This window comes from Pinus tabuliformis, chromosome 8 (genome assembly GCF_031772625.1).
Source record: "Pinus tabuliformis cultivar Carrire ecotype Pingquan chromosome 8, CPIR1, whole genome shotgun sequence".
Lineage (NCBI taxonomy): Eukaryota > Viridiplantae > Streptophyta > Pinopsida > Pinales > Pinaceae > Pinus > Pinus tabuliformis.
This window is the reverse complement of record NC_142294.1, coordinates 853,004,615-853,076,703: the sequence shown is the minus strand read 5'-3', so window position 1 is coordinate 853,076,703 and position 72,089 is coordinate 853,004,615. Positions and strand designations below refer to the sequence as shown.

The 72,089-nt window shown below is 35.7% G+C and overlaps 1 protein-coding gene across 1 annotated transcript; it reads right to left on the bottom strand.

The window, feature by feature from the left end:
• Positions 1-59,080: 59,080 nt before the first annotated feature.
• On the bottom strand, positions 59,081-60,404 carry LOC149238250 (uncharacterized). Its single transcript, XM_089366940.1, has 3 exons — positions 59,819-60,404; positions 59,633-59,725; positions 59,081-59,460 (listed from the first exon to the last, which is right to left on the bottom strand). Exons 1-3 carry the CDS (start codon positions 59,945-59,947, stop codon positions 59,263-59,265), a joined length of 420 nt encoding a protein of 139 aa, XP_089223066.1. The 5' UTR covers positions 59,948-60,404; the 3' UTR covers positions 59,081-59,262.
• Positions 60,405-72,089: the final 11,685 nt, after the last annotated feature.

Below are 72,089 nucleotides of genomic sequence, written 5' to 3'. Positions count from 1 at the left end.
TTCTTAACAGGGTTTGCCTATGCTTCCACGTATTTACTCCGGCATCCTCAAGGAGTTAAACTAATTTATTCTTGGATTGTTCTATTAGTTTGAGAATGGATGATTTAAAAAAAATGATTATAAATTATTTATACATTTAAAAATATATCCTGGGCACTATAATTAAAATAAAATTGTTGCTTCATTAATTTACAGAATAATAGAAATTGTTGAATAACAATACTGGTAAATTTTTCAATCCAACCATCAATACTTGTGTGTCGTGACTTCAAATTCCTCTTCACTGATCATTCATATCCATAATTTTATATATGGAAAGCAACTTGCAGCCATGATTCTGAACTACATGAAAATAATACATACCCATAAGCAGGTTATTAACCAACTAACGAAATGGGGACGTTTTTTAATAGTTCCTTCTCACCCCACCCCACTGTGCATCATAATAATAGTAAAGAAAATGAAAGTTTCAAGGAGCTAACAGGAAAGAAAATGAAATTTTCAAGGAGAAATTACGTTAAACATGAGTTACATCTAGCAATAGTTGCCTGCACAACAGTACAAATGCAAATGCAGGTAGTGACGGTAGCAATCATGAAAATTACATCTATTTGTTTTGTATATTTTTTAATTGAAAAAATAGCATTTTGTATATTTTTTTTAATCGAAGAAATCGCATTTGAAAGGCATATATAGTTTTGCATTTATAATTTTTAACAAAATTAGACCACAAGATTTATAAAACCAAACCTCACCACAATTTCAAAATACATATTAAAAAAAAAATCAACCATGATTCTGAACCAGATGAGAACAACATATATTGTCTACAACAATACAGGCTATTGACCAACTGATAAAATGGGTCATTTTATGATAGTTCATTCTCGCCCCCATCATGCATCATAATAACATGAAAGAAAATGATAATTTCAAATTATGTCTAATAATCATTGCACCGTTTGCAGAAACATTTCAAATTCCGGCAATTATCCCATCAATGTGGAAGATTACAACTATGTTGGCAGAATTGACTTCCAGCGAGCAGAACCAAGGTATGAGTGGTTCTCCTCTTAACTATACGTACGAGTGGTTCTCCTCTTGACCATACCCGACTTACTCGCTCTCAGTTTTGGGTTGTGGTTTTTCTGTTTAACTTCTAATTCGACCTTCTCTACACAGGTGCTCTCATCTGTCACCGGAGGGTTCCGCACCATCGGATGGCTGCCTTCAGCAGTACGTGCACCCATATAAAATGTGGGTTTGATGTGAGGGACGTTTCCAGCTCTTATAGTCTTGGTTTTTTTGAGCATTTTCTTGTCTGTTTGCAGGTGAAGTGCCAAACTTGCGGCACTATGGTGGTTAAATCACAGGTATACCCTGTAGCATCTTACCCTGTATTTCAGAGTTAGTTTTGTTCCTCTGGCTACAACAATGAGGAAAAGGGATCTGGTTAAGGCCCTGTTTCTTAACAGGGTTTGCCTCTGCTTCCAAGTATTTACTCCAGCACTATGGTTGTGCTTCCAGGTATTTACTCCGGCACTATGGTGGTAAAATCACAGGTATACTCCTGTAGCATCTTACCCTCTTTTCCACTGTTAGTTTTGTTCCTCTGGTTACAACAATGAGGAAAGGGGGTCTGGTTAAGGCCCTGTTTCCTAACAGGGTTTGCCTCTACTTCCAGGTATTTACTCTGGCATCCTCAAACAGTTGTTGAGCGACTACTTACTTATCCTTGGATTGTTCTTTGTGTAACAAGGGTTTCATAGTTTGACTTCGACCTCACGATGTAGTTGTACTGTTATAGTTTTCTTGTATAATTGACTATCCACAGACAAGAGAACAATTTATTTCCTATTTATGAGAACAAAGTCTGTTTAATTATCTATGAGACTAGATCTGCACTTTCAAGGTTAATGGTTATACGCTTTTATTGTTATGATAAAGTCCCTGTTATATCTGTACGGTCAAATGTGTTGCAGCATAGTGTTCCTTTCAAAGATTATTCATTTTTTGGTTATAAGTTATAATATGATTGGGTTCTGTTAATAGGATTTGTAATTTCAATAATACAACCGATTCCTCTTGCATGAAACTGTTTCAGTCTTATTTGTATGGAAATTAATACTAAGCTCCTTATATGTTGCATGCAGAGTGTTATTCTCTTGAAAAATGGAAAACCGCGCATAACTAGGAAAGAACTAGGTTGGAAAAATCTCTTTTCATGCTCTCATTTTATTACTGCAAGGAAAAATTTATTAAAATTCTCTTTCATGCATCCATTTCATTTCCACATACATCTTATTTCGGCAAGAATAGATTTAAAGAAAATTTTACGCTAATTTAGCTAAATAAAGTTCATAAATTCACCATTTTCTGATCGTCCACTGATGATGAGGGCTTAAAACAAATATTTTATTTTAGCAAGAACAAATTTAAAGAAAAAATTAGGCTAATTTAACTAAATAAAGTTCTTAAATTCACCATTTCGTGATCGGTTATTGATGCCGAGAACATAAAACAAAGATTTTATTTTAGCAATAATAGATCTAAAGAAAAATTTAGGTTAATTTAGCGACATAAAATTCATAAATTCACCATTTCGTGATCACTGACTGATTCTGAGAGCTTACGATTGCTTTTACCTTTATGCCATTACCGTCATTCAACCGCATCGATGATTGTCCTACGGGTCGATGATTGTCAAATGAATTGCAGGTCAATAATTACATAGCTCCAAGGATCTTGCCACAAAAAAGAAACCCGTTACAACGTAATCAAATATGGAATTGGGTGTTATGTTTTGTATCCGAAAAGGGAAAATGGGGAACTGAGATGAGATGAGGGCATGAAAATGCCAGCGTAACTAATGGAATACCGTGGTGGAGATGTCAAATGAGACATTCCCTGGACAGGAAATCCTCTTTGGCAGGGATACGCAGGAAACTTGCTAGATAGGGACGGAACAACAAGAGGTTTCATGGATGGATAAGATAGAGGAGGACGATATTCTGCCAGGCAAGCCATGGCCATCTAATGAGACATTCCCTGGACAGGAAACCCTCTTTGGCAGGGATATGCAGGAATCTTGCTAGACAGGGACAGAACAACAAGAGGTTTCATGGATGGATAAGATAGAGGAGGACGATATTCTGCGAGGCAAGCCATGGCCATCTACCTTCTCTCAATCATTCGCTGCTCCAAGAGGGTTCGCCGCTCCAAGAAAAGGATCATTCGCTGCTCCAAGAGGGTTCGCCCCTCCAAGAAAAGGATCATTCGCTGCCCCAAGAAAAGGATGAATTTTCGACTGTTATTTTTAATTATAACAATATTTTTGATTAACGGTGGAAAACAGTTTAATCGTGTAACATAAGATCAGACGGATCATGGTAAGACACGTAAGACAAAGGAGAGTCGATTTCAGAGGGAACGCCTTAAGACGTAACAAGAAAATGATGAATTTTAGACTGTTATTTTTAATTATAACAATATTTTTTATTAACAGTGGAAAACCGTTTAATCGTCTAACATAAGATCGGACAGATCATGGTAAGACACGTAAGACAAGAGGAGAGTTGATTTCAGAGGGAACGCCTTACGGCATAAACACGTAAGACAAGAGGAGAATCGATTTTAGAGGGAATGCCTTACGGCGTAATTATGGAAGATAAATTTTACATTCACTAATATTTTTCACCTTTACATCGACTAAAATAAAAGTTCATAATAAAATCGTGATTTGATATTAATAAATTGATTATAGTATTTTGCCATGTTTTATATAAAATAAATTTTTTTTTAAATATTTCCAAATTATTATTTTCTTTTGTTTTATATAAATACTAATATTTAAAATTAAAATATATATAAAATATTATGAATTTAATTATATGTAGAATAAAAACGGTAAAATGTATTTTTTTACATATTTTAAAACCATGAAAACTACATTGTTTTTTTATAAAAATATTAATATTTAAAATTTAACTATATATAAAATATTATGCATTTAACTATATGTAAAATAAAAAAAATTGTAAAATGTTATTTTTTTACATATCTAGAAATAATGAAAGTAACAAAATGTTCTTTTCACATTAGAAGCAAGCATTTATTCATGAATGTTAACATAAATGGATGCAGTCATCAATCACATCGCTAGGATTTTGTTGATATTTAGAACCAGGTAATGTGGTTCATCCTCAGGACAAGGTGAGAAATCAATAGATCTGAGGGAATAAATAGCAAGGCTGCATCACTGCCCAGAGTTTGTTGTTGGAAAATAGTTGTTGGGAAATAGCTGTTAGGTAACAAGAATGTAGTAAATAAATATTTAGTTTCGATATTTTAAATGATAAAATTAAATTTAGTTACAAAGTAACTATTGTGTAATAAATAAATATTAAATTTTGGTATTATAAATGGAATATTGGAATTAAATATTAATTTTTAGAGCTAATTCATATTAACAATTGTAGTAGTAATGTCTAGAGATAATTAATAAAATAGTTTGTTAGGGTTTGACTAATAATAATGGAAACTAATATTATGTAGAAATCATAATTTAAATGTTTAAAAGTAATGTCATATATAAATAGTTAGTTTAAAAAGTGTAGTGGGTTAGGCTCTGACGGAATAGTATTTAATTTAATATTATTAAGTATGATTATAATCTTATAGGAGGACTGTAATATTAAATCCAAACAGTAATGTACCAATGGTATAATATTATTATAGAGATTAATAATATTATTATATAGATTAATATTAAATACATTATTTTAATATAATTCGATATATTAATTTCTATGATAATAATTTTAATTTAGAATTAAAAATAAAAGACTAAGAATGGAAGAATGAAAACTAATCTCATAAAAATGGAGGATGGTTAAAGATGAACTGATGGTATTTCCATTATTATTGATATTATAGAGATTAATAATGTTAAAAATCCTTATCTTGATATTTAAATTCACTTATAATACAATAAATTGGTTAATAAGATATAATAACTTTAATATATTATTTTAATATATATAAAGTAAGAACCCTAATAGGAAGGAGGAAAACTAATCACAAAAAAAAGAGGAAGGAAAAAGATAATATTAGAAGAAATATATACTTCAACAACAAAACAAAGAAATAAAAGAAAATTAAGGAAAGATCTAGGTTTTATCCCCCTAGATCTTTCCTTAATTTTCTTTTATTTCTTTGTTTTGTTGTTGAAGTATATCTCTCTTCTAATATTATCTTTTTCCTTCCTCCTTTTTTTATGTGATTAGTTTTCCTCCTTCCTATTATAGTTCTTACTTTATATATATTAAAATAATATATTAAAATTGTTATATCTTATTAACCAATTTATTGTATTATAAGTGAATTTAAATATCAAGATAGGAACGTTTAACATTATTAATCTCTATAATATCAATAATAATGGAAATACATCAGTTGACCTTTAACCTCCTCCATTTTTGTGAGATTAGTTTTCATTCTTCCATTCTTAGTCTTTTATTTTTTATTCTAAATTAAAATTATTATCTTTTTTTTTTTTTCTAATGCAAGAGTCATGCCTTCGATTCAAAATGTTCAAAGGGTAAAATTACATAAAATACAACCAACCATAGGCTAAAGCTTTTAGCCCAAGGTAAAAGCTTCACCAACTAGGTCCTAAAGACCCAAACAATAGACTCGTAGTAACTCAAATCTTAAAATAAACATTTCATGAAAGGTCAAAAGACTCAGACCCACCAACATGCACAAAATATATACACTGACCCGCCAACCTGCATACTTTTCCTTGACCGTCGATTCTCCTTGCCAGATCCAACAACGGAGGATAATATCGCATGACCTAAAAGCATGGAGAATTACTGCGTGATAAATGACTTGGACCCACCAACACGCACACTTATTCTTAATGGTGGATTCACCTCGCTTGATCCTACGACTAAGGATCATATTGCACGAGCCAAAAGCACTGAGAATCACTATCCGATGAGGGCAGTATTCTATCCCCTCCCTTGGCCACATGTTTCTTGGTGAGTGGAATCACTCCCAGCTCTAAAACACTGCTTCCGGCTTGAAGGGCATGCGAAAAACCAGAAACCACCCCAAGAGCGGTATTGCCACCACAGAAAGTAATGCGAGGGTTTCAAGTTTGACGAGAAAGCCTGGACTCTGGCCCGTCACACCATCCCATCACCTCGAGTGCATGAACCAAAGGAAGATGAAAATCCATTTGTCCAGCTATCCATTTGATAAACATCGTCTATCGAGCAACTTCCACCTAAGACTTCTGGGTTGATTCTTACCTGGGTTGAGGAGGCAGACAGAGACTTGCATCCCAAATATGACATTGCTTCTGAAATAACACCTCATAATGAATCCAAATCAACTAGACCCTGTCTCTGTGGCTCTGTTTCCAAACATCATTCTATCCTCATTTGCCTGATTGAGACAATGCTACCTTAATCTATTCTGAGGCATCTCTTGCCAACTCAACTTGACCTTGCTTTTGGTGCAGAGCACCCCTTTATTGACAAGAATGTCTGCCAATTTATTTGTCGTCCTTCGCACATGAGTAAAACTCACAGTACAAAAGCACAAGAGGTGAAACTGAATCCTTTGAAAGACCTGAAGCAACCTCCAGTGTTTTCAGCCTTTTTTCGGCTACATGCCACAACAGATTCTCTTGAGCGAGTTAATGATTAACTTAGAATCAACTTCAATTATTATATTCTGTAGATTATCCTGCTTTAGGAATTCTAAACATTCCTCAAGTGCGATTAATTCCGCCATATTGTTAGTAGCTCTTCCCAAATGGCAATGGAAAATAAAGACGATGCAGCCATTTTCATTCCTTAACACCCCTCCGAAACCAGCAATACCTGGGTTACCTTTTGAGTTCCCATCAATGTTGTATTTCAAAATAACCTTGAGGGGGACGATGCAAATAATCTTGCTTATTATCCAGTTTCATTACCTTCCTATCGATGTCCTGTGGTAAAAGCCCCTGCATACAAAACTGAATAAGTATCTTCATTTAAGCTTCTAAAGGTGGATTCTTTGGGGAATTTCGCACTAATGTACCTGCAATCTCCTTAAGTTGTCTTAAGATGTGCTCAATGATGCATTGGGAGGAACCTTTTCATTTTTGAAGATTCTGTTGTTCCTTTCTTTCCAGACATTCCATATTATGAAACTTGGAGTTAAAGTCCAAGCTGAGTGAAGAAATTCATAATCAGAGAAGTTTCGTCTCCAGTTATTTAGGGTATTGATGATGCTTCATTTGTCCCTGTCTGTCTATTGGAAAATTTTTCCAAAACTATCCCACAGCCTGGAGGTGAAACTGCAATTATTGAGAAGGTGCTCCATTTTTTCCTCTTGGGCTTCACAGAGCTAGCATCTAGAAGGTCCCAGAACACCCCTGTTCTGAATGTTTTCCATGTCATAATTTTCTTATGATGTACTAGCCACATGAAGATTTTGATTTTCATCCATACTTAATGCCTCCATAGGTTTTGCCAAACCCTGTCCGGTACATTGGAGTCCAGCTTAAGGATTATGCGCTTTGCCTCCTTAAGATTGAAGGTACCTTGATTATTGTTGCGCCATCTATGTTGGTCATGCCCCTCTAAAACTAAATTTTCCTCTGGTCCAACATTGTCATAAGTGCCTCATCTTTTTCTTTCAAGGGGCTATCATCCCTGTAGTCTATATTTCTCAAAGTTCTCCACTTTCCTTCACTATTGGTTTTATCCCAAAAATATTTACCCTAAGTAACCCTTTGGTATCAGTTTCTTTCTTGAGGTCCAGAAATTCCTCTCTTAATAGTGTAGGTTCTTGTTGCCACTTATCCTCCCAAAACAAAGCAAAGATCTCCCTCTCTGATTTCCCAGAAGCTACTTTTTGTACTAAGCCTCTATTCTCCTAGGCCTTATTCTAGATGTAGGAGCCTTTTATGATGCCAGTCATCCTTATCTGATCATTATCTTGCAAAGTGTTGGCGTATTTTTCTTTCCAAATACTAGCCCACTGAGCCTTTGGATCTTTTACCTAACGCCACCATAATTTTACCCCTAAAGCTTTGCTTAGTACTTTTGGATCATCCAATCCAAGAGCTCCATGGTTTTTAGGTTTGAAAATCTTATCCCAATCTACCAAGGCCCATTTCTTTCTCTCCTCCCCCTTACCCCAAAGAAAGTCTCTTCGAATGGTTCTAAATTGTTGCAAAACTCCTTTTGGAGCTGGAAGGGCTAAAAGCATGAAGACAGGGATTGATTGAAGTATAGATTTTGTAAGCACCAACCGACCTACCAAGTTTAAAGATCTAATAGTCCATTTCATGACTTATCACGCATCTTATTAATCAGCAGCTCCCAGATGCTCTTATGCAAATGTTTATTAGTTAGAGGAACTCCCAGGTATTTGGAAGGAAGGACATCCCTTTGAAAGCCTAGAATTCCGAAGATATTTCTCTGAATAACAATATTAGTATTAAAGAAAAAAATATTAGATTTGGAGAGATTTACTTCCATACCTGTAGGTAGCCATGGCAAAGTCACACAGGATTTGTTTATAAGCTAGTTCTTCTTTGACTGTTGGGATTCCCCACAGCATAATATCATCAACAAATTGTTGATGGGTCAAAGCCTGTATGGTCTTAGAAGGTTGGACACCCTTGATGTTACCAACTTCTTTCACATGCTTGATAGACTGACCAAGTCCTTCCATTATGAGGATAAAGAGAAAGGGAGAGAGCAGATCTCCCTGCCTGAGGCCTCTTGAAGGAGTAAAAGTCTTGGAAGGAGAACCATTAACCAGAATTGAAAAGCTAGAAGAAGTTACCAGGGCCATAACCCATATTACCCAATTATGGTTAAATCCAAAGGCTAAAAGTACCTTCCTGATATAGGTCTAATTCAACTTATCGTAAGCTTTGTCTAGGTACAATTACATAATCATTATGGCCTTCCTATTCCTTAACAATGAATGCACCACCTCATGCGCTTGAATGATGTTATTGAGAATTTGTCTACCCTCCACATAACCTAATTGCTCCACATAAACTAGAGGAGGAAGAAGGGGTTTGAGTCTATTGGCAACAACTTTGGATATTATATTGTACACCACATTGCACAAAGCTATGGGTCTAAACCTCTTTGGAGTCTAAGAATTGTCCTGTTTGGGGATCAAGGAGATGAAGGAAGTATTGAGCACTTGCAAAATGGTTCTATTCATCCTGGAATCCTCCACTACATTCAGAATATCTTGTTTAACAGTGTTCCAGCAAGCTTTAAAGAAATCCACATTGAAACCATCAGGACCTGGTGCTTTACCATTCTGCATTTCTTTGATGACCTCACTAATGTCCTCTTTAGTCACTGGCCTATTAAGATTGAAATTATCCTCTCTTGTTACTAGCCTAGGTATATGCCTTGTTAAGTCCATGATAAAATGATCTCTGCCTAAAATGGTTTCCTTTGCTATACCTCGAAAGTGTTGAAATAAGAGAGTTTCTATATCTTCATGGGAATTAAGTAGATGACCTCCCTCGTCCTTGATTGAAGAGATCCTATTATGAGATCTGTTCGCCATGGTGGATCTATGGAAAATATAGTGTTTCACTCCCCTTCTTTTATCCATTGAACTATAGATTTTTGTCTCCAAAATATTTCCTCTTGTTTACATAAGTTCTCCCAGCCTTGATGATGTTTGGTGACTTGATCATTTCTGACTCTATCAAAACCATCCGTGACAAGGGCTTGATTCAGTTCCTGCATTTTGTCTTCAACAACTTTTTTCGCTTCAAAAAATATTGCCAAATTCATTCTTGTTCTAGTCTTTAAGTCTGAGCTTGATGTGCTTTAGTCTTTTGTGTAGCAGAAACATTCTTGTACCCTAAATATGCAAATCTTCTGTCCACCATTTTGTAATGTTGCTGATGAAATTTTGGTGGGTAAGGCAGATATTCTCAAATCTAGAAGGTCTGTTCTTGGGGGTACCAATGCCTTGAACCTCAAGTCGTATAGGCCAATGGTTCGAGCCTCCAAAGGGGAGAATTCTCACTATCATTCCCATGTCGGTGAGCAGAAGGTCCTCTGAGATTATGAATCTATCTAACTTTGAGGCTACTTGAGACTCTCCTCCTCTTTTATTGTTCCATGCAAAGAGGCCACTACTCGTATTAATGTCAAATAGCTTCATATTATCTATATAAGTTTGAAATGCTATAGAGTCTTTGCTTAAAGTTTTGGTTCCCCCTTTTTTCTCTGAAAGTGATTTGATCATGTTGAAGTCCCCACCCATGATCCATGGTACTCCTACATGTCTATCTCTTAGTTCCATAAGAGAATCTAGAAACCTGAGTTTATCATCCAGTCTTTGGGGGTCATAAACATTCGTGACCAGATAAGTCTGCCTATCTCCCACAAGCTGAATAACCACTGATAAATAATTCCTAAATGCCTCAGCATCTATTATGCCAATCTTTTGGGTGTTCCAAAGAGCGAGTATGCCTCCTACTATATTATCTACTTTGACTTCTAAAAACTCAAATTTATTGAGCCATTTGGTGTGAATTTCTTTTATTTTTTGAATGGAACATTTAGTTTCCTAGATAAAGATCATATCTAGAGCTTCTTGTTTCATTCTATTGCTAAGTATTCTTTGTTTTCTTTTACTACCTAGACCTGTAATATTCCAAGATGTGAACTTCATTATGAAAGACTTGTAAAGGAGTAGCCGGTTAGGTCTTTCATATTACCTAAATCTATCATTAGCTTTCCACATTCCATCAATAACTCATTCTGCGTTTTTCTGCCTCTTTTCTTTCCTGGGTTTCAAGGACCTAATCTTGTTGTGGTTTTCATAGTCCTCACACCTTCGTTGCCCTGCCTTTCATTGTTTCTTTTCCTTTCCAACCCTTTAACCTGATTTTTCCATAGGAACAGTTATTGTACTCTATTGAACTCTTCTTCATGTAGTGAGTCTACCCCTCCCATGTTCCCCTGTTTCAAGAACCCTTCCAAATCTAGGTTCTCTCTATCAAGAGTCTCATGTAGTTCATGATCCTCTGTTTCCATCTCACTCTGGGTCATTTCTTGGTCCATTTCCAGTTCTCTATCGTTCAACATATTCTCTTTCTATTTATTAATAGTATGTGTTTGTCCATTAACTTCTTCTTTCTCCTTCTCCCCTGGGCTTCCTTCCATTACCTGATCTACCTTTGCTATCTCTTCCTCTTCTTCGAGTACTTGGAACCTGTTAAGACTGGCCTATTACCCTTTTGTTTGATGTTGCTTTGGCCCCATTTTGCCCCCTTTTCCTGTATATCCCACTTTGTGAAAGTTTTTAGTGTATTTCACTCTGGTAGCTTTACTTTTGTTCTCCATTTTACTGAGAGGGTAGTCTCTAAATAGGTGCCCATGCTCATGGCACCTATGACATCTGAAAGGAATATGTTCATAATCTACTGTTTGCACCCATTCTTCATCAAAAACTTCCAAGAAGACCTCATCCTGTAGAGCTCCAGAGAGATCCATCTCCAGACATATTCATGTGAAGGAAGTATATTTTCCCCTTTTGGTGGCCTCAAAAGCTTTGACAAAATGCCCTAATTTTCTTCCTATCGCAAATAACGATTATGTTTGCCAGTAATCAGGATGTAGTGAGTAGAGTCTTACTCAGATCGGGACCGAACTGAAAGTATCTCACTCTGAGACAAAATTCATCATCCATAGGCACATGTAGAGGCCTTCTGCTACATAGAAGTTGGGCCCTCCTTCAAACACCATGTCTTTGTCCTCAATATTTGTAAATACCACAGTGAAGAAACCCTTTGACCCAAGATGTAGGTCTATGCTTCCTTTAAGTTTCTAGTTGTATTTAATCCACGCTTGTAGTGCCTTTTCAATGGGACATAATCCCATGAATTTACAAATGATAGCATAGGTTCGCATGTGGTCCCTGTGCACCTGCAGAGCAAGATCATTTAGAACTACATTGGGTGTAACCTCAGCCTTGGGTTTACATGGCCCCTTTTGCACTTTGTTTTCTGATCCCTGTTTCTTGTCCTCTTCCTTATTTTATTTTGTTCTATTGTCCTCCCTTTGTTTGGTTAAATCATGTTCCTCTTCCATGTTCCTTTTCCCTTCTCTTAAAGGACCTATGACAGTTTCTATTGGTTTCTTACCTCGGATGACCACGACCTGCCTGTAGGAGGGAGTCGCGCTCCCCCCTTTGCGCCCCTCTATGGAGTTCAACACTTACAGAAGCTTGAAACCCTAGCTCTTCATTCTAAAAACCTTTACCTGAATTTGGTTTGTAACTATAATTCCCTTAGAGTAACAACTTCCTAAATTAAAATTATTATCACATAAATTAATATATCGAATTATATTAAAATAATGTATTTAATACTAATCTCTATAATAATATTATTAATCTCTATAACAATATTATACGATTAGTACATTATTGTTTGGATTTCATATTATAGTCTTCCTATAAGATTATAACAATAATTAATAATATTAAATTAACTACTATTCCATCAATAAAAGATAGGGTCAGACCCTAACCCACTACACCTTTTAAACTAACTATTTATATATGAGGTTACTTTTAAACATTTAAATTATGATCTCTAAATAATATTAGTGTCCATTACTATTAGTCAAACCCTAACAAACTATTTTATTAATTATCTCTAGACATTACTACTAAAATTGTTAATATGAATTAGCTCTAAAAATTAATATTTTATTCCAATATTCCATTTATAAAACCCAAATTTAGTATTTAATTATTACACAATAGTTACTTTGTAACTTAATTTAGTTTTATCATTTAAAATATCCAACTATATATTTATTTACTACATAATTGTTACCTAATAGTTTTTTCCAAACGACTATTTTCCGACAAAAAACTCTAGGCAGTGATGCAACCTTGCTATTTATTCCCTCAGATCTATTGATTTCTCACCTTGTCCCGAGGATGAATCACATTAGGTGGTTCGAAACCTCGACCAAATCCTAGCGATGTGATTAATCTGAAACACTGATATCAACATTATGGATCAGAAAAGTCTCAGATGTAACATAAATGGATGAGTTATGTGTTGGTTTGTTAATTGACTTTTTAACACAATAGGAATACACCATCAATTTCAAAATTGATATTAGTTTAATCTTTTAAAAAATAAAAATATATAACCATTCTAATAATTATGTAATATAAGTTTTCCATTCTTTTTTTCAATAATATGTTTATTGAGTAAGCTATTTTAATTTTGAAATTAATTATAAGTGTTAGTCCATGGGGCTTTGGATTGACGGTGAACGAGTGTACTATTAAGAAACTCCTTGCGATAGGTCACTGGATCAAATCCACTATGGTTGCTTACCTACAAAAAAAAATCGTAAATTCTATATTTTGCTAAAATATATTCATTAATAGTTAACATTATTGATTAATGAATTTCTTTCATTTTATATTAATTAGAAAAACTCATAATAAAAAATTCAAAATTCCCCATTAAAAAATTCAAAGTTCACCATCGAGACTCTAGTGCGTAACAATTAATATTTTTTATTATATTATATTAAAAATATTTAGCATAGTAAATTAATATATATTATAACAGATAAACAAGTATGTGTAGGATCTTCAACATAAATAATTTTATTTCTATTTCTATTTTATAAATATTAATATTTAATATATATATATAGTTTTAGTGCATTTTTTAGTTGTCAAAGTTGTAAATTATTATATTATTTTTAATATATAAACACGAAAAACTTGCATAGATTTTACCTTTATAAACAATTTTTTTTAGAAGATTCTCAACATAAATTCATTAATTCTTGTTGTGCACTATTAATTGTTTTTTGAGCACATGACTTTGAAACAATACAAACTTAAAAATTGATATTACTTTAATCTTTTACAGAAATTAAATTATAATAATTATAAGTTAAATCTATATGATATTCTTTATAAACTAGTTTTTCAATAATATTAATATTTAAAAAATTAATTAACAGGTTTGACACATTAATTATAAAAATGGATCATAGATTTTTCATATGTTGCATTAATATATTGGTTAATAGATAATATTATTGTCTAAAATGGTTTTCATTTCATAATTCATAATATTTTACATTTAGACAAATCACATGTTTTATTTAAAATATTGAAATATTAAAATTTTCTTTTCATTGTGATTCTTTTATTTTTCTTGTTCTCACTATCAAATACATTTGAAATGAGGATCAATTGGTCCTTATTCCTTGTTACATATTGAGATTAGGTTTTGAAGTTGATGAAAATTTTAAGTAGAGTTAAAATGTGATTTCATGAATGGATATATCTTAACAAATAAAAGGAATAAAAGGAAGATTGATTTGGAATGGGGAGGAATAAACTATATATCAACTTTTGAGAGGAAAATAAAACAATGTTATATAAATGGAAGTGATTGAAAGAAAAAGGGCTCATGACATCAAACAAATTTCTAAGAAGTATTTAGAAGTGAGAAGAGAAAGAGAGACAAATATCCATACAAAGAAATGTAAAGTTCACTTAACTCACCAAATACGATCCCCACATTTTAATAAAATCTACAAAACCATACAATATCACAAAAAAACACTTCAAACTTATTTTTAACAAATTTAAATATTTCATTAAGGAGATACACACCATTGTATATTGCTCAATTGAGAACATGTATAGTTAACAATAATAAATCACTCAATAGAAATAAGTACATAGTTTTGCAACCTTTGTTGTATCCTTTTCTATTGGTTTACTATATACCATTATTATTTCTAGTGAATTATGCATTTTACTAGGATTAATAGCGTGGGGCATATATGCATAATAGACACATAATAAAACTACCTAAGTTGTAGATGCAGTTATAAATCTAATTATACATTATTTTCACACACTTATGCTCATAAGATATTAATTCAACCAAAGCTTATCCAAAGTGTAATTTACTTCTTCTTAACCAACTTACAAAAAAAATGTAGCATACTACCTTTGTTGGCAAGTTATAGAAAATATAATTATTGTCTAAACAAAACCATTAAAATGATACTTCTAGGAAGGTAAAAACTAAATTCCCCCACTCTAAATATATCACTAAGAAAAATCCCTTATTCTTCTACCCTCAAATACATTCTTCATAATAATTAAATTCTTGATGGATATTGGATGATAACTGAATGAAAAGGTTTTGAATCCTTAAAATTTTCATTTCCAGTTAATGTAAAATATTATACAAATGTTTTCAAGCCTTAAACCACTGAATCATGACCTTCAAATCTCCTATTATATATAGATCCTAAATATATTTACCTTTGGAAAATGTTAATAATTCCTAAAGCAGCATTAATTTTTCTTAAGTAATATTTATTGTAATTTAAATAATAAAAAAATTGAAAATCCAAATCACCCGACATGTCTTGAATTGCACTATCAAAATAACCCTATATTGAAAAAAGAAATTGAATTGAAAGATAGCCCATTGACAATAGAAGTCATATGTCATGAACCACTACATGTGTGAATCTATAACTTCTTAGAATAACACACAATTAATGTTCAACCATAATGTATCTTAGCAACTTATACACCCAATTCCTCATGCTCTACTTGGTAGAACCAAAATTCCATGATAGTGAACAACCTAGAGTGATTTTAGAACTTCATGCCACAATTGAACAATTACTGGGAGTGGTAAAATTAGATAGTTCATTGGATTTCCATCATATATGAGACAATTATATAATTAATTGTATCTCCATCTTAGTCATAGAAAGCACACCTATTGGGACCTTGCTAGCTCCACTTTTGGTCATTTCCTCAAGTAAAATCTTTATTAGCCAACACTAACTAAAGAAAATTATTTTTTCTTTATGGATATTTACATATCCATACAATTGATTGACACCCTGTATTTTATTCATTAATATTTAGATAAGAGATTTCCTTATATCCATGTTTTACTAATGGAGTTCTAGCTGATTTATTTCATGACCATACCAATTGGTCTTCCCTCTCATTTGGTGTTATAGAAATATGATTTAAAAATCTGATGTTGAGCGAGAATGCCACGTAAACCTATCATATCCTCAGAAAAATAGTCTTGATTTGAACCGTCAATCTCTGAACCAACCTTAATGTCAACAAGATAATATAAAACCCTTTGGTTTAGTTGATGCCTCAAATCATAGGGGTAGAGAAAAAAAATTCTCCCCTTATTCATGAATCCATTTACAAATGAACTTGTGACCATTTCATATTTTCCATAGAAAACCCACCTCCAAACGAACAGGAAGGCCTAAATGAATCCCTTCCAAATATTTGAAGAACCTTGCATTAAATTTTCTTGAGTTCAGGTCTGCTATTCCATAATGTGACCAATGAAGTATTTTCGTTTCACTACTTTACATCTGTAACATCCCTCAGTAGAGCTCATACAAAAATACATAGGATTATAATTTTTACCACATTTACTAGCATGTAATATTCCAAGTGACTTTTCACTTAAATCATAATAAATTTTTAAAATCACCATCATAAAGTGAAGGAACCTAAGAAAAGGAATAGCAAATCTTGTAAATAAATAATTACCAATGCAACATGTTAACATAGTGTATTATGTCACAACATTGCATCATTCATTGTTCAACTAATGAGAGCTTATTTATAAACAATTGGGTAATGTAATTTTGAACATCATGCAAGGTAATACATAATGAAGATAAAGAAAATAGCAAGGACATAGTTGAACACTGATATGCCAAGGAAGCCTCGAAAGGAAAAAAGCCACCAAAATTTATTTTATTAAATGTTTCATGAGGGAGTTCACCCCTCACTCAATGGAAGCAAGGGATTCCATTCATTTTCCATTGTTAATAGTTTAAAACACAATTTATCTTTAATTTAAGCATAAATAATTAGATACCATTACATTAATCATGATATCATGTTTCTCAAAACACTTAACCCCACGATTCCTTAAGCACTATGTCTTTATGGCCCGATTGTTCCCTGCAATGGATTATCTTGCATTTGATGATCATTCACTCTGCATTGACTAATAGTCAATTATAATGACCTAACTTTCTCCCGTAGGGTTAATTATAAGACATCTTTCTTTGTTGTATAAGAGATGGATTAGACACTATTATTTGCTACCTCACATAAGTCATAATTCATTCCTGCAATTACTACTATCAACAAAATTTTACATCATGATTATATAGCATGTCCATTTATGAAATCCAAATAATCAATTTCTACTAGATATTCTTTAAACATATTTTGATGTTCCACTTTCTTGCACATGCATAAATAAAATGCATAATGACTATGAAGGCATGCCTCTTGATTGACATCACATATGCATTAATTAAAAGAAATAATTTCAAAAACATGTCTATTTATATATATGTATACATACAAATATGAAACATTTCTAATAATCCAAATCTCACATGCTTAAAATAAAATGATTAATTATCAACAAGGCATGGCCATGTATCCACACTTCACATGAATTATAAGAAAAGGGAATTGTTACATTTTACCTCTTCCCACAAGAACATCATAATATTTTAAAAGACTCACCATTGCTATGACTAACTCCTCATACAAGAAGAGAGAGATATTTCCAAAAGAGAATCACCACCTTTACTATTATTTATTCACCCAAAAACACATTCTTTCCCAAAAAAAATTCCATTGCAACTACCCAAATTCCATTTAAAAGAAAACTAGCACAATAGTTATTATCTTTGTTTATGCAACTATAAAATATTTTTCCAAAAGAAACTAGTCCAATAGCTATTATATTGTGCATGTAAAACACATACTTTTTCAAGAAAACTAAGACAATATCTATTCTTTCTTGCATATAACACATTTTCTTTTAAGAAATCTAACATAATCTATATAGTTTTTGTCCATATAAATACATATTTATTTCTAAGGAAATGTAACACAATAGTTATTCTTTTATCCATATAGACACATTTTTTTTTGAGAAATCTAATACAAAAGTTTTTTTTTCTGTACATCTAAATACATATTTCTTTTTAATGAAATCTAGCACAATAGATATTATTTTTGTGTATATAAAAAGAATTTTTTTTTTTCAATAAATAAAGCACAATAGCTACTATTTTTGTACATGAAAATTCCTATTTCTTTTTCAAGAAATTTAACACAATAGTTATATTTTTTGTACATGAAAATACATATTTCATTTTCAATAAATGTAACAAAATAGCTATTTTTTTAAGTGTGCAAATACATATTTCCTTTTCGAGAAATCTAACACAATAGATATTATTTTTGTCCATAGAAACACATGCTTTTTTCAATAAATCTAACAAAACAGATATTCTTCTTATGCATGCAAATACATATTTCTTTTTAAATAAATCTAACATGGATTCCTAACTTTTCATACAAAAGATGAATATGCAATATTTTTAAATAAAGGATTGGTTAGTTATCTTTGCAACCATCATAACCGACGAACCCCATCGAAAATTGACTCCCACTTCGAGTAACATTATCCAGAAGAATCAAAGAAGGATATGAATGACTCATGTGATGTAACACTTCACTTGTTCCAAGTTTTTTCCCTTCGTAGTAGATTTTGAATTCCAATCTTATAAGATTCCCAAACTTTCGATAATAACAACAACTTTGGTCCACATAGAACCATAAATTTACTTGTGAGCATGTGGAAATGTGTTGTTGTGATATTGTTGGGAAGAAGTACAGGGAAGGAAAGCAAGATGCAGTTCGAAAGCAATTCATGATAGAAACTTGATTTTTAACGTTGGGTTTATTATTAAGGCTTGGTCACATTAGATACAAGAATATACAGAAATTAAATCAAAACATAATGTGAGATGACAATGAAGTTCTCTTTATTGTTGATGCCAAGAGTATAAAATAGCATAAAAAAGGAAATGTGACTTATCATTGTAGTTGTAAGCCACTCAAAACTCTAAATTATTCTTTATTCCCATTTTAGCATGTGAAGTGAATGACCACACTTCAAACAAATTAAAGAAAAATAATATTTTCATATTATATAAATGATAAACTCTAATATATGATTTTAGGGGTATTACATTCTTTCACCCTTGAAGATAGCATTGTCCTCTGTATTCATGTCATCATTATTATATTTTTGTAAAATATTTATCTCGTACTAGAAATTAGTATTTTCATTTTGATTTATTTCGACTAGCAATTTTATTTTTAGATTAACTTTCACTCATGAAATCTCCCTCTGGTCATGACAGCTCTATAACCAAAAAAACAAAAATGAGATCCTTACCATATAAAATCACAGATTTTAATTTCCAGAAATAGTAATAAGTTAAATTATGTTTTATTGAGAATTATAGACATTTAAATCTACAAAGATAGTAAATTTTAGTTCAAATATTTTAGCAATTATTCAATTTTGGATAAACAAAAAAAACGTTTTTATGAAAATTATTGTTACTTGTGAATACTCTTGGAAATCATGGTCACTTCATGCAGTGATTTAACTATAGGTGATTTATCAGTTGTAGAAAGAACTCTAAGAGTGGTTTATCAGCTTGACATCAAGCACCTTGGGTGGTTTATCAACCTCCATGGCAGGTTCCCTATGGCATATGACCAACACATCTAATTATTATCTCTCAATAATAATCATATTATTTTCAATCATATCATTTTCAATCAATTTATATTCACAATAATTTTAATTATTAATCATTTATCACAATACTTATGTCACTACTCATATATCATACTTCTTTAATAACATAAATGATCAAAGTAGCCATAATTGCATAAGATGTGTATTGTCTTAGCTCTTGCTAAATACATGCACAAATACTAGTAATACCCTTGAAATACAATTCCTGTTTTTCCTCCCTTTCTATAAGGAAAAAAATTAGAAACCTTTCACGGACTTATACCTCCTCAACCCAAGTAGCTTCCTACTAAATCTATGTACAGGTCTAGTCTTTATCTCCAATTGGAACCTTTAAATTCATACGACCTTTATCTCCAAGTGTATTTTCATACATCTTCCATCCATGACAATTATCTCGAGAATTGTGAGCTCTTAGTGACAATTTCAATCAAACAAGGTCATCCCTTTAGAAAAAACTGGAGATTTTTTTCCTATCCCTTCCTAAACCATAGTCGATTTCCATTGTTTCCTAATGGTTGGGAGTATAATATCCCATGTAGTGGCTCCTATAATCTTCCAAAAATAATAATAATTAAATCACTTTGATTTTATCAATAACATAAGTATTTTTTGTCTCATAAAGAATATTTGTTTTTTAGTTTTGGGTTTTTCAACCACATGGCATCATAGAAAATCATAAAAGTCTATTTAAAAATAGATTTACCACTTAGTCTTGACTTTTTTGGTAAATATGCATTTTAAAGATAAACATCGAAGTCGTAATTTGCTTTCCACTCTAAATAAATGCTTCCTTAGAAAAAATTTCCAATCATCACTTATGATTTCTACCAACTCATGGTTCCCTGAAAGGTTTCAAGACCTATTACATAAGCATACTCATAGTTTTGGCCTTCCATCAAGGTGTTCAAAAAAATCCAACAATTAATGGGAATCATGACTAACATCTCATTTCACATAGGTGATGTTATTTTATAATAATCAACATGCAATTTAGAAGAATGTTAATATATTTTCTATGCACAAATATTGCATGTCATAACAATAGACATTACAACTTCAAATTTGTAGTTGGAAATCACATTAAAATGTTTTACCTTTCAATGGTTCTTATATTATGTGCTACTGGAATCTTGGTGATGTCGCTATGTTTCCATCATGTTATCCTTGTTCGATCACCCTAACAACATTAGTCACAATTATATGTCATAAGACTATGCTTGTCACAAAAGCATCTTATTTGCAAACTTCTTATCAAATATACTCAAAATGCATTTAAATGTTCACATGCACCAATATTTTTTTAATCCTTAAACAAGGTAATATAGCACTAGTATTGTCCATCTTTCACTTAGATTTCCATGCATTAAGAGTAAGCATAGTCAAGTTGAGTTTTTTCTCTACCCCCGCCTTGGTGATTTCAACCTCTGAGCACGCCTTCTTCCTCTGGCTTCCAGGGCCTCCTACTCCCGAGGATTTCTTACCTTTACTTGTATGCAATGGATAATTTCAAGCCTCCTCATGAGGGTGCATCAATTCTTATCTCATCTGCCAGAACATCAGGTAAGTTGCGAGAAAATGTGAAAGCCTTTTCATATCTTCTCTCCCCCTTGGGACCATATCATTCCACACTGTCCACATCAAAGTTTGTTAAGAAGATCGATGAAATACCTGAAATAATTCTTCCTCCCTCCCTTTGTCTCCATACAACTTCGTCCCTCTATGAACATGGTTTGGTGGGTCAATTTACTAGACTCTGGCCCTCTCCCGTTTGGCACTCAAATCGGTGGAAATAAACTATACTTCATCTATCATGGGGAAAATTTCGATTAAGTTTTGTGAAAGAGGTTATTTTACTTTCCACTTTGAATTGAAAGAGGAAAAAGATTTAATCTTCCAAAACGAGACATATTTCATGGATTCAAGAGGGATTTTTCTAAACAGATGGACTCTAGGCTTCAATCCAGTGTTTGACGTGACAAATGAAGTGTCAGTATGGTTAAGGCTTCCCCATCTTCCTTTACATTGCTATGGAGATGAATCTATTAAAGAAATAAGAAATGTAGTGGGGAAATATATCGACATAATTGAGCCAATCGAAAACATGAATGCATGCGCGAGAATATGTGTGGAAGTAGATTTGGGGAAAGGACTTTCAAAAGCAGTCAAGATTAAAGTGGATAGTTTGGTTCACATTCAACAGCTAGATTATGAAAAAATTCCATTCAAATTAAAGGTATGTCATGAACATGGACATTTTGCAAATAGATGTGCTAAAAATAAGGAATCAAAAGAAATAGAAAACCAAGAACCAAAGTGGAAGCAGTTCAAGAAGAAAAAGTCAAAAACTAAACCCAAACCCTCATCCCATCCTTCTTATGTCTCCATCGTCCCATCCTCGACCCTCCCTCCCCTCCATCCTTCTCGACAGCCTTTCCTTCTCCCAATAAAGATCCCTCCTCTCCCTCCACATCTCTTCCTCGTTCCTCTATCCCCCACTCATCTTTTGATCTTTTGGCTTCTAATCCATTTAGCTATCTTGGGGACCCTAATCTTCCCTCCTCCCCTCCTTCCTCCTCTCCTCTGCTCCCATTCCACTCCATTCACTCCCCCTCCTCTCCCATATCCCTTCCCATTCCTCCTTCAATCAAATAATCACTGGAACCATATCCAAAGATCCCCTCTCCTCCCTTGACCACCCTAAATGGGAAAGCATAAAATCCAAGTGAGAAATCAGAGATGATGTAGTGGCAAAGGATATGGCTTGGGGCACCCAACAACCATTGGGCACCTTTCTAGAAAAAATCAAGGAGAAACCCACTCAACCCACCAAAGGGAAAGGTATCTCTACCCCCATCTCCAAGTGATAATGAATATAGTCTCCTAGAATTGTAGAGGAATGGGAAGTATGCCAAAAATCAAGGAAATGAAAGATATAATAGCATCAGATAAGCCTTATATTTTTATGGTCCAAGAGACAAAGATAAATTAAAATGAAATGGAAAAAGTGATTCAAAAAATGGAAGCTACCAAGGAATATCAATCCCAACAATAGGAGCTTCAGGAGGGATTTATAAACTATGGAAAAAAAAGAAGTGGAAGTTGATTCGGACACAAATGGAGATACACTGGATGAAAATAGATCTGAAAAATAGACATACAATGGAGATATACTGCATTGTCAACATTTATGGCCAAAATCATTACAGGGATAAGGAAGTTTTTTTGGACACCTAAAAAAATAATCTATTGTAGGTCCAAAACAAAGGCATATTAATAGGAGGGGACGTTAATCTGGTACAGAATGCAGAGGAGAAGTTTGTTGGGAAATATAATGGTTGATCCATCAAGGGAAGTGGTAGAATACATCGTGGAAACCTACAGATTAATGGACATTCCTCCTAGAAATGGGAAGTATAGATGGAGTAACAAAAGAATTGGTAAAAGTAATATAAAGGAAAGGATAGAGAGTTTCCTTATCCAAGAAGCAATAGCCACCTCCTTTAGTGTGATAAAGTCCAAATCATTCATAACATAGCATCATATCACAAACCGATGGCACTGTCACTTGGGTCATTAGAGAACTTTGGCCTTGTTCCTTTCAGATTCCGTTCCATTTCGAATGATGATGAAAAAGTTAAAAAAATAATTGGAGATGTTTGGGAAAATCAAATCATTGGCTTTCCAAATTATTCTTGGGAAACTAAACTTAAATCATTGAGTAGGGAATTGAAATGGTGGGCAAGGAGAAAACAAATAGAAACATGAAAAAGAAAGCTATAAATAACATAAAAGATAGAGAGAATCGAAGTCGAAAAAGAGTGGTAAGCAGAAATGTAGGAGAGTCTATGGCAGGAAAAACAAGCGTATTGAGAATTTTATAGGAAAAACAAATTGGAAGAAGAAGAGTGGAGACTAAAGTCTAGAATTTTATGTCTTAAAGTAGGTGATAATAATACAACCTTGTTACATAATACTACTAGGATCAAGGGAATGCAAAACCATATTGAAAAAAAGATGGATAATGAAGGAAAATAAGCGAAAGCAGAAGAGGAAATAAAGAGGGAGGCATTCAACTATTACAACAATCTATTATCATCCTCAGCAGAAAATAGTGTGTATGAAGATCTTTTGTAGAATACCCAAAAGAAAATTAGCAATGGAGAAAACAATGAATTAACAAAAGAAGTTGAAGAAAAGGAAGTGGTTGTTGTTATTTCAGATATACATCTAGATAAGGCTCTAGGCTCGGATGGGTTCCCTATCTCCTTCTATAAAAATAATTGGAGTAACATAAATAAGGACTTCATAAGAATGATCAAAAATGTTTTTGGGAAATTCAAGATTGGAGGATTCACAAATTCCTCCTTCCCTGCTCTAATTATGAAAGAACTGAATGCAAACACTTTTATCAGGTTCAAGCCGATCTCTCTTTGTAACTCCTCCTATCAAATTATTGCAAAGATTCTAGCAAATAGAATAAAAGCAGTGCTCCCAGAAATAATGTTAGAAAATCAAAGTTGATTCATTCCAGAAAGACAAATTCTTGACAATATCCTAATTGTCCAAGAAGCTCTACACTCTAGCCTTCTTAAAAAGGAAAAATGTGTGATTATAAATCTTTATATGGAAAATTCCTTTGATAGGGTCAATCTGGACTTCCTTATTGTAGTCCTTCAACAATTTGGTTTCTCAAAAAAGGCAATAGATATAATTAAGGCCTATATAGTAGGTCCCTGGATTTCTCCGTTGATCAATTGAAGAACAAGTTAATATTTTCAAAGCTCAAGTGGGCTTCATTAGGGCTGCCCTGTCTCTCCTTTCCTATATTATAATGGTGGACTCTTTGAGCTAAAATCTTGAGAAATGAAGACAAGAGTGGTCTATGACAAGTCTCACAATCTTTGTTACAGTAAAAAGCACAAACCACTCTCTATTTGTAGATGATACCTTGATCATGGGAGGGGCCTCTTATATAATGGCAAGAAGAATAAAAAAGGTGTACAATTTTATGGAAGTCTTTGGTGGAATTCTAAAAATTCAAAAATGTAGAATCTTTGGATGGAACTCTCCTCTGCATGATCTACAAAAAATTTCAGAAATTTTGGAAATTCCCTTACAAGAAAAATGGACCCACTTTCATCATCTAGGCCTCCCTATCTCCAAAGAAAATATGAAGACTTAGATATGGAATAAGTACATAGAAAAAATGAAAAAAAAGGTATAGAACTAGGGAATGAATTGGCTAAACATGGCAGGAAGAGTGGTATTAAAAGAGCATTACTCGCAACACTCCCAATTTGTTAGTACACAACAATATTAGCTCTAGCAAGAATACATAAACAAATTGATCTAGTAATCAGGGGATTCCTATGGAAACCAGGTAATGTAGAATCAAAGAAGGATAGTCTAGTGAAATGGGTTGAAGTAACACTACCCTATGAGAATGGTGGCCTGACAATAAGACTTCCTGGGATAATGAATCTGGCATTGGGGGCATAAATCACTAGGATATTTATAACAGGAGAGAATTGTTGGTGGAAGAAAATCTTCGAACCATAATAGAATACTAATATTAGAAAATGGTTTCCCAATAAGGCCATGCTAAAATATCTAGAGTTTGATTAAAGATACCCTTCCCCTTATCAAAGAAAACTCCTCTAAGATCGTTGGGAATGGTAGAGTCATCAAAATATGGAGGGGCGGAATAATGGGAAATTAGCCTATATATTTCCAATAAATTCTCCAAGACCTGAGAAAGTGGATGAATTCAAAAGGTATCAGTAAGTTAGAACACATCTTTATATGGAGAGATGGAGATTGGCAGGACTGGAGAGTCCACAATCCTCACCAATGCCTTGTCCCTTAGTGGAGGTCTCTAATCTCGAATCTTAAATGGGCAACCCCATTGAACTTGGATTGAAAGGACTCTCTGCGTTGGGATCCTCATAGAGGATTTTTTTCAATCAAATCTGGATATGCCTCCTTACGTCAGCAAGAAAATAGTGATTGGTATCACTGGAGGGAGGGATGGAAAATAGAATCCCTGCCAAAAGTCAAAGTATTCATGTGGACACTCCTCAAAGGCGATATTCTTAGTAATGGTAATCTTAAAAGGAAAGGTTATGAAGGCCCTCTATGATGTGCATTGTGTTATAAAAGTGAAGTAAACATCCAACATCTCTTCGCTGGATGTTCGTTTACTCGTGCGTGCTCGAAAGAGCTCATGAGACCTATGGGGGTAACTATTTAGCATTCGTTCTAGAAAATTGTATATTACAGAGCAATGGAACACATAAAATATATTGCAGAAATATAAACATGGAAAACCTATAAAACAAGAGAGACACAGATATACGTGGTTCACCCAATTTGGGCTAAGTGCAAAGAGAAATAGCCAGTCCTTCCTTTTATATTATCTAGCAAACTAAAGAGGTATAACCTACAACAAATCTTCTATGATTCCCTCTTCGCTCTCACATAATCTCCTCTTTCATTCTAACTCAGAATACAGATCTACATAGATGCAATAAAATTCCCTGATATATAGTGAGGGGTTTCCTATGAAATTACGATGTTTTACAAGGCAATTTTACATCTATGTTTAGCTTCATGGGCAATTCCCGCGATTTCCGACTAGGGTGGGCTACAAATAATCATCGTCACCCCCCTGGAGCCCCCTGGTCGCACATATTTTATGGGCAGCATTGTCATCACATTACGAACTGGGGTCCAATGTGGTGATAAATCTTAATAAAGAAGATAATCATGCTCCACACCCAACAATCTCCCACTTAGATATTGATTATAGCAACTCGATCATTGTTTTATTTGCTAGACAATGACTTCACCTTGGACCTGGTTATTTCTCATCTTCATCGTCATACTTGAAGACTAATTGAAGCTAAGTAGAATATCGCTTTCTACCTGGTTACAACTTTTGTTAACATATCTACAGGATTCTGGCTTGTGTGTATCTTTTCCAGCTTCAATTGTCCATCTTCCAACACTGACCATATGAAATGGTACTTTAGTTGTATATGTTTAGTCTTGGAATGAAATGCAGAGTTCTTTGCAAGATGTATGGCACTCTGGCTATCACTGTATAACCTACCCAACTCCTGCTTCTTACCCAATTGATCCAGGAACCTTTATAACCAAATCATTTCTTTACTAGCCTCCATAGTAGTAACATACTCTTCTTCTGTTGTTAATAGTGTAACAACACATTGCAATTTTGAAACCTAACTGATAGTTGCTCCACCTACAGTAAACACATACGCTATGGTGCTACTCTTGTTATCTCTATGACCCATCATATCTGCATCAACATATCCCTGTATAGCAATGTTTGAGCCACTAAATCATAATGATTGATTTGTGGTACTTCTCAAATACCCGAGAATCCACTTCTCCACCATCCAATGTTCTTTCCCTAGATTGTTCATGTACCTGCTTACAAATTCCACTACATGTGCAATATCAGGCCTTATGCAGACCATCGGATACATTAAGCTGCCAACTATTGATGCATACAAAACTTTAGACATATCAACCATTTCTTCCTCAGTCTTGGGACACACCTCGTTACTTAGTTTTAAATGGCTGGCCAAAGGTATACCAACTGGTTTTGCATTCTGCATATTAAATTTTTTCAACCTCTTTTCTATGTACTCACTCTGAGACAATGTTAATTTTTTATTCTCCCTATCTCCAGTACTCATTCCAAGGATTTTTTTTGTGGCACCCAAATCCTTCATTGCAAATGAGTTCGCCAGTTTTCTTTTGAGCACATTTATTTCCTACAGGTTAGAACCTACAACAAGCATGTCATCCACATAAAATAAAAATATAATATAGATGCCACCATTTTTTCTTTTGGGATAAACAAAATGAACAGAGTGACATCTACTATAATCTTTTTCAAACATAAACCTGTCAAATTTTAGATACCATGGCCTTAGAGCCCGTTTTAAGGCATACAAACTCTTCTTCAACCTGCACACTAGTTTCTCCTTCCCTTTTACCTCATAGCCTTGTGGTTGTTGCATATATATCTCTTCATCCAAATCCCCATGTAGAAAGGTTGTCTTTACATCTAACTTATCAAGATGAAAACCTTCAGCTACAACTAGACTTAAAATAGTTCTGATTGAAGTCATTTTAACAATAGGAGAAAATATCTCATCAAAGTCTATACCCTTTTTCTTTGCAAACCCCTTCACTACAAGTCTACTTTTATACCTTTTTGTACCACCATCTTCTTCCTTCAACCTATAAACCCATTTATCATGCAACGTTGTTTTACCTGCAGGAAACCTAACTAAGTCCCATGTTTGATTATGTGCTAAGGAGTCCATCTCTTCTTTCAATGCTTTCTCCCAGTTCTTCCTAGTATCTACCTGCATCGCTTCTTCATAGAATTCTGGTTCTAGAGAATCAGTCAACAATACATAATATAATGAAGGAGAGTATTGTTCAGGGGGTCTACTTATCCTGGTAGATCTTCTAACACCACTTTCAGGTGTTTGATGTGCTTGTTGCTATTGTGGTTGTTGTGTTGTGTTTGTTCTGGTTGTTGATCATTATGATTTTCTAGCACGTTTACCTTTTGTGTGATCTCATTAATCACTGTGTGTTCTCTGTTTTCTTTTTCCTATTTTTTTTCCTGCGTCTGATCCTTATACAAAACCTTTTCATTGAATATGACATATCTACTCCTAATGATTTTGTATTTTTCATAATCATAAAATCGATAACCAAAATCATTAACACCATATCCAATCAAGGTACATTTCTTTGGTTTTGCCTTAAGCTTTGTTATATTTTCTTCATTAATGTGGACAAAGCCTTGACAACCAAAAGTATTTAAAAATGAGTACTTTACCTTTTTACCTATCCATGCCTCCTCTGGCATACCACCATCCAAGGAACTTGAAGGACCTCTGTTTATTAGATTAACAGAAATATCTACAGAATCTACCTAAAACTGTAAAGATAATCCTGCATGCAATCTCATGCACCTTGCACACTCCATGAATTCCATGTTCATACCTTCTAACACACCATTTTCTTGTGGTGTTCTTGCAAATGCCTTCTCTCTACGAATTCCATTCTCTGAACAGTACCTATCAGACTCTTTGTTGCAATATTCACCTCCATTGTCTTATCTGAGGCCTTTCAACCCTTTTTCTTTTCTCATTTTCAACCAAAGCTTTCCATTTCTTCAAAGTATAAAATACATTAGATTTATTTCGAATACTATAAATCTAGGTTTTTTGGTAACAACATCAATAAAAGTAACATAATAACGACAGCCACCAAGAGATGATACTTGATCAGGTCCCCATACATCTGTATGCACAAGCTCTAATTTTTTGTTGTTCTTTTCTTTCCCAACTCTAAGGAATCTGACTCTCTTCTATTTTCCATAAACATAGTTCCCATAAAATTTTAAATCAACATGCTTAAAACCTAGCAACAAATTTCTCGAGTGAATAATCTGCATCCCTTTCTCACTCACTTGCCCAAGCCTGTGATGCCACAATGTCGTATATTCTCCTATATAGGTTAAAGAATTAACATTATTAGAAATAACATTGCATAAATACAATGTTCCAGCCTTTTCTCCTTTTGCTATTACCAGGACTCCTTTAGTGACCTTCTAGGTTTTATCTGTAAAAGTAGTCACGCAACCTTCACCTCCCAACTACCCTATTGGAATTAGATTTTTCTTCAGATATAGAACATGCGTTACCTCCTTCAATAGCTATTGATTTCCATTCTACTATTTTATTAAAATTGTACCCATTCCAATGATTTTACAGGGTTTATCATCACTCGATCGAACCTGTCCAAAATCTCCTTGAACATAATCATGAAAATGCTCTCTATTAGGTGTGGCATGGAATGAGGCCCCAAAATCTTCCACCTAGGCATCAATAATATTTTCTAATGAAATGATCAATGCATATTGCAACACAACACATGTCACATTCATTTCATGATTGTTTTCTTGTTGCGCGTCTCCTTCTTTTGCCTTCCGACTTGCAGTCTTTCATCAAGTGTCATTTCTTCCTGCATTTCCAGCATACTATCCCTGATCTGGACTTAGATCTACGTTTCCCTGAGTTACTACGATATCCTGGGCTCTTTCCTCTTTCCATTTTTCTTCCCCTAGTCTCTGCAGTCAATGCATTACTTGATGTCTCAACAAAGATTTTCCATTGCATTTCCTCGCTAAGGATTGCACCAACAACATCATCAAACTTTAAAGTACTAGATCCAAAGACAAAGTTACAAATGGTCATAACTAATCCATTCCAACTTTCTGGCAATGATCATAAAAACAACAGAGGCCTAACTTCATCATCAAAAGTTACCCCTACATAACATAACTAATAGGTAATCGTATTAATTTCATTTAAATGATTAGCAACAGATCCACCTGCTGACATCTTCATATTAAATAAACACTACACAAGAAATATCCTATTTGAGGCCAAGGGTTTTTAATATAATTTGGCCAATTCTGACATTAAACCCTTTGTTGTCATTTCCTTTGAAATATTAAAGGCTACCGATACTGCTAGGCACATTAGTATTGTTCCAAGTGCCTTTTTTTGGAGAGTATCCCATTATGTGTATGTCATACTCATTGAATTCTTTGTCTTTCCGCTCAATGGTATGTAGAGATCTCTCTGGTACAGATAATATTCCATATGCATATTCCATAGATGGTAGTTCTGGTCACTAAATATTTCGACCCCAAACCTACAATCTTCCGCAATTTATCCCACTTCAACCAAGAACACTTTTCTTGAGCAAGTTTATTAGCCAAATAAACCTTCGGCTATGATACCTATTGTTAGAAAATTATATATTACAAAGAAATGGAACACATAAAATATATTTTAGAAATATAAACACATAAAACAAGAGAGACATAGATATACATGGTTCAACCAATTTGGGCTACGTCGACTTAGAAACAGTCAGCCCTTCCTTTTATATTATCTAAAAAATTGAAGAAATACAACCTGTAATAGATCCAGTGTGATTCCATCTTCACTCTCACACACTATCCTCTCTCTTTCTCACTCGGAATATAGATTTACATAGACACAATACAATTCCATCATATATTGCAAGGGGTTTCCTTCTAGGGTAAAAAAACCCTAAATTAAACATAAATTCTACCGTCAAATATCCGCCTCATGAACAACCTATATTGACTATGAAATTACAACATTTTATAAGAAAATTTTACATCTATTTTTAGCTTTGCGGGGAGCATCCTTTGATCCCCTACCAGGGGGGCCTCCAAATAATCGTCATTGCTCCCCCTGAACCCCCTGGAAACGCACATTTTATGGGCGTTGTTGCTGCCACATTACGAACTGGGGTGCAATGCAGTGACACCTCTAAATAAAGAAGATAATCAAGATCCACACCCAACATGTTGCCTTTGCAATTGATCCTAAGAAATTGGAAAAAATCTATCCTTATACATTAAAAATAAAAGAAACATTCAAAAGATATTGGTTGACATTGCCGTCATTTATGTGTTGGAAATGTGGTTAGCAAGAATCTAGAGAATCTTCAAAGAACGCATTCCAAGAAAAAAATTAGTATTGGCTAAAACTTGGAGCAAGAAAATCAAGTTCATCAATTCCAAAGCAGCTAAAGCTATAGATATCAAGCATATGCAGCATGAAAAAGGAATCTCACTAGAATTCACAATGAGCAAGCAGCAAAAAGAAAACACTAGCAAATGAACCATTTGTAGATCTGCTATTAGCACTAAGAGTTAGAAAATTAGAATTAAAAAAAATGACTTTAAAGCATGGGTGGAGAAAATAAATATGGCCTGCTTATTTTTTGATGGAGCTTCTAAGTCTAATCCAGGCAAGGCTAGAGCTGGAGGTCTCATCTTTGATCCAGGAGGAATAAATCCCATCACTTACGAATGGGGATTAGGATAATTATCAAACAATAGGCAAGAAGCATACATTGTCCTCTTGGGAACTAGAATATTAAGGAAACAATGTATGAAGAACCAAATAATTATGGGAGATTCAGGAATAATTATTCAATCGATGGTGGAGAGAAGAAGCCTCAAGAACTAGATTTTGAGTCAAATAATCAAAAGGGTGGAAACAATCTTTAGTATCTTTGAGAATTCACCTTCAATCATATCCTAAGAGAAAATAATGGTACAACAGATAAGTAGGCCAATTTGGTTATCAATCATCCCATGGGAGAATCTAGAATTGACAATAAAACTATTAAAAAATCCATCCCATAGGACTTCAATCCATCAAGTGCATAGAATTGCACTCAATATCAGGACATCAAGGTGGGCATCAATCGCCTCACTACAAAAATCCATAACTCATAAGCATAGTAGAATAAAGAAAATCACAATGTACAGAAAACATTGTCAAACTTTGTCAAGCAAGCTAGTCTCGTCCACTCAGGCTCCCCATGAAATGAAAAAATTATCTAACCTACAGAGGCCATCAACGCAGCTATATAATCATTCTCTCTTAGCACTTGTTCTCGTCTCTTCGTTGCTCTTTCTCTATGTCCTTCTCCTATCCTTAGGCTTAGTTTCGTTGAGTCCCAGATGCAGCTTTTAAATTCCCTTCATTTGCCTATGTGCCCCTTGGGTGTCTGAGATTATCCTCTCTCATACTGTTTGTTGCCTTTCTTTCGCAAACCTCTAGTGGTATAGGTTCCTCCCATTCGGGCTAAGATGGTGGTTTCTGCCTCTTCTCCCCCTCATGTACCTCTGGTGGGTCGTGCTTCTCCCCTTCATGCTATTCCGGTGGATTATTTCCCTACTTCGACTCTTGGCTTAATAGAATCAATGCCTTCACCTCTCTCGTCACCCTATTTCCTCCACTCTCCTTAATTCTCCACCTAGTCACAAAATAAGCTCTCAATCACCTTGTATCTGTCTTTGGGCTCCTTTGGTCTTTGTTTTCCTCTCTTTAATAGTCTTACCCCTCCCCTTCATGAAGCTTTGGTGGTTTTCATTTCTCCCCTTTGCACTCCTCTGGTGGTATCTACCTCTCCTCCTCACGCAACTCTGGAGGTCTATGTCCTCCCTCACGCAGTCCTAGTGGCTCGTGCTTCTTCCGTTAGCGCTTTTCGGATGGCCTATTTCCACTTTTGACTCTTCATTTATAATTATTGGTGGCGTGCCTTGTGAAAAAATCAGCATTTATTCCTCTCCCTAGCGGAAATAATGCCTTCATCCCCCACGAAAAATGGAATGGAATCCTCTGTAAAATCTACCTAAGTCTGAGAGTTGCACTCTATGTGGAGCCAACAAATTCATGATGAAACAGATAAGAGAAATGATAAAGGACTATAAATTTGAAGCAAAATTTGAGGATTCATTCTTGAAGAGACAATTCGAAGAGGAGAGGAAGGAAATTGTAGAACTAAAGAACAAATGCAAGAATATAGAAGAAACAATCAACTATTTGAAGATATTATTAATTAACTAGATGGGAGAGAACTCTAATTATCAAAGTAGCAAGAATCGAGTTCCTGTCTCATTATGAATCTTCAATCAATAAAAAGTAGTCTCCTCATATCTACTCTTCTTCTTTCTGCATACTTCTTCATTTAATAGTTTATTGTGTTATGTAAATGTATATTCATGTTGAATTAGTTTGTAGGTATTTATAAGGATAGTGAAATCAATACTTTCAGAATAAAAAAGGGAAGGGCTTGGAAGATAGGGAATGTTTTCCCACCATTTTTCTCCTCGTCCATCCCTCTCCATTTGGCATTGATGTAAATGGGGCTTGCCTCCACTTTTCTTTTTTGGAATATAATTTCGTTAACTGACTCTGTTAATAAAAAGAAAAAGAGTAAGAATAGTCAATAGGGATGCATCCTCTAAACACTACATGAAAAATTAAGACACATTTTACCACGAGGATGTTTTCCAAAATAATAGCTAAAGGAATAGGAACTTTTAAAATATATAGTCATTCTAATCCAATTCATTGATATTCAACATAATTGTAATTCATGAGAAATGACATTCCATTTTATGCATATGTGTCTCATCATAAGTTATTATGAAATATTAATAAATTGAAGTCAATATCACTGACTATTCTTGTTTAAATAAACTAGTAATGCCAACGGGTTCAAAATTCCATCTAGATTTTCATTTAGTGATGATAATGAATACACCCAATTTCAACATGTTGATGGTGATAGGCCTGCCAACATGTCAGGGGTTCTCCTTGGTAAGAAGTCCCATCTAGAACTCAAACCATTTGGTGTAGGACTCCCAGTAATGGATCATACGGTATAGTATTGACTGCAGTTGTGTGAAGAGGCAAGTAAGATGTTCCTATTTGTAGCAAGGGTGTGACATATGGAACAAGTCAAGGAAAGTGCATGAATGTTTCTAACACACGGACGGTGAGGAGAGTGTGCCCCTTGGAAACCTGTGAAAGCACGGAGTTAAGAAGGGAACATATGATCAAAGATACATCACAAACGCGAAGGAAAGTAAGCTAGCAATCTAATGTGGTGGTTAAACAAACAACACATTTCAGTAAGATTCATACATACATATACATAAAGAGTCTATACACACATGTGTAAGTAAACAGATACATATATCATGTAGAGTAAACAAGATAACTGTAAGACAAGTTGACATATGTATGAAACATGTTTTCTCTATTATATTAACAAGTGAAAGTTCTAGTCATACAATACAACCATGACCAACCACTAGTTCTGATAGAGGAATGTTACAATAATTATCTTCTACTCCTCTAAGGAGATATACTACCTCTGTACAGTGGAGAAGCCAAGGCTCATTACAATACTCGCCAATATTTCTCTTAGATACTCCTATTGGAAGCTTGGATAACCAAAAGACTCTACAATGAGTTACGAGGGACTATATATGAAAATGGGTGGGGTGACACTTGACATTACCCTTTATGATTGTTTGTCTATCCTCATGACTCTTTAACTACACTATTAATGTTACATCCAACTATCAACACTTTAACTTCCACTTGACAAGACATTACATACATTTTGCACATGTACCCATGTGAGATAAAATAGGGTTGAGCAAGCCATGCAAGACATCACTATGATTCTGGTAACTGCGGGAAGACTGAATCTTCAACATCCGCATGATGGTAAAGGGTGGTGACTGATGCCAATCTTGGTAGTCTGCGATGGTGTCCGTTTACTTTGTAGTGACATCGTTCTTGAAACGAACTCTTTCCTGCATTGCATGTAGGTTCACTGCTCTATCTCCTCTATCCAACTCATCTAATAACATGTGCATCATTATCTTGAGTGTGGTTGTACCTACAACATACTGATGCATGGTGTTTGCACTTATCACAAAGTCTATGCTAGTGGCTATGAACATCAACTTGTCAAAGTACGAGTCAAGCTCCAGCCAGACTTGCACCTTCATATTTTCCTCAGTGAGTGTCCCAATAGATGGGATTGCATGTGTGTGCACAACGACATCCATACTCTTGAATACCCATGCATGGGAAGCCTTCAAATTAGTGATAAGCTACGGGAGATCTTCATAGTTACGGATCTAACTCTGGATGTGTGCCTTCAACTCGACTTCTCTACGCTTCATCATCTTGGGCAAGTGTAACAGGGCTCCGTTGTATCTCATTGTCCATGTTTGCATGTAGTCGACAACAGTATGCATGTTTGACAAGATATGTGCTCTCCTAGCATATCACTATTGCTAACCAGTGAAATGGACAGTTTCCTTATGCATGGTACCACACATGGAATACAATTCCCGCATTACTGTCTCAAGGGACAATAATTCATCCAATACCGCCTTCTTCAAGTCCGTTCGGGTGGATGCTATAACCAATTCTCTGCTTTGCTTAGCTATCTATAACTCCATAGTCCTTTGTTCATTCTTAGCTATCAAGTAGTGAACACTTGAGCTAGTTGCTTTGGCATATGCTCTGGTGGCATCGACAAATGCTACTGGATGCTTGCACACATCAGACATGATCACTCGTTCTCCAAAATACGCAAGAGATGTGTTTTTATTTGGCTTAGGCACTCTACATGATTGCACAACTCTATATTGTGACTCGTCGAATGATATGTTGTGCATCTCTCCTTTTGGATTGTCCGTAAGGATTTCAATATCTCCTTAATCGCTTGAGACTTGCTCTACTTCCGAATCTGGTGATGCTGGTGGGTTGACCTCTTGGTGTTAAGGCATGAGGTCAATGTCTTGCTGTAACTCTTGCTGCTCCATATCCATATCCATCTACAAAAGTTCTCATTCAATCTCTTGAGCAAAGTCTTTCTCCTATGACTACTCACCCTCTCTGCTTGGTTCAAGTTATTTGGACGATTCTACTACTTGTACGGCTGCAGTTTCATATGTTTGTACATGTTGCACCCCCTACTATACTGACTCTTGCTACGCTTCCTTCTCCTATTTGTGCATCTCCTACTCCTTCCAAAATTTCTCCTTTAACTCATGCAACTCCTTCATTGTTTCCTCCTTCCTTTATTTTCTCTCTGCCTTTATGCAGTCCTGTTGTCATGATGTTTCCTCTTCACCTCTATTGCCAAATATATTTTCCATACAAGTGGGTCTTCTCTGAGCTTGCAACTCTTTTCCGCCTCTACACTGTCAAAAAACTTTCTCTTTCCTTTGTCGCTCATTGGTATGTTTACCTCTATTGCTCCTGCTGCTGCTGCTCTGATGGATGCTGCTTCACGCTTCTTTGCTAACCATTGCACAATGATACTGACTGGTTCATTCAATCTAGAGAAGTTGCAACAATACATCCATGGGTCTTCCTCTACCCAATGACATGCCCTGTGGATCCACCAAAACTTTACTCTTGCGTAGTGATCTTTCACAATACAATGTGCGTCATACAAATTGAAGGTTCAAACTTTGAAATTATATTTCTTGATCTACTCTGTTTTGACATTTTCATTCTTGAGGCTTCATATCTTGTACAAGCCGATCTGTAATAGAAGAGTGGGCCAAGGTGCCTTCTTCTTCCAGTGCATCCTATTTGATAGTCCTACCAAGATGTGGTATGATACTTCTTGCATGATAAGCTTGTCCATGGAAAACTTCGGCAGAACATGCGGAGGCTTCTATGCATTGTACATCCATATGGAGGTGACGGATGGTGAGGCATACCAATCTACTATATTGATCAGTGCCTCCACTTCTTCCTTCGACATGCGAGGTGGATCCTCCTCAAATGTCATGTTGTACACCAGGGTGATAAAATAATCTGACAGTTGTGTGATAACTCCTCTGAAGCTGCATTCAGAAATTTTTTTACAATAATTATTGGCAGAGGTTTCCACCGATATCGATGCCCACTTCATGAGCAGAAATTACTTACGGGGAGAGATTGCATCCAAGATGTAAGCGAACATGTAGATTTATACTTACTAACCTTTCGGCAGTTGCAGAGCTCCAGTGACCTGTTCCTTTAGCCTGTGGGCCTGCATGTTGGACCAGTTGCATGCTTTTCCTTCACTGGGCAGTTTGTCAAACACAATCACCCAACTCTGCGGGAAGGTCTCCATGCTCTCTTGGCCATAGAAGTGACATGTAAAGATGACCAAGTATTGATACACCTTCCGTATTATCTTCATATTGTAAATCTAGTTGGGTGTCATCCTGAATTCGGTTAGCTCCTTTACCTAGTTCTTCAAGATACCCCTAGAGCTGGAATTGTTGTTGGGTATGCTGAATGGTGTGTCCATGGTGATCATTGGCTTCGAAAAATGGTACATCTACTTATAATCCTCTTCCCTAAAGGTAGAAATCTCTAACTCGCTGACACCGCTCAATGTCATCATCTCGAGATCAGTGTTCGAGATGATTGAATGTATCATTTTTGCACATGGGAATGTGGGATACCTGCATGCAATCCATGACAAGCTGGACTTGTGAATGTTCCAATAGACTTGGCAGTATTCAAGATCTTCCCCAAATGTGATTGAGAATGCATCATTGACTTCTTTCCATTTCAGCTTGATGTCTTTGTCTATGATCAACTTGGTGTCTTCATAGATTAACAAAGTCATAGACACTCGCTAAGCTTCTACTCCAATTGTGCTTCCATTGATGTCCTTTGACCCTGCTATCTTGGAGGCCTTCAATCCTAAACGAGTGAGAGACGAGTGAACACCTGCTATATCTGGAGACATGGGGAGATGCATGGCCAGAAATTTGTTAGTTAAAACCAAATAAAACTTGAGGGATGACATGCAACACACTTGGGGATTGACTAGGATTGGGCAATTTTCACTTGGAATTGTACAAAATGTAGTCTAGACTATCGTGAGGCTGGTTGACTACTGGAATTGCACAAAGCACAATCCAGACTAACTTGCTAGGGACTGGGATTGCACAATGCACAATATCAACTTGCAAGTGTTGTAGGCCTAGGGTATACATTGGGCAATTTTTATGGCCAGTAGTCACTGCCTCTCAGGCTTTCACAAGGCAGGACTAAAGGGTAGTCACTATCTAGAATTTCACATTTTCTAGGACGAAGGTAGAGCCTTCCCTCTCAGAATTGTGCAATGTTGTCTTGGTGAGGTAAAGTCCGAGCCAAGTTTACGTAGACCCGCCAATGGGCAACTGAAAGAAAATAAGGATTCGATTGCATGGCAATATTAAGTGTAAGAAGGAATGAATGATCATGAATGAAAACAGTGAATGCAATATTCAGAAAATGGAACAACATGCATTTGTGTGAAACAAGTCACCGAATTGGTGACTGTTCGTGCAAAACAGTGTCATGCATGTAATAGCAGTGAGATGCTAACGAAAAATCAGATGGTGCTTATACAAGCTAACATGCATGTAAATGATAGCAAGAGTTCATAGAAATCGAGTAGACATCACTCAAACAAGCGTAAACACAAAAAGTGAAAGAAATGTTGCAAAAGACAAGTTAAGGGGACTTACCCGAAATTACGTGAGCTAGAAGTGTCAGAGACTTCTAGATGTGTTGTGGAATGTCAAAGCTCCATGATCGATGTGAATAATGAGCTCTAAAGTGTGAAATAAATAAGTTTGAGGCTCATCACATGCATGCCACAAATCTAGGAAAAAGCAACACTTGGAGTAAAGTTTCTAAAATTATCTTTGCATGTAACCTTCGGCTACTAAAAATAACTCCCTAAAATCTAGGGATGCTTTTTTGCATGTTTATTTTTGCTATTTCGGGAAAAATCAGCCTATGAATGTAAGACAAGTTTCCTCGGTCCTGGGTGGAACCGTTCAACCTAAAGGAACATGCGATAACTTGCCTGAATGAGGGAAATTTTTGCACAATTTCTGGGAGTAGGTTGTGCTGGTTGTCTAAAGGGATTGCGCAATTTCTAGGAGTAGATGACTGCTGCCCATCCTTGCACAATTTTTGGGTTGAGTAGCACTCCTAGGCTAGATTGCGAAGTTTTCATTGGGAAGACTCTTTGACATGATTGCACAGTGTCTGGACCCAACACGATGCTAGTCAGATTCGCATAACTTTTGGAGGGAGGGCTGGTTCCTCTCCAGAATTGTACAATTTCTTGAGGGAGCTGCTAATCCAGTAGGTGGACAAAGTCAGGAGTGGCAGCCTATGAGGGGAGTGAAGCAAGCTACCATGCACAGGTTGGCGAGATGCTAGAAAACCACTGAAGCTCATGTACTTGACAGTGCAAGACATGATGGTGAGGATGGTTGGTAGGGAGGCTCCAAAACAAAGGTAAGGAAAATTTTGGAGGGTGGCTGTAGCTGCTACAACACTTGGCAGCACACTGGTAGAACTTCAGCTCTCTGAATGGACCTTGTTCATGAAAAGAAAGGTTAACACCTCTAAAAGTATTGTTTAGTTCTCTATTCATCCTAGTTTCCACACTTTCTTGATTGTAAGATGTAGCATTTGCCAAGCCCTTGGTCGATAGACACACATTCCAAGCCAATTCAACACAATTGTTTCGACTAGGGTGAGGGGTATATTAGTGCACAAACATTATGGTCGTCATAGTTTTAGTTTCATCTCTGGTGTTGCTCCACTGCCAGCAGGCTTGGATAGTACCCCAACGGAGTCACGTAGGAACACAAGCATATCCCCCCTATGAGAAAGTCTAGTCAGTAACCTAGAAGAGTTATCTGCATCACCTCTCTGCGTAGGAAGCCTGTCTCTTCTTTCACCTTATTTATTTTTCATTTTTTTCGTAAGTTTTCATTTTTTCATTTTTTCATTTTTCATTTACATAATTGTGAATAACACTCATTCATTTAAGAGGTGGAAGAGGGATCCCAACCTATTGAGAGTAGAAGAGGTTGTTCGTTCAAAGAAGTAGTTTATATATACCTTTGATGTGCTTGTTAAGTTTTTCCCCCTCACCTTACTCTACTTGACTGAGTTAACAAGGATTAACCCAAAAACAACCGACTAGAGTAGGTGAGACTAGTTAGTGCAAATGCATTGTGTTTTCACGAATTTTTACTTCAAACAGTACATATTTTCCATCGACGTATCATGGACTAAAGAGAAAAAGTTATTCATACAAAGGTATGACAATAGGTAACCAAGTATTGATAACTGCACAATTCTTATTGTACTTTACCTAGCTTGTTTCAAGGGTCGCACACAATTTCATTTGAAATTTACCTATGAACATAAAGAAGCAAAGAAACAGAAAACAAAGTGAAAGCAGAAGTAAATGTGGAAGAAAAGAAAGTAAGAAAACAACATGCAAGAAAACAAACATGAAAGGTAAGAATCTAACATATATGCAAGGTAAGAAGAAAACATACATGCAAGAAAACAAACCAAAAGAAAAACTTACTCCTACTTTTAAGATAATGGAGCATCGGATTGATCACATGAAGTGATACTTCCAATGTAGCCACAGGTGGATTGGTCGACCCATGTTCATGAAGGCATGCTTCGTGAAAAACACATCTATGTGAACCAGCAAACATGAAATATATAACTATGAAGACAAGAACACTCAAGGTTTAAATGTGTCCACAGAACATAAGTGAGTGCATGTGCATGACATGAAATCCATGGAATTATCAAGTTGTTGTGCAAGACTCCATGCAGTTGTTAATAATACACATACTCTTGACTATGAAATGCAAGAAAATAAAAGAGACAAAGACAACTTGTCTCGTGCATGCGTGCTTGCTATGTAATATTCCTCCAATGTATGAGTGATGGGATCATGAGATTTACCTTCAATGCATAAGGATTAGTGATGAGGATCCTTGGGTGTTTCAACAATTTCTTGATCAAAAGTGAAACTAATGTCAGGACAGTGGGGGCCTAATATAACCATCAGCTCATGCTGAAGTGCCTCGATATTCTGTGTGGTTTTCACTTCATCGATAGATAGATCATCATAAATAGGGGGCTTCAAAAAATCAACTATGATAGAATCATCATCGTGATCCAATAATGGGATAAATAGATCATGAAAACTATGATAAGAAAAATCAATGATTTCATCGGCATCCTCATGATCTAATGAATCAAACAGAGGGGTAGATGATAAGTGGAAAAATTCACCCTTTGCATTTTCGGAAAAGGTAGATGAAAAATCGAGTGGATTTTCAGTGAATAACTTACCCACTCCATTGTTGAATGATGGACTAAGATTGAGTGTGTTTTGATAATGATCAGTAATGGGTGCATCTATAGACGAAGATACACATATGAAATCATGGATAAAAGAATCACCAAAGATATCAGGAAAAAGTGGAGGAGGCTCAGACATAACGGAGTCATCGCTCGCCAAGGATTGATGCTCAAGCTCTCAATCATACACTTCAAAAATGACAATACAGGTTGGTTGTGGAACATCAAATCTGTCGATAGCTTGATCCTCATTCACAATAACTGTAGAGTTCAGAATAGAACACCACAAGACTGTAGAATTTGGAGGATTAGCAAAACATGAAGATGAAGGATGAGGTAAAATAGTCATATGACAACCCATGGTATTTGCAACCAAATCTGCGCGTAAATTAAGAGAAGTGATGTTGGGATGATGTGACAATTGAATAAATGTTTGTGTTTTTTCTCCCACATCTGTTATGAAACCAGCTCAAGAAAAGATAGAAAAGATAGATCAATGTCTTAGAATTCAGCCTCTTCGAGGGAGCAACCTCCTTTACATTACATAAATGAACAATTATTCGATGATACAAATGACAAAACCTCCTTTCTATATATAGGAGTCTAAGGAGTCACAATCTAATCCAGCCGACCTAACAATAATAATATAAAGCCACAAAAATAACAATAGAGGGATTCTATGGGGCACAGAAATAACAATATGGGGGTAATAGGGGCACAACAACATAAATAAGGGGTATAACTAAAATAGTAATGGGGTAATCACTAGTATTATAGGGACCCAACATGCCCCTCTCCTTCAAAAAAGTGTTGTCCTAAACGCTTGAGCAGTTCTGGATACTTCTGCATAAGATTCTCATCCTCCCATGTGGAATCTTCAGCGGATAAGTTCCTCCACTTGATAAGATACATTGAAATTGATCGATTTCGTAGCTGTCGAGTTCTTGTTTCTGTGACTGCTTCCGGTTCCAATGTAATTTTTCCTTCCTCGTCAAGTTCTGGCAATATTGTTTGAACTGGGAGCTTGTCGCCTATAACCTTATTTAAACATGAAACATGGAAAACTGGGTGCAATCGAGAAGCTGCAGGAAGCTCCAATTTGTATGCCATAGTACCAATATTTTCCAACACCTTGTACGGACCATAACATTTTGGTGATAATTTATTATCCTTCTTAGCTTGCTTTAGGGACATTTTCTTATATGGTTGTAGCCGTAGGAATACCCAATCACCTACATCAAAACTTCTTTCACTGCGATGTTGATCTGCCTGCTGTTTCATTCTCTTTTGTACCAACACAAGGTTATCCTTTAAGAGTTGGAGGACTTGTTATTGATGTTCGATGTGATGTTCCACTACCTGAACCTTAGAATTTTCTCTTAAATATGATGTGATTGATGGTGGTTGGTACCCATCAAGTTCCATAAATGGGGTCATTTTTGTTGTTGTATGGAAGGAAGTGTTATACCACCATTCAGCCAGAGGAAACCATTTGACCCATTGTGTCTTTTTATCAGATACAAAGCAACGAAGATATCCTTCCAAACATTTGTTTACTATCTCAGTTTGCCCATCAGATTGAGGATGATAAGATGAGCTATGAGCTAACTGAGTACCAGACAACAAAATAATTCTGTCCAAAAATTTCCAGTGAAAATGGGATCTCTGTCACTTACAATAATCTTTGGGTTTCCATGTAGCTTTTGAACTGTTTCCATAAATGCAGTAGAAACTGTACTGGCTTTAAATGGATGTGATAATGCACAAAAGTGTGCATACTTGGTAAGTCTGTCAACTACCACCATGATGACACTCTTTCCCTCAGACTTGGGTAAACCTGTGATAAAATCCATTGAAACCTCCTCCCAACGTTGGCTTGGAATGGATAAAGGTTGTAATAGACCCGGTGTCTTAATTGTTTCAACTTTATTTTGTTGGCAAACCAAACATTCCGCCACAAACTTTTGAATATCTGATTTAAGGCCATCCCAAAAAAATTCCTTCTTAACCCTGTGGTAAGTTTTTAAAAATCCTGAGTGCCCTCCTAAGGGAGAAGTGTGCAATTCCATAAGAATCTTTTGTTTTAGCTGGGAATTCTTACAGAGGTATAAGCGATCTTTGTACCATAACGAATCATTTTGCCAGCTAAATGTATCAGAAGTACTGGAATCTTGTTGTAGCTTTTGAATAAGTGCCCACACTTCTTCGTCATTCTTCCATTCCTCCTTTGCTTCGTTTATCCAATCTGGTTGGATAATAGAAATGGCACACAACAATGCTTCCATATCCTCATCCTTTCTTGAGAGTGCATCTGCCACCACATTTTGCTTCCCTTTTTTGTAGATGATTTCAAAGTCATAACCCAACATCTTTGTGACCCACTTTTGTTGCTCTTCAGAGGATAATCTTTGTTCTAAAAAGTATTTAAGGCTATCATGATCCGTTTTTACCTTGAAGTGTCTTCCCATTAGGTAGGGTCGCCATTTCTTAAGTGCATGGAGTATTGCCAACATTTCCTTCTCATAAATAGCTTTGCTTAAAAACTTTCCCTTGATTGGACGACTTTCAAAAGCAATGGGTCTTTCATCTTGCATTAGAACAACACCAATTCCATTTCCTGAAGCATCACATTCCACAATAAAGGTTTTTGTGAAGTCCGGTGTAGCTAAGACCGGTGCTTGGCACATTGCCTCTTTAAGATGTTTAAAGGCCTTTGTTGCTTCCAGAGTCCATGAAAATGAATCTTTCTTCAATAATGTTGTTAGAGGTGCTGCTATTCTCCCATAATTCTTAACGAACTTGCGATAATACCCTGTCAACCCAAGAAATCCTCGCAGATGCTTTATGGATGTGGGGATTTTCCATTCCTTAATGGCTTTAATTTTGCTAGGGTCTACCTTAACTCCTTCATGAGATACAATATGACCCAAATATTCCACCTCCTGGACTCCAAAGAAACATTTGGATCTTTTTGCATATAATTGTTTCTCCTCCAATAGTTGTAGCACCTTGTCAACATGTTCAACATGATCCTTCCAAGACTTGTTGTAGATTAGTATATCATCAAAAAATACTAACACAAATTTTCTAAGGAATGGTTTGAAAATTGAATTCATCAAACCTTGAAATGTTGAAGGTGCATTGGTAAGGCCAAAAGGCATGACCAAAAATTCATAATGACCCTCATGAGTTCTAAATGTTGTTTTCGGAATGTCTTCAATCTTCATTCTGATTTGATGATATCCTGAACGAAGATCCAACTTGGTGAAGTAAATTGATCCATGCAATTCATCCAGTAATTCATCAATGACAGGAATGGGGAACTTATCTTTAATAGTGAGCTTGTTGAGCTCCCTATAATCTGGACACATGCGCCATGATCCATCCTTCTTGTGCACCAATACTACTGGAGCTGAGAAAGAACTTTGACTCGGTTGAATTATACCAGCCTCTAGCATTTCTGCAACCATACGTTCAATTTCACTTTTTTGGACATATGGATATCTGTACGGCCTGATGTTTGGAGGAACACTTCCTGGAATCAGATGAATAGCATGATCATGATCACGCATAGGTGGGAGACCTTTGGGAGTCTCAAATACCTTGGAATGATTGTCCAGGACTTTTTGGAGATCTGGAGAAATAGATGATTCCAATGTGGAAACATCTAGCGAACATAATTGTGCAATTACACCTCTTTGCTCCTTTTTTAGAAGCTTTGTCATGCCATTAGAGCTGATTATCTTTCCTGGTTTCCCTGCAATACCCCTTAATTCAACTTCCTTTCCTTCCACAGAAAATTTCATGAAAAGTTCTTGAAAATTAAAAGCTATTGTACCCAAGGATTGTAGCCATTGGACTCCTAGTACAACATCAGCACCTCCCATTGGAATGGAAAGCATTGGGCTAGTCAATACATATTCTCCCATGGATAGCTTGATATTATGGCACTTTCCAGAATAATTTATTGTTCCTCCATTTGCAATCATCACTTGACACTCTGGTGCTGGATATAGGAAGCAATTCAATTCTTTTGCTACCCTACAATGAATAAAATTGTGGGTGCTTCCTGAATCAATCAACACTATTACCTTTTTCTTCTTGATTTGTCCTTCTATCTTGATGGTTTGAGGAGTGGTAATTCCCGCCAATGCATTACAAGATATGGTCGGATTTATTTCTTCTTCATCTAGGCTTTGTTCCTGGAATATATCCTCTTCTTTTGACCTTTCTTGCTCCTTTTCTTCTTCCTCTTCACAATCTATGTAGAATAATTTCTTCTCAGCACACTTATGACCTTTGTGTATTTGCTATCACAATTGTAACAAAGCCCTTTTGCTCTTTTTTCTTCCAATTGTTGTGGTGTCAACCTTGTAGGTTGTGGAAGACTATGGGCAACAACACTTCCGTCTTTATAGTTGTGAATGGTATGCTTCCTAGTTGCCATAATTTTGCTTTCCATTTTTCTTGCTAACCTGAATGCCTTCTCTAATGAATCAGGTTCCCAAAGGTGCACATCATGTTGGATATTATCCTTTAAAGACCCTATGAACACATCAATCCTATGCTCCTCTGGAATATCTTTTACCCTTATGTTCAATTTTTGGAACTCCTCAATGTGCTCCATTATTGAACCCTTTTGTTTGAGACTTATCAATTGGCTAAAAAAAGTGTTTCTTTTTGTATCCTCATAATGTGCTATCAATTCTTCCGTAAAAATTGCCCAAGTGATAAATTGTTTATGAGAACAAAGCCATTGATACCATACAAACTGATTTGGTTCCAAATATAAATTTTCCATACGTACCTTTTGTGTGTTTTGCACATTATTGAGATCGAAGAATTGCTCCATCTGTAATATCCATGTGGCGGGATCCTTGCCATCAAACTTCCTCATATCGATTTTTGGAACATGGTGAGTCTTCGATCCAACATTAGAGTCTATGGAATCATGATTAACATTTCTTTTGTTCTCATCATGAGTTTCCTTTAGTACTCTTTCACCCTTAGGGACTATTTCTTGTAGCAACTTATTCATATTTATCTTCAATTCGTCCATGTCTGTCTTCAAATCTATCTTCAAATCATCCATCTTAGCTTCCATGTCAATCATCTTAGATTCTATGCCTTTCTTTAAACAGTCCATCTTAGCTTCTACACCTTTCTTTAAACCATACATCTTAGCTTCTACATCTTTCTTTAAACCATCCGTCTTAGATTTTGTTCCTTTTTGTGCAAGGGACAGTTGTTGCACTTGGTCTTGTAATTTTGATATATCATGTTGCATTTCTTCCTCTTCTTCATGAGTCATGTTAGAGCTTTCAGGTTCCTTACTAGGTGTTTGCATTTTCTTTCCTCGGGGCATCAGTTACCGATAATAATGCTCTACTATGCCCTTTGAATTCCTTCAAAATAAATTTTCAAACCAAGCTTAAGCAAAAATTTAAGAAAATCTACACACCTTTTTTCACTTTGTAGGAGCTCGATATTGCCTCTGATGTATCTTTGTACTTTCCAATCATCTACTTGTGAATTTGTGATATGTAGTAGCCCTCTATGTCCTCTTTCCAATTCCACAAGTCTGATCCAAATTGGATTCTCCAAGGAAGAGTTATGTGAAATCTCCCACAGTGACTTGCTTATAAACTAGTTTAGTAGAGCGAACTTGTACGACGTGCCGCGAGTCCCTATTTCGACCTTTGGATCTGAAACATGCATAAAAGAAACTAAAGTCCGTCCTCTTTCTGTACCTTTTTACTAAATTTCAATCCGATCCTCAGAGAGAAAGTTATGATGATTTTTCCCAGGTCACCTGTTTTCAATGTAATTCAGGAGTACGTAAAAAGACCAACTTCCTCAGATCATATCTCTGAAAATATCACACGAAAAGCTCTGAAATTCATATCCAAGGTTCAGCGCCAATTCGTCTCAAATGGGTTTGTTTTGAAGCTTTTGAAACATCCCAGAAAAAAAGTTATAGCGAAAATTCTACGATGACCTGTTTGGAGCAGCAAAACCCTAGAATCCAAAGCTCTGATAGCAAATGTTATGAAACCAGCTCAAGAAAATATAGAAAAGATAGATCAACGCCTTAGAATTCAGCCTCTTCGAGGGAGCAACCTGCTTTACATTACATAAATGAACAATTATTCGATGATACAAATGACAAAACCTCCTTTCTATATATAGGAGTCTAAGGAGTCACAATATAATCCAGCCGACCTAACAATAATAATATAAAGCCACAAAAATAACAGTAGAGGGATTCTATGGGGCACAGAAATAACAATATGGGGGTAATAGGGGCACAACAATATAAATAAGGGGTATAACTACAATAGTAATGGGGTAATCACTAGTATTATAGGGACCCAACAACATCACTCTGCATTCGTGGAGTTGTTTGATGAGGGGACGGTAGACAGTCATTTGTGACAGTGACGGTGTATGTCTTTGATTATGTAGCTCCATCACCGAAGTATGCTAAGTGAGGCTTGGGAGTGAAATTCTTCTTGGGATTGAATGTTTTGTTAAGACAATATTCAAATCCATCCCAAAGATATTAAAATTTCATCTGACTTTTCGGAGCTTGAAACTACAGCACGAGGAAGCATTCCAAAAATTCCATAGGAGATTCATGAGGGGCCTTCCATTATTGTAACAAATTTTGGTCAGGATTTTCTGGATCAAAATTATGGAAAGTAGATTAAATGAGATCACAAAACTGTTCAAATAAGCAAATGTTGCTAGGATTCCGACTCCAACACCAGCATTCTAGGGATTCATGAAGTGCGTATGAAAGGATCAGGCTGACCTCTTGAGCATAGAACTCATGTACATTCTCAAGGAATACATAGAGGTATTCTAAGTGCTAAGGCCAAGCTACTTCACCTTCACCATCATATGTGAATTCAAACAAGAGATCAAAATCCTCCCTTGTGACGTTGAGAGGTTCAACATGTGAAAGACATCTTCGAGGGATGAGAGTAATAGAATCCATGATATATGTGCAAAGCTTCAAAACAAGATGAGAGGACACATCTTGTCATCTAGCTCTCTTTCTATCGCCAAAAATGTTGATGGTGCTGGACCTGCCAACATGTCAGGGAATCTCCCTGGTAAGAAGTCCCAACTAGACCTGAGACAATTTTGTGTACAAGTCCCTGTAGTGGGTTGTACAGTGTCCCCTTGACCGTGGTTGTGTGGAGAGGAAAGTAAGATGTCCTTGTTGGTAGGAAGGATGTCACTTATGCAATAAGTTAAGGAAGGTGCATCAACAATTCTAACACACGGAGGGTGAGTTCAGTGCGGCCCTTGGAAACCTGTGAAAGCATGGAGTCAAGAAGGGAAAACATGAGCAAATATGCATCACAAACTAGAAGGAAAGTAAGCTAGAAATACAAAGTGATCATTAAACCAACAACACATTTTAGTAAAATTCTTACATACATTTATAGAAAGAGTATATACACACATGCGTAAGCAAAAAAATACATATATCATTTAGAGTAAACAAGATAGTTGAAATACAATACGACATATGCATGAAACGTGCTAGCTCTTTTATATTAAGAAGTGAAAGTGAAATTCATACAATACAACCATGACCAACCACTAGTTTTGATAGTGGAATTTTACAGTCAATGTCGCATGCTCCTCTAAAGAGATACACTAGCTCTACATAGTGGAGAAGCCAACGCTCATTACAATACTCTCCAAGATTTCTCTAAGATACTCCTATCAGAATATTGAATAACCAAAAGCCTCTATAATGAGTTATGAGGGACTATTTATAGCAAAGGGTGGGGTGACCCTTGACATTCCCCTTTATGACTATTCGTTTATCCTCATGACTCCTCAACTACTCTATGAATGTGACATCCAACTACTGACACTTGAACTTCCACTTGACAAGATGTTACATACAATATGCACACGTACCCATGTGAGACAAAATAGGCTTGAGCAAGCCATGCAAGACATCACTATGATTTAGAAAAATGTGGGAATGACAACTCTTCGACATCCTTAGGATGGTCAATAGTGGTGAACTGATGCCAAGCTTGGTAGCCTGCGATGGTGTCTGTGTACTCTATGGTGACATATTTCTGGAAACGAACTATTGCCTCCCTTGCATCCAAGTACATTGCTCTAGCTCTTCTGTCCAACTCATCTAATAACATGAGCATCATTGTCTTGAGTGCATCCACACCAACGACATACTGATCCATGGTGTTTGCACTAATCACCAAGTCTGCACTAGTTGCTATGGGAATCAACTCATCGAAGTATGAGTCATTCCCCAGATGGACTTGTGCCTTCATCTTTGCCTCAGTGAGTGTCCCATTAGATGGGATCACATTTTCATTCAGAACAACATCCATACTCCTGAATACCCATGCATGGGAAGCCTGCAAACTAGTGATGAGCTATGGGAGATCCTCATAGTTCCAGATTTTACTCTAGATGCATGCCTTCAGCTCGACCACTCTGGGCTTCATCATCTTAGGCAAGTGTTACAGGGCTCCCTTAAATCTCATTGTCCATGTCTGCATGTAGTTGACAATTGATGAGCACCAGTATTGGAGTAAGAATGTTGCAACTCCTAGGGCAACCGAGTTTACTTTATCAACCCGGGGTTTGTACAAACTTGGAAGTGACAGTGTTGTATACACAAGCAGGTGAGATGGGTCCGCTCTTTATTACTACTGAACTGGGGATAGAACACTATGGTTTCTAAAACTAGCATTCTATTGATTCAAAAGAAGTTTATTACCAATGAATAAAGGGGAATTTTTCACTAATTGGGAGAATTGAAATATTATCTATTGCAATAAGGAAGGACTGAAATCAATGCTTTAAAAACACCATTCATCTAACTAATTTCTAAGAGATATTTCTTCAGAAGAATTATAAGCTAACATGTGTGTAATCCTAATTGTCCTAGCCATGCAGTCTGAGATAACCAAACATTTTATTGTTGTGCATACGAATGAACACAATAACCCTTTTTTCCTTTTTGTCCTTTTTATGTGAAATTGTGAATGCTAAATCTTCTTGGTGATGTGGCAGGTGGGTTAGAGATGATGGTGAAAGGTCAGATGGCTTAGAAGGCAAGTAGGGGGCAAGATGGTGAACTCAGTGCTTGATCGAGGAAATGCTTATTCTCATTATCATATCAGAAAAACTACATAACAATGTTTTACCACAAAACATAACTTGAAAATGATTAGTTATCTTACATAAAAAAATTGAATCTTAATGAGGCTCTAGCCCTCCTTATTTATGCAACTAAGTCTCCAACAACTTACTTAAATCTAGGGAGGCTTGGCTCTCAATCTCAAGATGAATTGGTTGTTAACTATCACTGGCTTGGCTGCCCATGATCTCCATTAGTCGACTGCTTGCAACTCCGAGCTAGTGTGATTTGATTGAGGAATATTTGAATGAGTGATGATTTAATGAGGAGTATCTATCTCCTATAATCTCTCCTCCTTGTATAATTCATGTTTCTGCCCTTAATTAGCCAAAATTGCCATGATTTTCTCTCGAAAACCTCCAACCAATGCACATTAGACCACTAGACATAACATCTTAATTTTATTCATCTCGTTAAGAAAAATATAATTAAAACATATAAGGAATTGTGAGAAGAGTTGATTTTGATAATATTGGAGGTGTATTAAGTTCCATATAGTTACCTAGTGATGAGGCTCATCATCACTCCACTATTGAATGTGTTGTTCATCCTCTGAGTAGCTTAATCTATATCCATGTCCTTCATTTCTCTGGTGGCCTCCTTGACATCCCATGCTTCTCTTGTAGTTTCTTCTTCTTGTGAATAAAATTCCACCTTCCATTATATCTCTTACCACTACTTTATTTCTTCTTCATTGTTCTTTCCTTCCAACATTCCTAAAAGTAGTGGTGGACTAAGTCTAAAGCCAATCCAATTGACTCTCAGTTTTTGTAGAGGTTTCTTGTACATGGGTGTTCTGTTTACTGCCTCACTCATTCTCTGAGGAGAATGGTATTCTCTGATTTTCAGGCTATAAGGCAAGCTATTCCATCTCCTTTTCAATCTTGCATGCTTTCATCTGCTAGAAATCTGAACTTATCTTCAAAACATGTGACTAATTTCTATTGTATAGCAAGGTACCTAGGTGCAAGATTCAGATCATTTGTAATCAAGTTGTGGTTGCTAATGACAACCATTGGATTAGATTGTTCAGCTCTGATCATAATGGGTTATGTCTCTTCTATTGTCATTACCTTTTTCATCTTTGTAGCTCTTGCCTCCTCATGATTCGTCCATGATGTTAAGGCCATCAATTGCAAGTATCCTAGTTTTGAATTTGGGTTCCGCACATTAAAATTTGTCAAGGCCAAGTTGTGTAGGTAAAACTCAGACATTTTTGCTCTATCTTCCAAGGTGCTTTGATCACAAAGATAAGTGAATTGTTTATAGTATTGGAAGGGCATAGTGCTTCTTTGTTGTAAAGTCTTAATTTTGAATTGTAGCCATTGTTCCTTGAGATACAAGGCATAAGAATTCACTGGCATCTTGCACTGGATTGCCTCTAAGGATAAAGTGGCCATAGCTGCCAACTGGCTTTCCCTTTCTTGTAATTATCCCCTTAGCCATGCGTTCTCTTCTCCTAATTGATATTTCATTATTACCTCTCTGTCCCTTATGCTACTCATTTCTCTGCCCATATCCTTCAATTTCTCCTCCATGTGGCCTACATCCTCCACTCCTTTCTATTTTGAAATTTGCATCCACCTGTGTGTCCTTTCCATATTTCTTTCAAGTTCAAAGAATAAGGGAATGGAAAAATTATGTGGGATTACCCTACCCCTTTCAATGAACCTATAATAAGAGTTAAGGTTGGGTAGTGGACTAGGTTTTGTCAGTTCTGGCTCTTCTTTGTTTGTTTCTAGCTGAGTGATACCTTCTTGGTCCATTTTTTGAGTTTCCTGTAGGATGGCCTCTACCTCCAGTAGGTCTTTCTGTCTCTTCAACAAGAGACTTTTCCCTTTGATGAGAAGAACCTTATGACAGGACTCCTAACATAAGTGATGGGAGATTTGGGAGAGGCTTATCATGGTGATCCTTCTCTTTGATTTTTCTCTAGAGGAGCTATCTTTTGTTGCTGCTTTTGTGAGTCTCCAATGACAATAGGAGTTTCGGAGGGTATTTAAGGTCTTCATTGCCTAATTCTTGTGCTATTTCTTGTCCTAAAGTACAATGGTGTTTATCTTTATCCTCCCCTTTTGACTTGATAGGTGTACTTAGGGCAGTAAGAGCAGTTTTTGCCTCTTTTTCAGTGGATTATGGAGATACCCTTGTTGATTCTTCCCCTTCTTTGCCTTGAACTATAAAACTCCATTCTTCCTTCTATTCTATTTCCTCTCTTCCATTCTCCTTCTCATCCTTATCCTTCTCTTTCTCTTCTTCCTCTAGTTCCTCACTCTGCTCATTTGTCTCTTCTTTTGTTTCTTCTTCTGTCTCTTATCCATTTTCCTCCTCCTTTTCTTCACCTTTTTCCTCCTCCGTTTCCTCTTCATTTTCTCCTTCTGTTTCTTCATCCCTCTCACTAACAGTGAGGCATTTGTCATATTCCAGAGTTTGAATTTCTCCCTTTGTCTACATGTCTCTGAAAGATGTCCATGTAATAGTGATTCTTAGGTTTTGTAGAGCATCTTCTAGGATAAGTTTGATCAACCCATGATGGGATAGTTGTTGATTTTTTCCCTCCTACACTTTGATACTCATATCTATTGTTGATTGAAGAAGAATGTAGGGTATACTTAATCTATTTTCAGGAGGTGTGTTTGCTCCAAATCTCATTTCTTGGAGGAGTCTGAAATGGTATCCATACACCACACTATATCTCCCTTCACATGATATATATTTAATGAGGTCGTAACTAACTTCATTTGAATGGTATGGAATTATTTATCTTATGAAGCCATTTTCTTCCTCCATTTCCTCCTTCCCTTCCAAAAATAATTTCTTCTTTTCAAGGCTGTTGTTACCCTTACCTTCCTTTCTCCAAGATAACCGTAAAAGGAGTGTGGTGATTCTACTTATAACTTCAAGGGTGATTACTACTAGTAGGCCTTTCACCACAATAGTGGCATGGGTCCTAGTGAGGGTTATGAGTGAGAGAGAAAATTCTCTAGCCACCTCATCATTGTATCCTCTCATTCTCTCAAAGAACCCCATCCATTGGTGCCTTGTGAAAAATTCTATTACAGGAGGGTGCTAATCAATTCTTCATGCGTTTATGGGTTCTCCCTTGTTAAAACCCTCTATCATTTTTACCTGGTAATTGTGGAGGCTTGTATGGATATAATTCAAGAATTCTAGTGGGTGAGAGAGATTTAAATGTTAACTATGCAATATAATTATCCTATACTACAATTTCCTTAACCAAATGGTGTTTTCTTCTTTTTAACTAGAAAACGTGGAAGGTATATCTCCTACCTCAATGGTTACTTTTAGATGAGGACAACCTTTAATAACTCCTCCCTTAGTGCCCACTGATAATATTTTATATTGACTAATCTGTATCCTATATGTTATCCTGTAGGATCCTATTGATCTCCTGTGCTACAAAATTATCATTTTCTCTTGTAGTTGCTTCTTTAAGACGGTCGAGGAAACCTCTTTTCGATGAATTCTCGAGATTCCTAATGATATTTTAGTGCAGGAATCAATGTTTTATTTCCTTATATGGATGACCATGTGGGAATATTTTGTTGGCTAGCCATGTACAAGGACATCCTTTTGGAATGTTAGTCCCACTATCAGTCCATCATTCCATCTTACCCCGTAATCATATCCCACTTCATTCCTCCCTAACTTAACTATTTTTGGCATTATCTCCTTTTCCTTCTGATTTGACTGCTGCCACATGTGGAGTGGTCTAACTATTTTTTCGTCATCGACTGGCTGAAGGCGGCCAAGTTAACTGACCACCTTTTCTTATAAAACCAACTCTTACGTAATCCTACATTTTTTATCATATCGTGCTAAAGAGAGAGCATGAGTAATATCACATACCTGTGAGTAAGATGCTTTGATGATGATTCTTGTTCGAGAATGATGTCCCTGTGTTATGTATTTGTTGCATATTTTTTATATTGGCATCTTTTGATGCTTATTTTCTTTGATGTGTAGGTATTGGAGAGTGATGTTGATGATCTTGCTACTATTTCTGAGCTTTGGAGGAGCTTCCTTAAGCTTGGAATCTTATGGCTGCAACCCTGTGAAGTTTCCTTTCTGGGATAGGCAACTACAATATTTCCTACATGAAACCTACATGATGTCTTGTAGTTGCCTCTCCTGTAAAATTTCATACTTTTTTTCACTTCTGAAGCATGAGGATTGTTGAAATGAGTAGAGAAGGGTTCTAGTGAATGGTAGGTGAGAGGTATAGTCTTCAGGTATTGTCCCTCTATCCTCTATTCTCACCCTCTTCTATTTGTTTTTTCTTCTTTGAAAACTGTATATTTTTTTGACTTGACTTATTCAATAAATGTAGAGGTAACATGGTGATGAAAGGCATGGTGATGATGTGGTGGAGTGAATTTTTTATTGTTTTTTACACAATCTTTTCATCCCCTTTCTCTAAGGTCACTTTTCTTTGGATTTCAAAGCCACCGTAATTCGTACAGGAAACTCTTGTAGGTTTACAGGAAATCTTGTAGGATCACAGGGAATCCCATAGAAAACACTGAGCCTGTATAAACAGAACTGGAGGAGTCCATAAACGGTAGAATGGATGAAATAATGAAGCATATGAGATGGAGGGATTGAAATATGAGTTTTTTATGTTCTTTTGTTCCTCTCAAGATGCATTGATCCTCCTCTTGCAGACATGCAAAAAACATTTCCAAATTTTTTCTTTTCTCTTTTTTGAAAACAACAGGTCTACCTGCAAGGAGGTTTTCATCCTAGCTTTGTACAGTGGGTGCCTCAAAAGTGGTTTTCCCCCATAGATCTTTTTATTTTTCTTTTTTCAACACCATTGGGCTGCCTCAATTGGTTTTCAACCAAACAATGGGACTAAGGTGCCTCATGGAGGTTTTCACCTGAGTATCTTTAGTTATTTATTTTTATTTTTTCAGGGACTTGATCGGGTGGTAGCTAAGACTTGCTCCAACACCATCAAAGTCTGGTTGATGCCATTGATGATTATTGCTTTGACAAGGTTTTATTGTATAATTTCAATCTGTACCAATTGCCAAGTAAATGGATAACCTCTGTATCAATGGTTCTTATTTGTATTGAACCATTATCATAAAAAATTTCTATGACATAAGGCCCTAACCATCTAGTCCTTAACTTGCCTTTAAAATCCTTGTATCTTGAGTCATACAACAAAGCCCAACCACCTTCTTGAAACTATTTGTCGTTTATGTTCTTGTCATGCCAAATATTCCTTTGAACTTGAGTCACCTACGTGTGCAGAAGGGCCTACATCCTAAATTCATATAACCCATTTAGTTGGAGCAATCGTTCTTATTGCACCCTAGTGAGATCTAGATCTAGTTGTGCTGCAATTCTTAAGGTGTTGTATTCAAATCCAATGGACAACAGGGATTTCTTCCCATAGACCATGTCATAAGGGGTGAATCTAGTGGTGGTCTGTTTGGTGGTATTGTAGGCCTAAGTGGCCTCAACTAATCTATCTTCCTAATCCTTTCTACTGCCGCTAATCACTTTGATTAGAATTCGTTCGAGCACTCTCTTGGTTACCTCCACTTGCCCATTGGTATGTGGATGGAAATGAGTGGATGTTTTATTCTTGATCTTGTGCTAGCTTAACAAATTATCAATGATATGAGATGTAAATTTACTGTCTTGATCAGTGACCAATTCTTTAGGGTACACAAACTTATAAAATACATTTTCCCTTAAGAATTCACCCACTTTCTCTTTTGTTGCTCCTCTGATGGATTTGGCTTCAACCCATTTGGTTAAATAGTCAGTCCACATAATGATGTACTACTTTTGCATGGATGGAGTGTTAATGGGTCCAACGAAATCCATGCCCCACTTGTCAAATGGCTTGAAAGTCACTTGAGGTTGCAGACGAATTTCATTCCTTGGGGTATTTCCCCCATCCTTTGACACCAATCACACTTGGTGAAGACTGGGCTAGTAATAACCAACTTGTAGTACCTTGAATGTTGTTCTTTTGGATACAAAGTGGCCTCCACAAGGCCGATCATGACAGGTGAGAAGGATGTTAAAGACTTCCTCCTCCGTGACACATCTTCTCAGGATTTGATCTGTGCCTAGTTCGAAGGGGTTGTGGCCAGTCTAGGTGAATGGGGTGGTCTTCTTCACAATATTGCTCTTTTCCTTGGAGGAAAAATTTGGTGGAAACTATGCATACACCAAGTAATTTTCTATGTCAGAAAACCATGGAGAGAGAACTGAAATGGAGAATAAGTGTTCATCCAATAACTAATCATCAACCATTCCTTCCTCCCCTATAGGAAAAGTCAATATCGATAAAACAATCTGCAACAACATTCTCCTTGTCACGCTTATCAATAATAGTTAATTCAAATTGTTGCAATAAAAGTAACCATCTAATAATCTATACATTTCCATCAGGTTTATTCATCAAGTATTTAATTGTAGCATGGTCAGTATGTACAAACGTTTGGTAACTTGTAATGTAATGACAAAAAAATTTCAATCAATGCACAACAACTAGGAGTTCCTTTTCAGCTATTGTGTAGTTCAGTTTAGATTTTGGTAGATTCTTACTGATGAAGTAAATTTCATAAGGTAGCTTGTCATCTACACACACTACAACAAAACCAGCGATTTGCGCCAGATTTAGCGCCAGATTTTAGTGCATTTTTTTTGTAATTGTGATGAGCAACCTGGCGCTAAATCTGGCTCTATTGTACAATTTTTAAAGCGTCCTTTTTTGCACCTGATTTTGCATCCTTTTTCACGCTAGATTTTGCATCATTTTTTACACCAAACTATGCATCATTTTTTGCGTCAAATTTTGAACCAAGATTTGCATCTTATTTTATGACAGGTTTTGCTTCTAGTTTTGTGTCATTTTTTGCATCTATTTTTCATTCTCTTTTGCTTCCTATTTTGTGTCATTCTTTGCTTCCATTTTTGCACCATCATTTGCATCAAGTTTACATTGTATTTTGAATCCAATTTAACGTCTTTTTATGCACCCATTTTGTGTCAGTTTTTGCATCTAGTCTTACACCAGGTTTTGTATCTAGTCTTACACTAGTTTTTGCTTCTATTTTTGCACTAGCTTTGGTGCCTATCTTTGCACCATGTGTTGAATTTGATTTAGCACCAAATTTTGCATCCATTTTTGTGCCCATTTTTGCATCTTTTTTTGGACCATTTTTTACATCCACATTTACGTTTGATTTGTCTCCATTTTTCCCATCTCATTTTGCACCATATTTTGCGTCATTTGTTTCATCCAATTTTGCATCATTTTTAACACCATCTCTTGCATCTAATGTTACATCATTTTGAGCATCCAAATTTGCATTTATATTTTCATCTTATGTTGAGTCATGTGTTGTGTCCACCTTTGCATCTTATTTTGTGTCTAATGGTACATTCAATTTAGAGCCATTTTTTACGTCTACTTTTGTATTTGTTTTTGCACCAAGTTTTGCATCCAATTTTAAGCTATTTTATGCCCCTTTTTGCACCATTTTTTTGTGTCTACTTGTGTCCAATGTTGCACCATTATTTACACCGACTTTTTCATCCAATTTTGCATTTTTTTGGTGTCTAGTTTTACATTGTTTTCACCATCCAAATTTGCATCTTTTTTTGCCTCATTTTGTGTCCACATTTGCATATAATTTTGTGTCTGAGTTCGAGCCTAAATTTGCATGTGATTAGGAATCATTTTTTACATCCAATATGGCATCCTTGGTTTCACCTTTTTTCAGCCCCATTTTGCATCTTGTTTTATGTCTTTTCTTACATCTTTTTTTTTTTTTCCTTTTTTGCACCCAAGTTTGCATCCCAAATTTACACCATTGTTTGCATCATCATTTGGCATATTAATTTATAATTCTTTTTGCTTCTTTTTAACGCTCAACTTTGCATCTTATTTTACATCTAGTTGTTGTCTTTTTTTGCATCTAATTTGGTGCCCATTTATGTGTCCTTGTTTTTGCCCAATTTGATATCCTTTTGTATGCCACTTTTTGTTCCCTTCTTTGTGTCAACTATTGCACAAATTTTCACTTCTAATTTAAAACACTTTGTATGTCAATTGTTTGCATTTTGTATTAATTCCTAGTTTAACATCCAATTTTACTTTCAATTTTGCATCCATGGTTACATCCGCATTTGACTTCTTATATAAAGTATATTTTTCTTTACATATATGACCCCCTTTATAGATTGATAGTGAAATATATGATAGTTTCTAAATATCATTATAGCAGATATCACAATTCAAAATCATATGTAAAGAAATTTAAGAGAAATTGACAACATCCATCCAAAAAAATAACAATGTGTCATTAACAATTTTCAAAACATGTATAAAATAGCAACATAATACTAATAAAATCAGTATTATTTTTAATCAAAACAAGTAAAATTCAAATATGATTAACAAATCAAAATATTTCATGAATATCGTTATTCTACGATAAATTAACAACATACATAAATCAAACTCATCGTATGATTACAAAATCAAAATGTCTCATTGATATAGGGTAAATTCACAACACCCATCTAAACATAACAATGTCATTCTACACAATAATTTCTTCATAAAAAACAATGCATGTGCATGCCTAGCTACCACCACCAAGATCATCCTCATGATCATCTTGACCATCCTCATTACTCTGAACCACATCATCAACAACACCGCAACTATCATCATCATCTCCTCCTTCACCACCATCATCCTCATCCTCATCCTCATCATCTCCTGATATATGTTGAACATAATTTGGATCATCGTCTTGGCAATCATTACCTATAGTATTCTGACAAAAAAAATCAATATTACATGTTAGTATTAATTACATAACACAATGCATGTTTTTGTTATACAATGTTAACCATAAAATGAGGTAAGATATAATATCTAATAGTACTAAAAAATAAAATCAAAATATGGTTTAAAAGTATATTGGAAATCCAACTAAGATTACATACCATAGAGTCCATCCAAACAACAAATTCAACCCATCTCTTTTGCTGCAGCACCTCCTTTTCCAAATGATTTGGAGGTCTTCCATATTTTAGTTCCTATCAATCAGTAAATAGGGAGAAATTAGATAACAATGACTTTCTTCTAGTACAAAATTTATTAAAAAAATATCACATGTTTAATATACTTACAAAGGTTGTTATCAGTGCTTTTAAACCTTTCTGGCCACTACAATGAGTGAATTTTGTCTTGGTTAACGTCGCCTTGGATGCCTTGTCCTTAAACATAAACCAATTCAATTTATTTTCACACAAATACATGTCTAAGATACTTATAAGTATTAATACATTCTAAATAATGTTTAATGAAAAATTCAATACTTGAATGCTCTCATTGCCGGCTTTTCTTTGTGCATGCAACTTCTCATATGATTTTACAAGTTCTTTCCATACTTTAAAAGGTATGTCAATAGGTCTTTGTTTCAGTCTTTGATCTTGAGGCATTTTTTTAATTTTTCATGTTTGGTTAAAAATTTTGGTTAAAAAAAACCGAACAAGTAATTCACATCAATGGCATGGGGACTCTATGGATATGTGTAAAAAAATGGCTATAAAGAAAACATCCAAAAAACATATGAGCTCTCCCTTTGATGGTCACTTGGGGCATATGGCTGGAAAGGAACAACTCCATTTTCAAAAATCATGGACAATCCTTTCTCAAAGTCCTTCCTAATATTTGCTCCAAATGTCTTAAAATGAAAAACAAAATTCAAAAGTCATCCTCAAACATCTCCCTTAAATATAAGGTTTGACCATAAATTCTTCACTTTTATTGTTATCGGCTCTGGAATGATTTTTCTATATGCAATTATATAATGAAATATGTGTGCACTAATGGAAAAACATTGAGTTTCATTTTTCATAATCAAAAACAATGAAAAAAGAATCACACGTAACTAGCATCATTTTGGAAATTTTATATTTATTAAAAATCTTTAACATGTTTTCCTCCCATATCTCATAAAAAGGTGTGAAATTTTTTATATACTCTCCAATAAGCCTAAGGATCACATACCTTTTAAAACTTTGCATTACCATTATATGTTTCTCCTTGAAGATATATAATATGTTTCTTCTTTAACATATATATTATGTTTCGCATTTCTTAATATTTGACAAAATACTAAAGTTGAAAACAGTGGTCATTGTCTCAATCATATTCCTGGTGATCTTGTTCAGCATAAAACAGTTTGGTACAAGCAAAGTAGGCATGACATTTTCTCTGGCACTCATGATATGGTTTTTCTCTATTGGTTCTATTTTACTTTACAATATTATTTAACATGACATGACAATTTTAAGGGCCTTCAATCGTGTTTATATCTATTACTTGTTCAAGAGGAACACTATCAAAGCATGGATGTCCCTAGGAGGTTGCGTGTTATGCATAATAGGCGCTGAGGCTATGTTTGCTGATTTAGGTCACTTCTCAGTAAGATCCATCCAGATAGCCTTCACATGTGTAGTATTCCCATGCCTACTATTGGCTTACATGGATCAAGTTGCATATCTTATGAAGCATCCCTCTGTGGTGGAGAACGTATTCTCTGCTTCAATTCCAGATGGTTTTATCTGGCCAGTCTTCGTTATAGCTAGTGTTGTTGCCATGATTGCAAGCCAGGCAATGATCTCAGCAACAATTTCATCTATTAAAATGTCCATGGCCCTTGGATGCTTTTCCAGATTGAAAATAATTCACACATCCCGACGATTCATGGGTCAGATCTACATTCTTGTCATCAACTGGGTTCTAATGATAATGTGTGTCTTGGTATGTGATTGTTTTAAGAGCACGGTCGAGATATCAAATGCATATTGTTATAGACATTTTTGTGCCTCGCGTCAAGGAGCATGGAATGTCAATAATTACAGGGATCCTCAGTCCCTAAATATCTTGTTCTTACCCCTAAAAGAACAAGGTCATCAAACAACAGCACTTCCAATCAGTTCTCCACCTGAAAACACTTCAAAACAGGCTTATTTTGAATCATGTCAGCTGCTTAACTGAGCATCTGCGCTGTATTGCAACTGTCCCACTCTGTACCTGCGCTGGAAGTCAAAAACAATGAAGGCTACCTGCGCTGGGCGAGATTGGCCAAGTGGCACAGTCATCCTGCAAGGTGTCAATTGCCCAGGAAGCTTCCAAAATGACACTTGGTTCATGAGATTCGCCCTGTGATGAGTAAGAGGTACTTGATCACCATGTGTAAGCAAGGATCTCCAAGTGGACACACGAACTGAAGATTAACTGAAGATGGAGAGGACACTAGTCAGCTATATGCCAGCCTCCAGCTGACTCATCCTTTCCTCTTCCCTCCTATATATAGAGCTCTTCTATGAGGTCTAGGGAGGCTGGAATTTTGTATAAGCAAGGAGGTGCTGTTGGTATACCGCCAGGATTATTGGGTGATTGTTTTACTAGAGGTGAAGAGGAGAGTTCTTGCTGCCGAGGAAGTGCTGCTGGATTGGATCCAACATCATTGGTTGTAACTTCCTCTGGAACCCTGTTACTTTCTATCAATAAAGTTTGCATGTTCTCCTATATACTTGTTTTACATAGATTCTTTATGTTTACATGTATATTTGATGCACCCTAATCCATGCTTCAGTTATGAGTACATGTATCTTGTAGTTCGCTCTCTCGTTTTGTGCAGGATCTGTATGTAGCTGGATCGGCTAGGAGAGCAAAGAGCTGGGAGCAGGATACAAAGAGAGAAGGACAAGGATCGACTAAGCGCAAGACACCAGGTTGGTTGACCTTCTTACTATTCTCTCTGTACTTTCATAAAGTGGAACATGAAAACTTTATCATTCAGTTGTTGCTAAAGACTGTCACCTTTAGAAGGGTTAGTGTCATCCGCATCGGATACTTTTCCCCACAACACATATGGCATTGCAAAGGTAGAGATGATTATGGTGACTACAAGCCTAGTGACTGTTGTCATGGTTCTTATATGGGCAAACAATATATTCCTTGCGATTGGATTTCCTGTTCTATTTAGATCAACTGAGCTAATTTATTTTTCTGCAGCTTTGATGAAAGTGGGGGAAAATGGTTGGATAAATGGTTTTTGCCACCTACTTCCTTCTTGTGATGTACATTTGGAACTATGGAAGTGTTCTGAATTATCAAGAGTTGTATATCTTGTTGGTCACAGAGATGTCAAGGCTAGAAAGGATTCATGGTTTCCTAAGAAACTGGTTATAATCTACTTCTATGCTTTCATGAGGGAAAACTGCAGGGCAGGCCCTGCAAGCTTCAATGTACCTCACACCAATCTCTTGCAAGTTAGCATGACATATACTGTCTAACTTGAAGGTTTCCATGAATCAAACATGCTGAATGTTTTTCGAGGACCAAGTCACAACATCAATATGGTGATGGACAACAAAGATTTCCTTGAAGGTGGCAGAGATGAAGTGAATTTTAATGTGAAGTTAATAATCATAAGTTTTGTTGTCGACCAAGATCTTCATTACTTAGTCCTTGATTTTGTTTGATAGAGAATAATAGCCATTCCTACGATTAATCACTGATATTTATGAACAAAGACACCATTCTTTTTTCAATGAAGATGATAGGTGGTATTTTATATGCATGGTTAAGCCTAAGATAAGCCATGTTTTCTACATAAGAAAGTTATATTAAGTTATATCCATGAAAATGAAAGGAAGATGACATTGCATGTTTCCTCGTATAGCTAACCATCGCTCAATAACATTGGATGCTTCTCCACCTCATTCATTACATCATTGCTTAAGAACCTTGGATGCTTCTCCATTTTTTTTGACATCATGTATTGATTATGTTGTTGTTGGAGGTTTTACACTAAGTTTTTCAACATCGAGCTTACTAGGGCTTGCACCACCGGGGTTATTAGTAAGAATCTCATGCGGTTTGCATAGCCATGATTATTAGAATCAAAATAGTAGTATTTGCACTAAAAAATAGTTCATAGAGCTTTCCTGCTGGGGAGAAAATCACAAGTTCAACTTCTGCAGTGCAGAGCACCGAGAGCTCATAAGCTTTCTTCAGCAATCCACCTACGTTTGGAAAATGTAGCCTGCCTGCTATAGGGATCTAAATTGTCTACCATATTATAAAGTTATCAGGCTATAGGGATCTAAATTCTAATCTGTCTGAATATGATTTCATGAGCTTGGAAGAAATGCTCCATTCTCATTGAAAGATGTAGACAGACCAAAAGCACATCAGCTATAGTCTCTTATCTGCCTACTCCACCCTTGGATGTAATAAGCTTTATGTATGTGTATCTTCATTCTCAATGCGATATATAAAACATTGTCACAAAAGCACACATAATTTAAATAGAGAATATCAAAGAATATTCCTAATGTTTTATACTTTGCTCATAAGTCCTCCAGATTCTGTGAGCACTTGAATTGATTTAAAAACCAGTCAACTTTAACAACAGTAAATGCTATGACTAGGAATCCACTCTTATATTTTGAGAGTTTGAATTTGAGTCATAAAATAAGAGGAAATATGAGCTACAAATATTATATCAAACATTAAAAAAGAAATATATACTTCTGAAGCAAGTGTTATGATTGCCCAGTTTTGCTACCATATCAGCAGGGAGATAATACTTATGAAGAAACTGTGGTACAACAATAATGTCTGATAATTAAAAATACCCAATATAAATAGGATAGAATAAAGATATTCATTTAGGATAGAAAATACATTAATAAATGATGAATGATACAATGACTTATGGTCTCGAGGTTATAAATACTATTGAATGGTCACAAATATGAAAGAAACATGTCAGCTGGTAACCCCCAGCCACAATAGTAGCTGGTAACCCTAAACGGATTCAACCAAATTTGAACTTCGGACCTATGGCCTCCCCAATGAAATTCCTTGGGCAGATGCTTCAACCGATTGAGCTAATACTGGAGGCTGATATAATTAATATTGAGCTAACCGTTGGGGCCTATTATATCTATTATCTATTATATAGACATATATTAATTATGTTCATTAAAGTGTGTATGAGTAACCAATTTTCCAAAGTTCCAAAAAAGTTCAAATGAAAAGAAAATACCCCCTACCTTGCACATCTGAAGCCATAGGCACAGGAGATCACAACCAAGGAGAATCCAGGTTCAGTAAAGGAGAATCAAACTCATTTGAACTCAAATACTTTTATGCTTCATTATCATTATTTTTCCAGAAAAGGTGACTAATGGGTAGTACTACCAAGTATGATTTTTCTCCACTATCCACGCCAGATATACTTTAGCCAATGACATGATTCAGGGTTTTTGCTCACATTGTCTCTTAGAACAAGTCTATGGTGGGGGCTAGGAACTCCTAGAGTTTATCTGGTAAATCCCTAATGCATCCCTTGTATTAAGCATTACCTCCATCCTAAGTCACATGGTTTGGGTTTAAGTTTGGTTTCAGCAATGATTAGGTTCGGTTCGAATTCAAATTTTTTGATGAAGTTCGGACGAGGTTCACCATAAGGTTCACTTACTCTCTCTCTCTCTCTCAAATATATATAGCATCTGTTAGTAAGAAAAAACATCAATAAACATAAAAAATGCTATCATAGCCTTCAAAACTGCAAGGATTAATCATAAACTTGAGTTGTGACATGAGTTTATGAGTTTCAAAACATAAACTTGGTCCAAAAAAAAAAAAAGTTTTCCAAATTTCGAGCCTCAAGGTGGAACTTCGGAGAACCTTGTGACATAGGATATAGCATCCAACACTTTAGAAGGAAAATTTAATTCTAATCTTTGACTTTGTCTAAGACAAAAAAATTCGAAGGCCATGCTAAGCGATGTAGCAAGAATGTTGCTAGGGTTGTAAAGGGGCATGTTTCTTCGATTTTGCCCACATGGTGTCTTAGATCAAATCTAAGCTGTGGGCTATGAACTAACACATGTTATCAAGTGAATCCCCAATGCATTCCTTGTATTAAGCATTACCTCCATCACCTTGGAAACTAAAATTAAAACCTACTGTTTGACTTCCTCTAATAATAAAAAAAGACTTCGAAGGTTATGCTAGGGAAAGTAATTATAATGTTATTAAGGGTGTAAAGGCCTCTAGTTCTAGCTTTTACTCTTCAATTTTATAATTATCATATCTTTTCTTTGTTCTGCAATGAATCGGTTGTAGCTTTTAATACAAAACTATAAAAATAGACTTAATTTTAGTAATAGGCTCAATGACTAAAATGCAGTAGTAGACTCAACAATATTGACACTCAGAACTAGCTGTTATGTTCATGTGCCATGCAGACAAAGAAGCAGCAAAGTAAGATATGTTTTGCTGCAGAAGTCGTCATACATGAAATCCAGGTGTATAGGTGAACAGGAGAAAAAGTAGGGTCATGCAAACAGAGCATACGCAAGTTTACTAACTAGATTTTGAAAAGAAAAGGAAATTTATTCAGAGATAACTTGAAACAACTAGTGCAAGCAAGCAAACCGAAGGATAACATATAGCCTCAAGAATAACTTGGCAGGGATCAACAAATAAGAAAAAATCACAATGACTCTGCAAAAAATCAGCAAGCAGTGGGGAAAATCAGAAGATTTGGAAATCAGAAAATGAAGAAAATAAATAGGAAAATAGTTTATCAGCACCCAAGATAACAGGAAGAATAAATAGGGACCCTTTTAAAAAATGTAAGAAGTGGCTAGGAGTAGGACAAGTACAAAGTGAGGAATTAACAAACAAAAATCATAGGCAATTGCTGAATATAATAGTATATGTGTCAGAAAGTGGAATCTTGATAAAATTGAAAATACCTGTCTCACCCGAAGCTGTTTATATGTTCCTTTGTTCGATGGATCTGTCCCTAATTTATTGTTTCCATTGCTTCTGCCTTGAGCATATGAACTACCATCTCGAGAGGAAGCATCCATAATTCTGTTGTTTTCATATTTATATCTGCATAAGGGAATCTTGTTAAACAGAGTAAATAATCAACACAATCTAATAAATAATAAAATAAACAATGGACGCGACATAGTAAATCCCAACTCATCAAAAAACGATAAATAAAAAAGGCAGCCTAAAATATCAATGGTGATGAAAAATGGATATCGAATGAAATGTTCCTTGAGTTAATTCTCAACTATCATTTTTCCAAACAGAGGAGAATTGAAAACCTTCTAAGGGAATAGTTTTCTTCCATTAAAGAACCCCCAAGAAAATAATGGCTACATTTACTCCCAATGACTAACTATTACAAGTATTACAGTGCTATACTTGACACTATACTCTGATATAACCCAAAGAAGAATTAGGCGCCCCATGAATAAAACTACATAACATCTATGCTCAACTTGTTGCACCTATGTATTTTCTCATGTCAATATCACACCTAAAATGGGCATTGACCAATACATATTTACAACATTTTATCTCTCCTAAAATCTTGAAACCTATCCACATTGTGCCTTGCCTAAAATCTCCAGAACTCGAAACAGGAACCTGATTTTCTTTTCATTGAAGCACTTTAGAATCCTCTTCCCTGTAGCTATCTATCTTTTGCGTTCAATATGTAAAGAGGAATTATCCTTTAAGACTCTCTCTTAAAGTTTCAATGATTCAATCTTTCTTGAATTCTGCAGATATCAAGAAAAATGACCTCTGTACACAGAATCTGAACCAAAGACATTATAAAGATGACCATAAAAGTAAACCTTAAATGTCAGCCTTTCAAGTGACATCCTTACTTGTCACAGTCGTGGAAGTTTCACAGTTAATGGATTTGTAGTCACAGTGAACGTCATTATATTGAGGCCTAGATTGTAATACAAGCATCAATCACGTCAGAAAAGCAAGCTATGAACTTTAAAAGTCAGGCTTTCAAACTGATCAAAGACAGTTGTTAATACATTCTAATTGTCTATATTTTGTTGTTTTGGGTGAGGCTGGAGTTGCATATAACTCCATACCCAGTACAGAGAGAGGGTACATAAGTAACTTCATATTTGGTACTGGGTGTGGAAACACAAGTTTCAAACCTAGGTCATCATTGTGATGAGCACTCCAACTTACTACACCAAAGCCAAAATGACTAATTATCCTAATTTATTTCTTGTCCCAAAAGTGAGAATTTTCCAATGTGACTCTGCAATTGAAGCCATTTCAGTCAGTGAAATTAATATACATATTTTTTATGTTACAGTTTCTATCTCTGTATTTAATTTTCTGTATTTTGAACATGGACAATGTACTTGGAATAATTTAATTGATCACTTAAACCACGCACACTGTCATACATCAGCAGATATTATTGTAGCGCAACTGTCACAAAGCCTCCTTCCTAACTCACAGTAAATAAGTTGACATGAAAATAATTTAACACGTCTATCCACATAATACTGAATCTGAATTCATATATACAATCAACACATCTACACTAAATCAGTATCCTCAACAAGGATTTGCACTTTGATCTCCTACATGCACTAACTCTTGTGGTATCACACTGTTCATTTAGATCAACAGTGACCACTGAGAATTAATTGTGCTCAAGAACTTGTCCCCACTAAGTCACATCACAAATGCTCTTGATATATGTCTTATGGCATTTTGACTGAAAATTGTACAAATTTGTGAAGAACTCAATTGGTCTTCTTGCCAAAGGCACTACCCAAAAGAGCATCCAAAGCAGGTTAAAACTTATGAAAAAAATTTAGAAACATATAAGAAAAGAGAACAAGATAAACAACAAAACAGAAATGCATAGGTCACAAAAAGACCTGTGTTAAGCCCGAAAACAAAGTCAAAATGAACTCATCCATCAGTGAGAAGAAAATAACAAGTGTAGGTAATGCAGTAGATGAATTGTTTAGTAGAAAAAACCTTCCTCTGAACTAGAAGAATTGCTTCTGATGAGAACATGTCATATTATTTATTAATATCCTTACAAACTATGGTCTAATATTAATAGTTATTACGGTTCCAAATCAGACTGTTAGTTACACACCCCTGGGATTATGTTAACTATTATAGGTGATCAATACTAAAACTTTTGTTGTTGTGACAGTTGATAATTAGTAGTTATTGGAATCATTGGTGTAATCTATACAGATGACCACAACCAATTCATATGTATCACTAGTGTACTACTGTAATCATGGCTAAAGCCATGCTTTATTCTTTAATTGTGTCACTAGGTGTGGCTAAGGGCCAAGGCTGACCTAACCAACTTCGATCTGTAGACTGCCCTTCCCTACTCACTCACTGTTGTTTTTTAAGTTCCTCTGCCCATTCATGTTGATATTTCAGTGATCAGACTTGGCATGCAGAAAAAAAGGTAAGCAGAGGAATATCAAGGTTTTTAACGTTTTTCATTTTTTTTCCTAGCTAGAAAGATATTTATTAGGGCTGTTTGCACCCATTTTCTGCACTATTATAGAGTTCTTGTCGACTAAGATCAGTTCTTGCAGCATTAGGGTTCACATTATTAGTTTATTTCAAGATCTTTTCGGCCATTGTTCAGCAACTATGGGCTGGTTTATTTTTTTTTACTGCAGAACCAGGATTTCAGCCCTGCTTTTTCAGCAACCATTTGGATTTTTAGCTGATGGCATCACTTTTTTGTAATTGTGAAACTAGGGTTTCCATATCTCATTTTCTTCCTATAGTAGTTGGATATTTGGCTGGTGATAATGCCCCGAGTGTTATCTAGGGTTTCCAGATCTGATTCTTCTTCTACAGTGATCTTGAGATTTTTGGCCTAAGTGCTGTAGATCTAGGATTTCTTGGAACATCTCTTGTTTAGCATTTCCTAGGGTTTTAACCCACCTTCAAGGGTTCACTACATCAGCTACTCCAGAAGTCTTCTTGGAACATCTATTTTCAAGGCCCATTGGGCCATTTCAGCATATGGTCCAAAAAAATTTCGCCATCACCAAAAGCACTGCAAGTTCCTATCTATTCTTATAGGATTTATCCATATACAAGGGTTGTGTTTCTCTTCTAGAGTTCCTTGGACCTTTATTTACATGACCAACACTTCCTTTGGTATGTTTTTTCCCTCTCTTCAAATCCCAGCACTATCTTCTTACTCATTCTTTGCGGCAATATTTTTCTGATATGAAGTGCTTAAACCTACAAGCATCCAGACCTCTTGTATTGCACACTCTTGTTCCTTATATGGCTTTTCTCACTTGTGCACTTGATCTTTCTCTCTCAAGTGCATTAACGGACAGCTTCAGAACACATTTAGTGCTGGCTTTTCTCTTTATTGAAGACTTTTGGGTTGGCAATTTTGGTTCTATTCAATCTCCCATTTTGTTTGTGATCTCAAGTTCTCAACAGTAGTTTTCAACTTGTTTAATGAAATCTTGTTCTAAATATTTTCACATCACGTGATAACATATTAGCTTTCTTTGTGATGCATTATAGTAATTTCAGATGCTATAGTCCCAAAGACAAATTATTAAATTATTTGTATGCCTTCAAATAAATAATTATTAGAGAGTACCACAAAGTATAAAAAGAGCCTTGCCTCCAATGATGCATATTCAGCCAGGGCTGGATTTCACCAGAGTTTGGCATGCCCAAGTAGGTGGAGAGCCCAAAGAGCTCGACTACTATATACTTAGTACTTCAATCAAGGATATTTTTGAGGAATTTTTGAGACAAACGAATACTTTAACTGCTATTCCCAAAAATGTCTAGGCATACTACCTCCAAGATAGTTATGCCTCTCAGAAGGGAAAACCTGAAGAAGAGTGGGGAGCAGCAGCATATACCATACCCTCTATGCTCCAAGTGGGGTCAACTATAAAGTCGCTAGCAAAGGAAAAGCTGGTCAAAAGACCACAAGAATGACAATGCAAGAAGAAATTGATTCCGACAATCAGTCGACTGAAGATGACCTGCACGCCCTATCCGCTCGACTTTAGTTGTTGTGACTGCTGACATTTAGCGATTTTTAGGTTGTTTTTCATTGAACCTGAACTATATATTTTAAATTCAAATATTTCACCGACCCAGAAATAGAGATTCAATAAATGGAAGAGAAGCTTACTGATGGTGACATCGCCGTCGGGACTCTGCAGCATCTTGTCCATTCCCTTGGGGCTGAGTGAGGTGCGGAGGATTCTCGCAACGGACGTGGCGGCTGCAATGTTGGCCTTCTGAGCATCTAAGCCTCTGATTCGGGTCTTCTGCTCCTACTCCTTTATTATGATAAATGGCCTCCCGTACTCATCAAATGCCAGCGCCATCCCTGCAAACAGTAATAGATTGCAGCACAGAGATTAAAACCTAAACATACAAGAGTGGCTGCTAAAAAGACACTGGATTTTGAACCAGAAACCTGAAATGCGTGTACTCCTCTCTGTGTGGAAAACTGAATGTGTGGGTGGAAATCCATTGAAGTTAAAAATGGAACATACCTTGGCGCCGTCAATGGACTGAAGAACCGATCGTGGGGTTCGAGTGTCTGCTACTGGTGAAACCCTAATTCGCAAATCTCTGCAATCTCGTTTTCTCTCCCGCCCTGCGAAAAGCGAACAGATCCCCCTTCTTGTTCTAGAACATAAACGAATTTTGGGTTGGGAGGGGTTTTGTAAAGAAAAGTAAAGCTTTACCTTTTTTCAAAAATGCTAATTTCATAGTGAAAAACAGTAAATACATTTTTTTATTTTCACATCACTAGTTAAGTAGCTATATAATGTTTTTGGTTCTTGGTTAGGTTGGAAAATATTTATAATAATATAATTTTATGGTTGTTGTTTAAGTTTATTAGGTGTTATTAAAACAATAAAAACATTTTTTTTATTTTCACATCACTAAAGAAGTAACTATATAATGTTTTTGGTTATTGGTTAGGTTAGAAAATATCTATAATAATAATAATATAATTTTATGGTTGTCGTTTAAGTTTATTAGGTGTAATTTTTTTTAATTTCAATTTAATAATTTTTAAATGGAAAAATATGATTTTAATTTGGTTGTATTGAAAATATTTATATGTTTTTACATATAAGGTGGGTGCAAACAAAGGAGAATATATAGTAAGTCTATTTAATAGTTAATAACAAGTGTTAATTTCTTAAAATTATATGATAAATTTGAAAGGAGTAGGGTATGTATCTTTTTTCGGGTGAAATATATTAAAATTATTGTGTGAATGGGGTTGTAAGACCCTATATTTTCATCCTGGGAAAATATAGTCCTCTCTTAGCCACTTGCATAGTTTAGATTGTCATAAGCAAAGTAGGTACATTGTCTTAAGATGTAAACATTTCATTTAAGCAGTGTCATAATGTGGTTTCAGCGAAGCATTAAAAGATGGAATGAGCATGCACATTTGGGATGCTAGTGTTATATTCAGCTTGAGGCATGATTGCACGTCTAAGAAGACTCTAACAAGGGTTGCAGAGGAGAGGT

Bases quoted from the DNA above. Each gene is read 5' to 3' on its own strand.
- LOC149238250 (XM_089366940.1), bottom strand. From the start codon at position 59,947: ATGTATTTGTGTGAAAATAAATTGAATTGGTTTATGTTTAAGGACAAG. The intron at 59,726-59,818 runs GTAAGTATATTA...ACTGATTGATAG, and splicing joins AAGCACTGATAACAACCTTT to GAACTAAAATATGGAAGACC. The intron at 59,461-59,632 runs GTATGTAATCTT...TTTTTTTGTCAG, and splicing joins TTGTTTGGATGGACTCTATG to AATACTATAGGTAATGATTG.